The 67,182-nt window shown below is 49.2% G+C and overlaps 3 protein-coding genes and 1 long non-coding RNA gene across 9 annotated transcripts in view; 1 reads left to right on the top strand and 3 right to left on the bottom strand.

Moving 5' to 3' along the window:
* LOC123388589 overlaps nt 1-899 on the top strand; it is a 3,766-nt gene extending 2,867 nt beyond the window's left edge. The window contains exon 2 of the long non-coding RNA XR_006603062.1: nt 676-899. This is a non-coding gene — a long non-coding RNA (uncharacterized LOC123388589). The remainder of the gene's footprint in view (nt 1-675) is intronic.
* Nucleotides 900-3,392: 2,493 nt separating this feature from the next.
* TBC1D25 (TBC1 domain family member 25) lies at nt 3,393-16,913 on the bottom strand. Its single transcript, XM_004755018.3, has 6 exons — nt 16,639-16,913; nt 14,952-15,061; nt 13,876-14,030; nt 5,596-5,723; nt 5,273-5,461; nt 3,393-4,991 (listed from the first exon to the last, which is right to left on the bottom strand). Exons 1-6 carry the CDS (start codon nt 16,756-16,758, stop codon nt 3,633-3,635), a joined length of 2,061 nt encoding a protein of 686 aa, XP_004755075.2. The 5' UTR covers nt 16,759-16,913; the 3' UTR covers nt 3,393-3,632.
* Nucleotides 16,914-18,832: 1,919 nt separating this feature from the next.
* LOC101671225 (EBP cholestenol delta-isomerase) lies at nt 18,833-25,525 on the bottom strand. Of its 3 annotated transcripts, none has more exons than XM_004755015.3 (6): nt 25,377-25,507; nt 25,041-25,087; nt 24,145-24,463; nt 21,488-21,524; nt 21,225-21,355; nt 18,833-20,617 (listed from the first exon to the last, which is right to left on the bottom strand). In XM_004755015.3, the coding sequence occupies exons 3-6, from the start codon at nt 24,443-24,445 to the stop codon at nt 20,394-20,396; spliced, it is 693 nt and encodes a 230-aa protein (XP_004755072.1). In that variant the 5' UTR covers nt 24,446-24,463; nt 25,041-25,087; nt 25,377-25,507; the 3' UTR covers nt 18,833-20,393. The 3 variants fall into 3 exon arrangements, with proteins under 3 accessions (XP_004755072.1, XP_004755074.1, XP_004755073.1); XM_004755017.3 differs by lacking the exon at nt 25,041-25,087 and adding an exon at nt 24,807-25,040 and having other exon boundaries at nt 25,377-25,503; XM_004755016.3 differs by lacking the exon at nt 25,041-25,087 and having other exon boundaries at nt 25,377-25,525.
* Nucleotides 25,526-26,473: 948 nt separating this feature from the next.
* Nucleotides 26,474-37,322, bottom strand: PORCN (porcupine O-acyltransferase). Of its 4 annotated transcripts, XM_004755007.3 has the most exons (15): nt 37,170-37,321; nt 36,338-36,510; nt 34,608-34,800; nt 34,195-34,238; nt 33,584-33,765; nt 33,373-33,503; nt 33,240-33,257; nt 31,952-31,966; nt 31,737-31,862; nt 31,472-31,572; nt 30,278-30,354; nt 30,124-30,187; nt 29,930-30,015; nt 28,808-28,918; nt 26,474-26,910 (listed from the first exon to the last, which is right to left on the bottom strand). In XM_004755007.3, the coding sequence occupies exons 2-15, from the start codon at nt 36,471-36,473 to the stop codon at nt 26,809-26,811; spliced, it is 1,386 nt and encodes a 461-aa protein (XP_004755064.1). In that variant the 5' UTR covers nt 36,474-36,510; nt 37,170-37,321; the 3' UTR covers nt 26,474-26,808. The 4 variants fall into 4 exon arrangements, with proteins under 4 accessions (XP_004755064.1, XP_012912980.1, XP_004755066.1 ...); XM_013057526.2 differs by lacking the exon at nt 28,808-28,918 and having other exon boundaries at nt 37,170-37,322; XM_004755009.3 differs by lacking the exon at nt 31,952-31,966.
* Nucleotides 37,323-67,182: the final 29,860 nt, after the last annotated feature.

A 67,182-nucleotide genomic window follows, 5' to 3' on the forward strand; every position in this document is an offset into this window, starting at 1 on the left:
ATCTTAAATTTTGTTGTTAATTATTGGATGGCTATCTTAGCTTTCTTTGGGCTCTTATTAATGTGCTATATCCTCTCTTCATCTTTTCATTTTCAACATTTCCCAATCTTTGTGTGGGTGTTGTTGGACTGTTTTTCTTTTGGGGGACCTTTTTTTTTTTTAAAATACAGTGAGGGTCTCTGTGTTCTAAATATTTTTGTGATTGTTATTATAGTAAAACTTCCGACATCCCATTTCGTATTCTCTAATTACAGTACTTTTCTGTTCCTTTTTTTCCTATCCTACTCATACCTACTATTTTCTTTAGGTCTCTTTTATATCACTTGTTCTGGTTTTATAGTTTACTTTTATCTATTTATTGTATTTACTTAAAATTACTCATGTCTGGCCCAATACTTCTTCTGATATTATATTACATATTATATTGTTATATTATAATTTTATGGCATACCCAGTACACTAGCCAGCCTCCAGGATGGCTCCCAATGATCACTGCCTGTTGGTATTCACATCCTGTGTAATACCCTCCCGTGTTGTCCCAGGGTTGGTTGGTGTGACCAAGAAAATATAGCAGAAGTGATGGTATGTCATTTCTGAGGTTAAGTTCTAATAGACACTACAATTCTGTCTTGCTCATGGTCTCCTGCCTGCCTGTTGGGACCGTGTGTTGTGAAGAGTTCCACGGAGAGGCTCAGGTGGCGAAAAATGGAAGCCTCCTCCCAGCAGCCTCCCGAGTGGGCCATGTTGGAAGTGGGTCCTTCAGCCGAGGGGTCATGTCTTCAGTCCTGACAACTTGCCTGAAACTTCAGATGAGACTGAGCTAAAATCACCCAGCAGAGTGGCTCCCAGTTTCCTCCCGACACTCCAGAGGCTGAGAAAATAAATGTTTGCTGTTTTAAGCTGCTAAGTTTGGGGGCCATTTGTTCTAGAGCAGTAGATAACTAATACATCCGGTTTAATTTTCTCTGGAGGTGGTGATGCTGCCCCGGTGTCTAGTCATTTTGGGGGTGAGCTCAAGTTCCCCAGACAGGAGCAGCTGTTGTGGCACGTACAAGGTCTCAAGGGAAGACTGAAGGCCAGATTGGACTCTGCTCAGTCCCCTGGAGTTCAAAGGGTAAAGAGACGTGTGGGGGAGATGAGCCTAAGGGTGGGCAGCCCCAGGTGCCACAGAAATAGAGCTACTTGGCAGTTCCTCTGATAGGGGTTTCATCTTTAAACCCCAAGAGGAGGCTGTCTCCCGAGGTGTCACCACCATCCCTGGTGTCTGGAGGGGGAAAGGTGGAGGAATGATTGCCTCCAGCTGCTCATTTCCTTCCCTCAACACAGTTCTTGTTGTCCTCATCGTAGTCCCCTGCCCCAGACGACTATAAGTGGTTGGGATAATGTCTACAGTAAGGGGCAGACAAGGACCTTCCCAATGCAACATGGGGGAGAGATTAAGAGCCAAACCTGAAACCTAGCCTATTTGCTGCCTTCAGCCAGCGCCACTCAAAACAGAGGCCACTTAGAGCTAGCCTTCAGTTTTCCCACAGATCTCCATAGCTGTGTTGCAGTTTCTGGAACTCATATTTCCCTCTGTACTTTCTCCAGGGTTGCTTTTGGGCAAGGGGGTCGGCAGCTTGTGCTGTTTGCCACCATAGCAGGAACTAGAAGCCCCAAGTATTGTCTGGGAGAGAGGTTTCTGCCCTCCACTGTATCATTCACAGAAATGACTCCTCTGACCCTCAGAGGTCCTAAGCTGCCATACACAGAATTGACTTGTCTGGCCCCTCAAATACCTGAGCTCAGTCACAGAATGCACCCAGAGGGTGTCAGCTGCTGCCTGACAAAGGGGACATTTCAGGTCCTCAAAGGACCAGATACCCTCATACCTTGGCTGGCTCTTAGATGGCATGTGTGTGTCTGAGCACCTTATCCGTACTTGTTAGACCCATAGTCTTGGAGTACCCTGGACACAGGATGGTCTTGTCCAGCTCTTCCAGTGAAGCAAGCCCTCATCAGAGGAATGGTCAGCTTCCCCTCCAATACTAGGGCATGATGGGAGCATTTTAAGGGTTCTCTCTAGCTCCATATGGCATTCTTGGGGAGACAGATGAGAGGATGGCAGTTCCAGTGCCTCTCATCTCTGTGCCTAGTGCAGCAATGACTTCTGGCCAGAATCTGGCATAGCCAGACCATAACCTGAACGAGCCCAGTTACCTACCCATCATCTGCTGTGTCCATGTGGAGGACAGCAACTGGTCCACGAAAAAATCCACCTTCTGAGACAGTAAGTGGGGAAGAGGGTCTTCTTTTGATCATTACCTTCCCTATAAGTAGGTGACTTCTTTTAGCCCCTGAGTTTTATCAGTGCTTGATTTGTGTGCCAACATAAATGGGATAGAGAAGGCTAAGGAATGGTTTCTGTTGCTAACACGGTTAAGACAGGCCCTCATGGGGTTCCTAGGCACCTGGGTCATTGGGCGTCTACCTTCAGCTCAGGTCATGATCCCAGGGTCCTAGGATTGAGCCCCACATCGGGCTCCCTGCTCAGTGGGAAGCATGTTTCTCCCTCTCCCTCTGCCCCTGCTTGTGTTCCCTCTCTTGCTGTGTCTCTCTCTGTTAAAAATCTTTAAAAAAAAAGGCCCTCAAGAGCTACAAACCCAATCTAGGACTTAGAGCCCTAGGCATGGCAAGGCCACTGTCCCTCAAGCTGGTCCCAAAGCAAGTGATAAGAAATGCCTCAGACCCTGCCCAGGACTGCCAGCATTACTGCATAAGACTCACAGGGGAGGGCGCCTGGGTGGCTCAGTGGGTTAAACCTCTGTCTTCGGCTCAGGTCATGATCTCAGGGTCCTGGGATCGAGGCCCGCATCAGGCTCTCTGCTCAGCAGGGAGCCTGCTTCCCTCTCTCTCTCTCTGCCTGCCTCTCCATCTACTTGTGATTTCTCTCTGTCAAATAAATAAATAAATAAATCTAAAAAAAAAAAAGAAGAAGACTCACAGGGGAGGGTCTGGATCCTAAAAACGGTGACATGCAGAACAGCAGAAGTGGTGGCCCAACATCACTAAGTAGACTGTCTGTGTAATGAGACTTGCCCTTTTGGAGTCACAAACTCCCTCTCTCATGCCTCATTTGGGGGCCTGTCCTGAAAATTTATGTTTATAGCCATAATTCAGACCCTTACCAGCAGGCAGATATACCACAAAACAGCCTTGGGCCTCCCCAAGCAGTCTTCAACCTGGGCTCACCTAGAACCAGTTCTTGGCACCCACTCTCCTGCCACTGGGGAAGCAGGGGCCACCCTCCACCAAATGAGGTGTTTCCACTCCATCAGGTCAGGAGCCCCTGGGGACCCCATCTATAATAAAAACCAGAGAGAGGGTAGAGAAATACACAGACCACAGTGACCTTTGTGTGTGCAAAGTACAGTTGTTAAAAACAATACAACATAAACTGAGAAAGGAGGCTGTGGCCTCCATGGGGCAGTGCCAAGACACAGCCCCACACTCTCAGACCTGGGGAGAAGGGGCCCTGCCCTCCAACAGGTCTAGGGCTTGTAGGCAGGGAGCTGGGGGTCTCATGTATAGGCCCCCATGGTAAAGAACAGAGATCTGGTGGTGGGACTTATGGTGGCCTGGAAGGAGCCTGATCAAGATGGGGCTGTGGCCTCGGCCCCCTCCTCGGAGTCCCACACCTCGGACTGTAGGTAATCAGCAAAGAGAGCCTTGGCCCGGCGCAGGACACGCCCCAGGTGGTGTTTCCGCACAAGGCGGTCAAAGTGCATGGCCAGCTCGTTGTAATCTAGCCCGTTGCGCATGATGTGGTCACGATGCTCCAGCAGGATAGCAAGGCAGAGGAAGAGCATAAATGGGTTCCCTCGGCCAAATTCCTGGGGCGGGGGCAAGCCCAGTGGGGGTGGGGGTGGCAGGGATTTCCCAGGTTCTTGTGGGGAGCCCAACTCTGGCATCAAGGGGGATCCTGCAGCCACATCACCGGCGGGAGAGGCCTCTTGGGTGGATGGCGGAGATGAGGAGGAAGGGGAATCAGGGCGGGAAGAGGAGGAGAGTGGGTCTGAGGAGTTCAACAAGGGCTCAGAGAGGGACTTGGAGCTGATGAGGGCAGCTGGGTGGGGCAGCTGGACCAGAGGGTCCCTCCTGGAGCCCGTGTTATCCCTGAGTTGCTGGAGGTCATCCAGACTGGCTTGTCTCAGGAGACGCCCCCCGCCACCAGGCCCCTGGCTGGTTGTGACCAAATGGTCAACAGCATCGTCGAAAGCACCGCCTCCTCCCCCGGCAGGCCTGAGCATGTGCCTCTGTCGCACGGGCCGCCCCCTGTGGCCACTGAAGCCAGTGTCTGCCACCTGGCTGGGGGGTCCGACAAGCTCTACCTCATGTTCAGGAGGATCGGGGGGCAGCGAACTCCAGGTGACCTCGAGCATGCGGAGGGCATCATCAAAGGCGAACTCGCGCTTGAGTTCAAGCAGCAACCAGCGGTAACAGAAGAACAGGTCGTCGGCCCCGGCTTCTTGTAGGTACTGGTAGAAGTCAGGGTCAGCATGTCGCAGTAGCAGCTTGAGGTGGGCAAACTTGGTGGCCATGGCGCGGCCATCGGGATGAAAGTTTGCAGCCAGGCGCTTCATGATGCCACAAAAGCAGACGAAGGCATGGCCTTCGTGGTCCATGACGGCGAGGATGGGCGAGGCGAGGTCGCTCATGCCCTGGCAGTAGGACACCTGCGGGTGCGTGACGGCATAGGTGGTGAGTAGGTCGTGCAGCGCCCGCAGGTGTGGGCCATCCTCAGGCCCTGCATAGTAGGGGTGGGCCCGGTCTGTCCGCAGCACATCCTTGAGGACTGTGCTGCGGATGAATTCCAAGTCCTCGGGGCTCGTTCGCTGTGCCCACTCGCTCTTGAGCTGCTCATACTCGCGACTCTTGCGTTTCATGTAGTCCATCCGCTCACGGCCCGTCAGCCCATCTGGGTAAACGTTCAGCAGGTACCGCCACACCACCTGGCCAGGGACAACAGGGAGAAGGCTGAGGCTCGACAAATGAGCCACCACCTCCTGGTAGAGGCCCCAACCCTGCTGCCTTGGGGCCTTGGGGCCTTTGTCTTCCCTTGAAGAGTCGGCCTTCCCACCTCTGCCTCCCAGGCCCTCCCGAGGGAGGGCTGGCTGCCCTGGAACAGCTCCCCTCCATACCACCCCATGACAGCAAGGTCCGCTGTGTGTGTCTCATGAGTTAGTCACAACTGTGGGAGTGACAGATCTGATGAGTGACCGAGGCGGCTCACCTTTCGCAGGGAGGGCTCAACACCGCCGTGATAGATCCGCAGGCGCAGCTCCTCAGGGCGCGAGAGCTGGCCCTCATGGTTCAGGTAGGTGTGGAACTCGGCATCGCTCAGGGGAGGCTTGAAGGGCTTGACGTCTTCCCCATATGACCAGCTTAGCACCTGCTGGACCTTAGACAAGGTGCGGCCCACCTGTGAAGGAGGGAGAAAGGCCACCAGTCAGCTGGGCAGGCTACGGGCAGGTGCCAGCCAGCATGCTCAGAACCAGGGGTACCACCTGGGCCTGCCCTCCCCCTGCAGCTGGCCACAGGGGTCCCTGAAACCACCTGAGAGAGGATGGACTGCGTGAAGGGCAGGGCAGCTGTCGTCAGTGATGACCTTTTCTCAGCCAGGAGCACATCGGAGCCAATGACATCCTTGGGGCTGATTATGTCCCAGTCTTCCAGCAGAGGGCCTAGGCACACAGAATGACAGGATACCAGAATGGGTGCAAGAGGGCCACACCTCAGGGCTGGGTTCCTCTCCTAACAAAGCTAGGACACTCACGGAGCAGTGAATGATTCCCGCCCTCTCTTCCCATGTCATCTAAATCAGGTAAAATATAAAACCGTGAATAATTCTTTTTTGGTAACTGTCCCACAAAACAGCTCAGCAGACTCTAAGCAGTATTTTAGTGGGATAAAGTAATAGTTACTGAGCACTTACTACGTGCCAAGCACTGTGACAAGGGATTCACTTTATGCCAGGAAGTGTTCTGAGCCCTTTGCAAGTATGGACTCATTTAATATTAATATCCTTCCCCTAAGTTGGGCACTATTATTTTTTAAAAATATTTTATTTATTTGAGAGAGTTGCAAGCATGAATGGGGCGGGGAGGGACTGAGGGAGAGGGAGAAGCAGACTCCCCTCTGCGCAGGGAGCCTGATGCGGGGCTTGACTCCAAGACCCCGAGATCATGACCTGAGCTGAAGGCAGATACTTAACCAACTGAGCCACCCAGGCACCCAGTACTATTATTACTCTTACTATTATTATTATTTTAAAGATTCTTATCTCTGAGTAACTGTCACACCCAACACGGGGCATAAACTCACAACCCCAATATCAAGAGTCACATGCTCCACTGACTGAGCCAGCCAGGCGCCCCCAGTTAGGCACTATTATTAACACCATTCTTTCCATAAGGAAATAGGCACAGTCAATATGAGTCAATATGAGATAGTTGCCTTCAGCATCAAAGCTAGTAAGTGAAAGAACTAAATTTGAAGCCCAGGCCCAAAGCTCAAGAGCCCAAACTCTTAGTCTTATATTCACGCTAGTCTCCATCCCACAACTGGTACAGATACCATCATCATTCTCATTTCCTGGTAACAAAAAAGGTTGTCCCACCTGTCCCACCCCACCTGTGATGTATGGTTGAAGTGGCAGTGGCCACATGAAGAAAAGTTCGAGAGACTTAAGAGATGTCAGCCCTTGGGGCCCCAGAGCTGCCAAACTGACAACAGCAATGCCCAGTGGATTTCAAACTCTACTGTATGAAACAAATCAACCTGGACTTGTTTAAGCCATTGTCACTGCAGGCCAATGCTGTCCCTAAGCAGCCTGTCCATGGGATCCACCGTACCTTCTCCCATAGCAGTGAGGGAGGAGTAAACCCTAGGCCATATTTGAATGTCACTGCCTCCCCTTGGGTGTCTCATAGAGCACTGAGCGCCTCTGGAGTCCAGAAGGAGAGCTCAAGGTTCACTCTGTATGCGACCTCCTCCTCTGATCCTCTATCTGTTCATTTGCTTGAGCCAGAAACCTGTGAGACATCCTTGCTACCTCCCACTCTCTCAAATCCCAGGGCCAAACTCACTAAGCCCTGGGGATTCCATAAGCATAACGTATTTCAATTCCACCTCTCCTCTCCTCTCTGCCTTGTCAGCTATCTCAGTCACCACATCTCTCACCTGAAACTGCCTCTTTGCTTCTCTCCACTCTCCCAACAGCTGCCAGAGTAGTACTTGGGAAACAAAGTATGAAAACACTTAACGGGCAAAAGGAAGACGGTCAAACTAATGGTCTGAGAAGAACCCGTTCAAGGTACAGAGCTAGAGCTTGATGATTTGAGTGACAATGTAGAGAGACCTGGAGGACAAGTCCTGGAGACTTAAGATGCAAGTAGTTTGGTTCCTCAATTCTGGAAGCAAGAAGACAGTGGCTTGCCACGCCCATGGAGCATTGGGAAGAAAGCCTTGAGATGCGAGGGCCCCCACCCAGCCAAGATAGTACGCATCTATCAGGGCGAAGAAAAGACATTTTTGGTCACTGCAGTACATCCGACATGGCCATGCACTTTGTTGGAGAACAAGAAGTTCTCTAAGCAAATGACTACCGAATAACTACCAGGGCTCCAAGTGGGGGAAGGCAAAAGGGAGGGTAAATGGCAACAGTCCCCAAGTTTTTAATATGTATAATTAAACATGAAATGACAAAGGTACCATGATATGTGGGATTCCTGAAACATAAGTGATGTACTATAAAGAAAATATGATAGCCTGGAATTTAAAAAGAAATTTCCATCTATCAGGGCGCCTGGGTGGCTCAGTGGGTTAAAGCCTCTGCCTTCGGCTCAGGTCATGATCCCAGGGTCCTGGGATCGAGCCCCGCGTGGGGCTCTCTGCTCTGTGGGGCCTGCTAACTCCTCTCTCTCTCTCTCTCTCTGCCTGCCTCTGCCTACTTGTGATCTCTGTCTGTCAAATAAATAAATAAAGTCTTAAAAAAAATAAAAATAATAAAAAAAATTTCCATCTATCTATCTATCTATCTACAAATAAAAAGAAATTATCTAACCAAAGTGCAGAAGTTAAAGGTTAGGGATCAGAGTGAAAAATATGAATTAAAAGTGTTTCAAAGCTTCCATTTCAAGGGCCTGGGAGGGGGGAGAGACTGCAAGGAGAAAGATTTCACTGTCAATTGCTTAAGGAAACATAAATCCTGGTATAGGGTTTTTGTGAGAGACATACCTAAAACTAAGTGACAAAGAAAGGCTGGAAGTTGAAGAAACCTAAAGGTATTCCTGGCAAACACCAACAAACAGAAAGCGAGCACAGCCATGTGAATGTCAGGAAGAGCACTGCTCAAGGCCAGAAGTATTACAGGAAAAGACATTCTACATTGATTAAAAAAAGAAAGAACCCATGAATAGAATGGCAAAGGATTTCTACAAGCACAAACATCCAGTGGCAGTGCCTGATCTGAACTGCCATAAGACTATACATAGTCTTTATATAACCTACTAAGTGTGAATGAGTACACATTTCCCTGGAGAAGCATCCAAATGTTTCATTATGGGGTGCTGTCCCAGGCCCTGCTTGTGCTATTACGTAATAGATGCTGTGTGTACTACATTTTCTGATAAAACTGTCAAACTTCCCAAACCCTAAATTAATATATAAATTCTGTGCAATGCCAATCAGAAATCTAATGGGGTTTTTCCGGAACTGGATAAAAATTATTTTAAGGATCATATGGAAGAATTCACATTTAAGAACAGTTAAGAAAAAGAAGAGCCAAGAAAAAGAACAGTGGGAGGATGGCAATGCTTGCCTTATTAAAATTAACCACACAACCACTGTGATAAAAATATGGTGTTAGCACAGCAATAGACAAATAGAGCCAACTGGTGGAATGCGGTAAACAGCCCAGAAATAAATGCCAAGTACACATGGGAACTCAGTATATGATAAAAGTGTCATTTCAAATCAGTGTAAACATGGTGGTTCTTTAATAAATGATGCTGGCATAACTGACAGTTTATCTGGCATTTTTTAAAAAGATTTTATTTATTTATTTGACAGAGAGAGATCACAAGTAGATGGAGAGGCAGGCAGAGAGAAAGAGAGAGAGGGAAGCAGGCTCTCTGCTGAGCAGAGAGCCCGATGTGGGACTCGATCCCAGGACCCTGAGATCATGACCTGAGCCGAAGGCAGCGGCTTAACCCACTGAGCCACCCAGGCGCCCCTATCTGGCATTTTTTAAAAAGAACCAGGTGTACTTATTATAATGTTCACAGAGTAGAGATTTAAATGTAAAAAAAAAAAAGAAAATAACAAGCACCTTAGAAGAAAACATAGAATATTTCTATAAGCTTGGGGATGGGGAAGATGTTCCAAAGTAAGGGGAGATACTCAGAAATCATAAAGGAAGAGATAGGTATTATGTATAAGACTGCATATAAATTTTAGTTTTCAGTAGGACAAAAAAAGACACTGTAAGCAAAGCCATAAAACAAAATATAACCTGGGAAAAAATATTTGCAGTCCATATGACAGAAAGAGGATTCATATCACAACTGCACAAATTGGTGGAAGGCCTTAGGCTTGCTAATCTTCCCTTTGTAGAGGTGGCAGAAACAGACTTCTTACCGGAAAGACGGACTGGCCTTCCAAGTTGTCACAACATGCTTGTTGCTTTCACAGTCATGAACATGGTCACAAGAACGTCATTAATAATATTTCTAATAAGAGCCCCATCTATTGGATACTTATAAACATACAGTTTGAGACCATTCGTGTCAAACACATACCATTTGTATATGTGTACAAACAGGAATATACTTATGTTTATATGTGGATAAATATGTGTGTATGTGTATGAATAAGTAAAGGAGCTGCAAAATTACACATCAAGCTAATCAAAGTGGTTCCTGCAAGGCAAAAGGGTAGGGGATCAAGATTAGGCACAGTGTGGGGAACCTGGGTGGCTCAGTCTGTTAAGCGTCTGCCTTTGGCTCAGTTCATGATCCCAGAGTCCTGGGATCAAGCCCTATATCAGGTCCCCTGCTCAGTGGGAAGCCTGCTTCTCCCACTCCCACTGCCCCTGCTTGTGCTCCCTCTCTCACAGTGTTACTGTCAAATAAATAAGATCTTAGAAAAAAATAACAAAGAGATCAACTGTAAGAAGACCAGGAATGCAGAAACAGGTCTGTTTACCAAATGCAGGAATGTGGTAAAGAAGACAACAGTAGGAAAAGAACGGACTCATCAATAACTGAAAAGTTGATTCTCTAAACAAAAAAATGTTTAAATGTCTTTTTGCCAAATTGAGAAGGGTCCGTCTCTCTGCTTTATTTGCATCTCTCTCAGTTCTTTTTACTTATTTAATTTTTTTTAAGATTTTATTTATTTATTTGTAAGAGAGAGAGAGTGAGAGCGAGCACAGGCAGACAGAGTGGAAGGCAGAGTCAGAGGGAGAAGCAGGCTCCCTGCAGAGCAAAGAGCCCGATGTGGGACTCGATCCCAGGACGCTGGGATCATGACCTGAGCTGAAGGCAGCTGCTTAACCAACTGAGCCACCCAGGCATCCCTGCAGTCCTCTCAGTTCTTATGCAGCTGGGGTTTTCTTCATGTTTATTAGCTGTGCAGATTTGATTTCTTTTTTTTTTTTAATTTATTTGACAGACAGAGGTCACAAGTAGGCAGAGAGGCAGGCAGAAAGAGAGGAAGGAAAGCAGGCTCCCTGCTGAACACAGAGGCTGACACGGGGCTCGATCCCAGGACCCTGGGATCACGACCTGAGCCAAAAGCAGAGGCTTTAACCCACTGAGCCACCCAGGCGCCCCGCAGGTTTGATTTCTTTACTGAAACAGTGCTTCTGTGTCTATTTTGCAGGTGAGGAAACCAAAGCTTCAGGAACTAGTTAAGTGATTGAGCTAAGCACCCAGGGCTAATCTGGCAGAAGTTCCTGTCTCTGGCTACCTGCTCTGCCTTTGCCTTTTGTCCCTCTCCCCATTTCTGTCACTATCTTTCTCCCTGACTCCAGTTTTTCTGTCCCTCTCTCCACCTCTTGCTCTTTTTCTCAAGGCTGCCAATCTTAACAAGCCTACGATTTCACAGAATCAAATGGTTAAAAGCAAGGAATCTGGAGCTAGTTTGGCCACCACCTGGGTTCAAATCCTACTCTTGCACTTACTGTCTGTGTGACATGCACAAGTCCTGTTCCCCTCTCTGAGCCTTGGTTTCCTCAACTATAACATAGGAATGACTGTCATGCCTACCCTGTAAGGTTGTTTTGACAATCAAATGAATAAATATCATGTGTGTAGAATGGTTCTAAGTGTTCAACACATGTTAGCTATTTATATGTTACTAGGACATCCATAAAAAACCTCAGTCATCCCAAATGGGTATGTGAATTTCCTGAGACAGGGCATCATGTCTTTCACTCCACAACTTTTTATTTTATTTTATTATTTATTTTTAAAGATTTTATTATTTTTGTTAAAGATTTTATTTATTTACTTGACAGACAGAGATCATAAGTAGGCAGAGAGGCAGGTGGAGAGAGAGGAGGAAGCAAGCTCCCCGCCAAGCAGAAAGCCTGATGTGGGGCTCAATCCCAGGACCCTGAGATCATGGCCTAAGCTGAAGGCAGAGGCTTTAAACCACTGAGCCACCCAGGCTCCCCAAGATCTTATTATTTTTAAAAGATTTATTTATTCATTTTAGAGAAAGAGAGACAGAGACAGTGGAGGGAGGGACAGAGGGAGAGAACCTCCCAGCATTCTCCCCACTGAATATGGAGATGGACGTTGGGCTCTATCCCATGACCCATGAGACCATCACCAGAGCTGAAACCAAAAGCTGGATGCTCAACTGACTGAGCCACCCAGATGCCCCAAGATTTTTTTTGTTTGAGAGAGGGAGAGGGAGAGAGAGAGCAAGCATGAACAGGGCGAGGGGCAGAGGAAGAGGGAGAAGCAGACTCCTCGCTGAGTGCAGAGCCCAAGGCAGGGCTTGATCTTAGGAACCACAAGATCATAACCTGAGCCAAAGGCAGAGGCTTAACTGAGCCACCCAGGAGCCCCCAAAATTTTACTTTAAAAAAACGTCAAGGGTGCCTGGGTGGCTCAGTTGGTTAAACATCTGCCTTCAGCTCTGGTCATGATCCCAGGGTGCTGGGATGGAGCCCCATATTGGGGTCTCTCCTCAGTGAGGAGCCTGTTTCTCTCTCTCCCTCTGCCTGCTGCTCTCCCTGCTTATGCTTTCTCTCTCTGTTGAATGAATAAATAAATTTCAAATCTACAATAAAGTTAAAAAGATGATTTCATTGAATACCCATACATCCTTCAACTAGCTTGCCTAACTATTCACATTTTTCGCCACACTTGCTTCATCTTGCTCTCTCCGTATAGATACATATTATTTTTTAAAAAGATTTATTTACTTATTTCAGAGAGAGAGAGAGAGAGAGAGCGTGCGAACAGACAGAGGAGCAGAGGGAGAGAGAATGCTTGAGCAGACTCCCCACAGATCGTAAAGCCTGACGTGAGGCTTGACCACAGGACCCTGAGATCATGACCTGAGCTGAAGTCAAGAGCTGGCCACTTAACTGACCAAGCCACCCAGGTGCCCAAATACATACTACTTTTTGCTGAATTATTTGCAGACATCATGACACTTTACCCCTTAATACTCAACTGTGTTTTTCCTGAGAACAAGGGGATCTTCCTTCAATAACTGTGATATCATTACCATACCCACGACATTTAACACTGACAATATTATCATCTAATATATGGTTTGTAATCAAATTTTTGGGCCCATGTCTTAATTTATCTGTGTGCTCCCAGGGACCAACACAGGTAAGAGTCAGGGAACAAATATAAGAGAGGAAGTGGCTGAGAATCAAGGGAACAATGAATGAGTGAGCATGAGTGCAAACAAATGATTATGAGCGCAGGATGAATGAATGAATGAATACAACCATCATTATTATAATCAGCATTGTATAGTTATGTGTTATTATAACAGAAACATACAATACTACATTTCTATTGTTATGATGCATTATATAATTATACCCTATATTACTAGATTATATAATAGTAAATCTAATACGATAAATTGTTAGAGCTAATACTGTTTTAATATATTTATTTATTTATTTTAAAGGTTTTATTTATTTATTTGACAGAGAGAGATCATAAGCAGGCAGAGAGGCAGGCAGAGAGAGAGGAGGAAGCAGGCTCCCTGTCGAGCAGAGAGCCCAATGCAGGGCTCGACCCCAGGACCCTGGGACCATGACCTGAGCTGAAGGCAGAGGCTTTAACCCACTGAGCCACCCAGGAGCCCCTAATATTTTTATTTTAGAGAGAGTTGGGGGGAGAGGTAAAGGGAGAGGGGCAGGGAGAGAAACAGAGACAGACAGACAGAGAATCTCAAGCAGATTCTGCAGGGAGCACAGAGCCCTACATGGGGCTCGATCTCACAACCCTGAAATCATGACCTGAGCTGAAACCAAGAGTTGGATGCTCAACCGACTGAGACACCCAGGTGCCCCTAGAGCTAATATTTTTTGAACACTCATTATGCAGCCATGTATCATTCCAGGGATTTTACATGAATTTCCCTGTTTAATCCTCATCATGGCCCCAAGATACTATTATTTCTACTTTACAGGTAAAGAAATTGGGGCCCAGTGGCCAAGCCAGGATATGGACCTCAGACACCTTTTTCCTCTCAAGCCTACTGTGAGGGAGTGTACTGCAAGGGGTGGAGTGATCCCATGGGGGAAAGGGTGGGTCCCAGAGCAGGGCCCCCAGGGCTCTGCCAGGTACTCACTGTCCTCGGTGGGCCGAATGTCTACCCGCAGCTGCAAGTAAGGTTTGGAGGCAGTGGCGAAGGCTGTGCTGAGGTCCCAGTCAGACAGGAGTGAGAGGTAAGTTTCCTGCCCCAGCCGATCCCGGCCCAGGTAGCTGATGCCAAAGTTCTTCTTCCTGGACAGAGGAAGTGTGGCAGCTCTCAAGTGCTCCCAGTGCCATGGAGGCCCCAGGGACAGTTCCACGAAAAGTCAGGGAAGGCAGAGATGATGTGGAACAACTCTCTACTATGTGTTGGGTACAGTGGCAAGGATTTTGGGCTGTCTGAGGTCAGACAGTGTACCTCTGCTTTGTTACACAAACACGGAAACAGATACACACCCGCTGGTATCTAGAGGGCACACTGAAAGCTTAAAATGTTGGCCCCCTCTAGGGAGGGTGACAGAGTAGTTGAAGGATAGAAGAGGGAAGAAAACAGCTTTCTTACTGCATAAAAAAATAAAGCAAGCTGTGTGTTTGTTATTTTTCACAGCAAAAAATGTTTACCCAAAAAAGTCAACAACTAAGAATTTGTTCTTCAGATATACTTGTGATGAAGAATGTTGTTTAACTATTGTAACCATGGAAACATCCCAAGTAGACATCACTTTTATCCTCTCTGAATTTGTTACCATGTGCTTGTATTCCTCCAAAATAACAATCACAACAAAATAACCATCACAAGATGACAAGAGACACCACTTTTTATCTATCAGGTCAGCAAATTTTCCAATGTTTTCGAGTAACCAGTGTTTCTTAGGGAAAGAGGCATTTTATATGCTGCTGGGGAGATTATAAATTGGCAAAAACCTAGCTGAAGAGCATTTTAGAAATAGCTGTTGAAATTTTAAAAAGCACACACCCTTTAGTCCAGCAATACCACCGCTAGGAATTTAGCCTATGACTAGATTTCCCCAAATACTCTAGGATATGCAAATGTGGCAGTTCACTGTGGGATTATCTGTAATAATGAAACAAACAAACAACAACAAAAAAGCCAAACAACCACTGTTGAAGTGAGTGGCCCCATGGTCGGTCCCCCAGCATCCCATAACTCACCCATTCAAATCAAAGGCTCGGATGAGGATGTGCTGTAATACATCAAGCGAGGTGATCTGGGGGTCGACGGCGAAAGAGCGGAACTCAGGTGACAAAAAGCTCTCACACTTCTGGGGAGATAAGACACAGAGTGGGCCATCAGGGGCCACATCACCACACTGAAGCAGGCAGAGTGACGGATAGGAGGCAAGGTCAGACAAGTTGTGGGCAGGGGCACATGGAAGCAGGAGTTCTGGGTCATTGGTTTTTGCTCTGAGTGAGAGGTAAGACTTGGAGGGTTCTGTGCAGAGGAGGGATGTGATCTGACTTAGGATTTAACAGGTTCCTTCCAGCTGCTCTTAAGAGAACAGGCTGTGGGGGGTAAGGGAGAAAACAGCAGTCCAGTAAGAAGGAGGCTATTGCAATGGTCCAAGCACCCAATTCTTCCTCTTTGTTCCAATGGTTGTCAGGATCACCAAGTCCAGTCTGGCTCCCATTAAATCAATACTCAATGCTGCATCAATTTAGCACATCTACTTATGATACTTCCCTGCTTAAATCTCTTCAGAGGCAACCCCAGGGTCCCCAAAAGGTGGGCCTATAGGACGCTGGCCAGCCTCTCTTCAGTCAGCTTTTTTGAACTTTACACTCTGGTGCTACCAAACTGCTGGAAGTTACTTTGAACACATCCTGGCTCTGGGACTTTGCTTGTGCTGATCCCCCGTCTGGAAAGTCCTTCCCACTTTCTTCCAACCGGCTCACCCAGAGCTCAGGTATGATCTCTTTTCTGAATTCCCAAACCTCTACCTTAGAGCTTCCTGTATTACCCTGAGGTGACCTGTTTACTTCTTTCCAGAATCTACTTTCTCACCAACACCAGTGCCACCACCCTAGTCTGAGCCACCATCACCACTTGCTAGAGCAATGGCAACAGCTTTCTTAGAACACGTGCCAGAGGCCCTTCCCAATCTGCTTCTCTTTTACCTCATTGTTTTACCCCCTACCCACTCCTGCCCTTGCTCTCTTGCTCCAGCAATATGGGAACCCAAAGGAACATGCCAGTCTTATCCCCACCTCCCAGCCTTTGCCCTTGCTCTTCTCTCTGCTTCCACTATTCCTCCAATACACATACGGAGTAGGTGTATCTTTTTTTACCTGGGTCTCTGCCCCTTCAACACCTTTCTACCTGCTACAACCCTGGCTAAAGGAACTCCCTAGTTCAAAAGCTTTTTCGTTATCTCCTTACGACATTCACCAGAGTCCAAAGCATCTCATTGATTTAGCTGTCTTCCCGATAAGCACGTCAGCTCATCCCGGGTGAGATTGTAAATGTGCACATAGGTACATGTCTCTACATGTTAATTGACTTCAGCACCTCCTTTTCAGACACCAACAGCCCCCCCTCAACTATTTAAGGCCCCTCCTCCAGCCCTATGGCCCCTCCTCTCTACCCATGATCTCCACCTATCCATTTCTCAGGCCACTACCCCTCCATTTTCAGTCCCTAAGTCCTCAGGGCCTGCCCAGCATTTCTAGGTCCAGCCCCCACTCCCCCACCCCTGTCCCCACCACTATCACTCTGCCCTCAAGCTTCGCCCCTCAGGTTAACACCCCAAATCTCGGGTCCCGCCCTCCGGCCTGAGAGAATCACCGCCTTCCCCTCCCCTGGGCACCCCAGGAGGGCCGGCCGACCAACTGTCAGCCTCACCTTGACTCGGACCCGTACCACCTCTCGCTCCTCCTCCTCAGCCGCCGCCGCTTGGGCTCCCCCGCCAGGTGGGGGCGCTCCAGAGCCGACCAAATCCGAGGCTCCAGAGGCCGACGCCATCCCGCCGCCACCCACCTCGGGGCGACGGTTGACCGTTGCCCCCCACCTCTGTGCGCACTCCACAGTTCGGGCGCCCGCGGCCCCACCTTGTGGCCCGGCGCAGGCGCAGAGGGCGCTGTGAGACCCTGCCCCCCCGCTGCCCCTCCCACCAGGCACAGGGTGGAGATAGCCTCTGCGCACGCGCTTAAAATGCTGTTGCCAGGTGTCCCGCCCCCAGAAGCCGCGCATTGTGCCTCACTTCCAACAGTGCGCAGGCGCATACTGAGGTCCCGCCTCTCTTCGCCAGCGGTTTGGTTGTCTGGGCAGCTTAATTCCAGATTCACCTACGTGTTACAGTGACGATCTACTCGAGCGAGAGAAGTGGGCAGGGAAAGAATCTGCCGTGCAATGACGTCAGGCCCCACCTCCCGCCTGGAGTTGCCTCCTGCCTCGCCTTTAAAGATGATGTCATCTATTTCAAAAACCTGTGGCCCTTGCTTCAAATGAGTCTGCTGAATGGAAAAATAATCCCTTTTCCAGAATCTTTAAAAAATAGTTTACATGGGGCGCCTGGGTGGGTTAAGCCTCTGCCTTCGGCTCAGGTCATGATCTCAGGGTTCTGGGATCGAGCCCTACATTGGCCTCTTTGCTCAGCAGGGAGCGCCCCCCAACCCCGGCCTACGGCCTACGTGTGATCTCTGTCAAATAAATAAAATCTCCACAAAAAAGTTTCCATGTACATATATGACTTTTGCAGTTTGTCTCCATGATTTGTATATATATATATACATATATATGTATATATATATGTATATGATTCTATTTATTTGAGAGAGAGAGAGGAGAGAGAGTGTGCACAAGCCAGGGAAGGGGCAAAGAGGGAAAAGGGGATTCCCTCCTGAGCAGGGAGCCCTATGTGGGGCTCCATCCCAGAACCCCAGATCAGGACCTGAGCTGAAGGCAGATGCTTAACTGACTGAGCCACCCAGGCACCCTCGCATGATGCATTTCAATAAATAATTTACTAAAAAATTCATTTTTATGCTCTCTGGAGGTCCTAGCTTTTTAAGTTTGCCTTCATTTTATTTGATCCTTGCAAGACGTTGAGGTCAGTCCTGTCATTAAACAATGTATGTCTACTAAATATCAGCGGATTGAACACACTTTAGATTCCTCAAATCACCAAATACATGAAGAAATTCTTCTCACTTCACTGAATATCCATCTGGTTTGGACAAAATCAGACTGCCCTTACAAACGTAATTCCTAACAAAGGAGTCCTGTAAGATGCCTGGACTTCAGTTATTGTTGCAGTATTGTATGAATGCTACTCTTAACATTTTTTTAAAAAGATTCTATTTATTTGACAGACAGAGATCACAAGTAGGCAGAGAGGCAGAAGCAGGCTCCCTGCTGAGCAGAGAGCCCGACATGGGGCTCGATCCCAGGACCCTGGGATCATGACCTGAGCTGAAGGCAGAGGCTTTAACCTACTGAGCCACCCAGGCGCCCTTTATTTATTTTTTAGAGAGAGAGTGATAGAGTACGAGCTGGGGTGGAGGGGTAGTGGGGGGTGGTGGGAAGCGGACTTCCTACTGAGCAGGAAGCCCAACTCAGGGTTTGACCCCTGGACCCTGGGGTCATGATCCCAGCAGACACTTAACCAACTGAACCACCCAGGAGACCCTATTTTGGTATCTTTTAAAGTAATTGTTTCCTCGGTATTATTATTACATGGATGTCAATTTTTGAGAAGGTATAAATACTGGAGAATTTTTTTTTTGTAAGCCAGAGGATTTTCGGCATTTTTCTTCTGATCCATGTGCTTGAGTAATTAACACTTCTTATGAGTCCACTGGATTTTCTGAAGGAAATTAGGAATTTGAGAGTCTGTTTCTCATTACAATTATCACAGGGTGGGATGAGCAAAACACTAGCCTGGATTCTGGAGTTCAATCCCGATGGCAGCACTGGAGCCCAGGTTTTAAATGGGGATATAATGTGGTCAGATGTCTGTCTTGGTTGTGGAGAGGGCCTTGGCTGGAAAGACTGCTTACTGGAAGCAAGGTGATAAAAAAGGAGGTCCTTGTCATAGTCCTGGGGAGAACTTTCTCTTTCATTTATTTATTCTTCCATTCAACAAATACAAAGTGTATGCCAGGTGCTCTACATATATTAATTCATTTAATCTGCATAAAAATCCAATGAGGTAGGTACCCTTATGAGAATTTTACATGTGAGAGCACTGAAGGTCAAGGAGAAACACACTCAAGATCAAAGGGATAGTAAGTGGCACGGAGAGTTAAATGCAATGGCCAGAAGGTGGCTGTGCTCGGCTTTGGCTTTAACAGCCAGGCATTTCTCCAAATCTATACTGTAGGCTTGAGCAGAACCAGGATTTGAACTGAAGTCCTGTTCTGCTCAGGTCACCAGGAGCCAGTCTACAGGTATCCGCAGTTTTTTTCATTCTTTGTCATCTCCTCAAAGTTCCTCAAGTACCCATCTGTTTTATGACTCAAGGTCTATGAGGTTAATGACAGACTGTGGGAGGAGTGATGGGGGTGGGTCTATAGGGTGAGAGGTTATTCGTGGGATGAATGATGAGAATCTGTGGATACATCATAGGTGATCTGAAGGATGATAGGATGTGGGGTGAGTGATAGAAGATCTGTGGGTTAACTGGGGACCTGTGGGGTATGAGGTAACAAATTCTGCAAGGCAAGTTATGGGGGTTTGTAATATAAGTAATGACAGCCTATGGGGTAAATGATAGGGGATTTGTGGGGTGACTTGAGAGGGTCTGTGCTATCCATGATGGGGAGGGTCTACGGGGTGAGTTGTGGGGTTGTAGGGTATATGACTAGAGGTCTGCTGGGTAAGTCATGGGGTATGTGAAGTGAGTGATGGGTCTTGTGAGTTTTTGCGGTCCCTAGGGTGAGTGATGGGGATCTTAAGGGTACTGATGGGTGTCTTTGGAGTGACTAATGGGGGGAGTCTGAGGTGAGTGAAGTAAGATCTGTGAAGTTACTGATGGGGTGTCTATGGGGCACCTGATCAGGAGACACGAGGTTGAATAAATTGAAGAACTTCTAGATTTGGAAAGTTCTACAAAAAATGAGAAAGTGTGCTCTGGAAAGAACATCAAGGGTGTGAATGGATGATCACTTCTTAAGAGAAATAATGGGTGCCTCATGGATCTAATTAGTCATCATGGGACTCTGTGGGGTCAGTGATAAGGGGTTTGTTAGGTTATAGATTGGAAGCCTAAGTGATGATGACAGAGGGGGGTCTATGGCTGAGAGAACAGTGGTCCTTGAAATGAGTGAGGGAGGGGCTTGTGGGGTCAGTCACAGGACATCTCTGGGGTTAGTAATTAAAGATCTCTCAGTGTTAGGGTCAAGATCTTTTATTTCCTGATTTTAAAAACTGCCACCATCATGGCCCTTCTAGTTTCTTCTGTACCTTTGTCCCAGTGGCTCCTGGCTGTAGCTCCACACAGCTCCTTTCTTGCCCCTGCCTCTGGCCCTTCTGGTGCTTACCCATCAACCCGAGTTTGACAGATTAATTTGTTTTGTCCCTCCAACCTGCAGGACTGGACTCTTCTTCCTGGTGGAGGGTTCCTCGTCAGCCAGTGTTCAAGCCCAGCCTACTACTTATTAATTCAGCTTGCTCTTGGCTTTTGTGGTTTTGGTGTCCAGCATGCTCTGGGCATGAGCAAGCTTCTTTACAGAATCGAGCACAAGGATTCCAGGCAGCACCAGCCACAGGCCGTTCAAGAAGACAAAGTAAAACCAGAAGTAGAGCGGGTGGCCCAGCTCCCCATGCTGGAATCCATCCCGCTGCTCTGTTAGGAAATAGAGCACATCCCCATAGATCTGACCTGTGGGAGGTAAGAGGGGAAGAGGAAACCCAGTCAGGAGGAAAAGCTATTCCAAGGCATCTTCTAAGTCATCATTCAAGGTCTCAGAGCTGATTCTCAAATTTAGAGAGCTAAGAAATCTGAAAACATATGGCTGAAAATTTGAGGAATTAGAAAAGTGAGAATTCCAGAAATAAGAAGCTGAGAATTTCTCAACTCAGGAGAGTTCTTATCTCCAGAATTTAAGGAAGCTCAAAATACCTTTAATTCAAGACAGTGCAGGATTCCAGAACTAAAGAAAGCCAGCAGTGTAAGAACACAAGAGGACTGAATGCCCAGATGAAGGGAGCTCAGAATCCTAACCCTGGAGGAGCCAGGGGCTTCCTGCCACCTCATGTAACCTTCACAGGAGACATTGTGATGAAAGAGGAGGAGGGGGAAATGACCCTTTCCCACCTGAGAACACAGACTGAGAGGGTCATGGCTGTTCCAGAACCTCAGGATGATGTCATTCAGCCTGACTCAGCCCTGGGTGGACACAACTGAGAGGTGCTCTGTGTAGGGATCCCCCTGTGTCTGCGGATCCCCCATCAACCCCTCTAGGACCCAGTGTGGGCCCCCTCCTCACCTACAGAGACCACGAGCTGTAAGACAAAGCGGAGGGGCTGCTGGCGGAGAAAGGCGATCACCACCCATAGGCTGAGTGGTCCCCAAAGGCAAGCTGTGATGGTCTCCATGCATATCGTGAAGTTGTCACTCCTGTGGGAGGAGAAAGGATTGGGGAGCAGTGGCATCATTGTGCTGTACCCACAGGGCACCCCATTAGTGCTCCCCGACTCACCACCACCCCCAAATCAATGCAGGGCTCCCTTGATGGAGGCAAACACTTACAGGATATATCGGCTGTCTCCCTTGGCATACTCCTTCCCTGAAGAAGGTAAGAGACATACATGAAGAATAAAGGCAAGAAAAGGAATTCAGATGTGTGAGAGTTGAGGGCCCATGTAAGGTGGGCTTCATAACCTCTCCATGCCTCAGTTTCCTCATCTGAGAAATGGGGTAGCTGTTTGGATTCTAGAGTGAACATATGTATACAAGATAATGTGTGCAACCTGACCCAGAACAGTAAGTAACGCTGTGACTGTCTGGTATCCAATAAATGCGGAATAGAAGAAAGGAAGTCTAGGAGATGGGGTGAGTGAAGTAGCCAGTGAATATAAGAGAAAGAGAGAGAGAGCACGCATGAGTGAGCAAGCAAGCACAAAGGTGAACAGATGAGTGAATCAAGGAATGAGCAGAGAATTAATAAGAAAAAGACAGACCACTCAATGTAAAAATAGACAGGAGACAAGAAAAGGTTCTTTAGAAAACAGGATTCCAAAATGGTCAATAAACATATGAAATGTGTTCAAACTTCATTAATTACTAAGAAAAAGCAAATTAAAACCATAATGAGTATCACTTGCAGCCACTATGACTAAAACTAAAGAAACACCTGACCATCCAAGTGTTGGCGAGGATGTGGAGGAACTAGAACTCCCATATGCTGCTGGTGGGAAAATAAAATGGTATAGCCATTTTTATTTTTTTTTATTTTTTTTTTTTTAAGATTATTTATTTATTTATTTGTCAGTGATGGAGAGAGAGCGAGCAAGCACAGGCAGACAGAGAGGCAGGCAGAGGCAGAAGCAGGCTCCCTGCCAAGCAAGGAGCCCGATGTGGGACTCGATCCCAGGACGCTGGGATCATGACCTGAGCCGAAGGCAGCTGCTTAACCAACTGAGCCACCCAGGCGTCCCGGTATAGCCATTTTTAAAAACAGTTTGGCAGTTTTTTCATAAAGTTAAACACACATCTACCACTCTTCTCTTCCATATTTACCCAAGAGAAACAAAGGCGGATCTTCACACAGACTTGTGTTAGATCCAAGTGTTATGTAAGAATAGCAGTTTTATGGGTGCCTGGGTGGTTGTTGGTCAAGCATCTGCCTTTTGCGTAGGTCATGAACCTGGAGTCCTGGGATTGAGTTCTGCATCGGGCTCCCTGCTCAGTGAAAAGTCTGTTTCTCCCTCTCCCTCTGCCCCTCCCCCCTGCTCGTGCACTGGTGCTCTCTAATAAATAAATAAAATCTTTGAAAAAAACATAGCATAAAAATAATTTATTCATGAGGCCCAAAAGGAATATTATTTATAATAGCAAAAGACTGGGGCCACCTGGGTGGCTCAGTCATTGAGTTCTACCTTCACCTCAGGTCATGATCTCAGGGTCCTGAGATTGAGCCCTGTGTTGGGCTCCCTGCTCAGTTGGGAGTCTGCTTCTCCCTCTCCCGCTGCTTGTTCTCTCTCTCTTTCTCTCTCAAATAAATAAAATCTTCTTTTTATTTTTTTATTTTTATTTATTTATTTGACACAGAGAGAGAGATCACAAATAGCAAGAGAGGCAGGCAGAGAGAGAGGGAGAAGCAAGCTCCCCACCAAGCAGAGAGCCCAATGTGGGGCTCGATCCCAGGACCCCGAGACTATGATCCAAGCCAAAGGCAGAGGCTCAACACACTGAGCCACCCAGTATCCCCCAAATCTTTTTTTTTAATTTGTTCATTTGCCAGGGAGAGAGATCATAAGGAGGCAGAGAGGCAGGCGGGGGGGGGGGGGAGAGCAGGCTCCCCGCTGAGCAGAGAGCCCATTGTGGGGCTCAATCCCAGGACCCCAAGACCACGACCTGAGCCCAAAGGCAGAGGCTTAACCCACTGAGCCACCCAGGTGCCCCTTAAATAAATAAAAATGATTAAAAAAAAGATTAGAGGGAAATACCCTAAAATACTGGCCAAGTCAAATAATTCTGTAACATCCATGCTTTAAAAGCTTTTTATGAACTGATAAGGAGTGACCACATTGAAAAAAAGCAAAGTTCAGAGGTGTATATACCATATTACCATTTGCACAGAAGGGAAAAAAAGCGATGATGATGATGATGAAGGGCAGTTATGGCATCTACTGTCTGCCAACAGAGTTCTTAAAATCTTTTTTCAAGATTTATTTATTTATCTGAAAGAGAGAGCGTGTGTACAGGAGCAGGAGGGGCAGTGGGAGAGGGAGGTAATCTCAAATGGACTCCATGCTGAGTCCAGGGCTCCATCTCATGACCTGAGCTGAAAGCAAGAGCCAGATGCTTAACCCACTGTGCCACCCAGGCACCCCTGCTAGCACTGTTCTAAGTGACTTACATATTTTTGGGTTTTACCATCCCTCTTTTACAAATAGCAAACTGAGGCTTATCTGTATAATTTTGTGTAAGCAAGCCCTGGAAAAAAGCATACGCAATTATTAACATTGGTTAATAATTACAGAAACTTGGTGGACAGAAGGTAGATTTTCACTGCACACCTCTTTAAATGTTTTTTTTTTGACCCATATGAACAGATACTCAACAAAAAAGTTGAATATATTTTTTAAATAAATTAATGTTAGAGTTGGTGGGTGGATAAATATCTAAGCCAATCCCTGCCCAGAAAATTTCCTCCCACAGCCCTCAAAGAACTCAGGACTCACAGAGTTGGGATAAGAAAGCTTGGTCTCCAAGAAGGTCTTCGTGGTAGAGGCTGAACCAGCCCTCAATCACCATGTGAATGAACCCACACACTGCAAACCAGCACAGGGATAGTCGCCGCCAAGTCCCCAGTGGGACGACTGCAGCACGACCTGACAACAGCCATGTGGTCACAACCAAGACCCCAGAGACGGAGAAGAGGCCCGCAAGGAGATGCCAAGTGGGGCAGTCATTAGGCACAAAGTTGTCCAGCCTCAGGTGCCGAGGCCAGTATGGGTGCAAGGGGCTGGCGTTGGTGGTCATGTCTTTGCAGGCTGATGGCTGTATGTGGGCAAGTAGAAAGGAGAAAAAAAAAGAGAAAAACCTGAGCAAACAGAAAGCACAGAATGAGATCATAAAATCAAACCCAAACAATTTATTATCACAAGAAGTGTAAATGGACTAAAATTATCAGTTAACAGACTGGATTAAAAATAGCCTAATTATATGCTGTTTTAAAATCCCAACTATAAGGCTGTTCCAGTCCTCCAAGAGAGTCCCATGACGTGAAAGACACAGGAACCGGGTCAGGTTCTAGCCCTCATTGGTCACAGTCTGGTGGGCGGACACAAAAAAACAGACTAGGTCCCAGCTCTCACTGGTCACGCCCTGATAGGGGACGTACAAGGGCCGGGTGTGGTCCCTTCCTCAAGGGTCGTAGTTGGCTGAGGAGACACAGCGACCAGGCTGGGTTCCACTGCAAGGGTCAGGGTCTAGCAACTTTCAACAGGAAGCTATTCCCTCTCCCACAGTCCTGGAATCCGCAGGACAGAAGAGAGAAAACTAATCCGAACTACAACGTCAGGTTCAGTGTGTGCAAAGCCAGACCCTTCCTGAAATCGTGCATAACGCCACTAACCTGCAAGAGAAAGAGGAAAACGGAAGGCAGGAGTCTTGGGCGCAGTTCTAAACAGGAAAACGAGGGTGAAATACACAGACCACCAATTAGAAATAGAAGCCTCTGGTCTAGCTGCCCAATGAGAAGGCAGATCTTCTGCCGTCCCGGCAACCGCGCCGTAGCTGGGGGTCTTGCGCAGGCGCGTAGGGTGGGCGATGGGTGTCCGTGCATGGGACCCGTGCTGGGGGTGGTGGGGGGAGAGGGAGGGAGGAAGGGTCTAGCGCGGGCGTCGAGGGCCAGCTGTTTAGCCGTTGAGAGCTAGGGGATGGAGTGGCAGGTCGGGCGGAGGAAACTCACCCAGCGGCGTGGTCGCGGCGGCCTCGCTCACAGACTCCGGGGTCTCTCTAGGCTAGCTCTCTGGCTGCGTACAAACCCTTCGTTCCGACTTGTCCCCTCACAGGTTCCTCACCTTACGGAGCTGGCCAATGGAGGGGCTGCGAAGGCGGCCAGCGCCGCCCCTAACCAATAGGAGCTCTCTGTGTGCCGCCGGCCCCGCCCCCATGCGTGGTGCCATTTTCGCTGTTGGTTGAGACCCAGTCAGGAGTTGCGGGAAGGCTGGGACCCGCCAAGGTTCGTGGGCTTCCGCAGGGAGCCCTAGCTTCAATTTCCCTAGTCCGTTGTCAGTCAGTCGTATCAGAAACTGGGTGTTTTATCCTTATCTGCTGTTGAGTCAGCATTGCTCTGTGTTCGCTCACCTTTGCCCTCGTTTTTTAGGGACATCAATCAATGAGTTCCCAATCCTAATGCCCGAACCGGCGAGGAAACTAAATATGACAGCAGATCACATCTTGTACGTTGTGCCTCTGCCCTCTCCTTGGGCGCTTAGAACTCCTCAACGGTCATCTCCACTTCTGACTTAAGTCAGAACTAGTCAAAACCCGGGCTCCCCAGCGCTGCTGGCCAATTGGTATTGAGACCCTTAGTGTCCCTGTGCCAACTCAAGAGGGCCAATCCAAACTCCGTGACTCTAAACCAGCAGGCACCCCAGCCGTGCAATCAATCAGAACCCCGACCTATCCCACACCTTCCTATCCAATTAGAACCCATGACCTTCAGTTCTAAGGACCAATAAGCATGAACTCTTCATCTGTCTTGCTTTCCCCCCCTCTCTGCCCTAGTCAAAATAACGGATCAGAAAACCAGTTTTCCAGCCAGCTAGTATCAGGTCCCCCCACCACACACACATCCAACTATCCGTTTGTCCTGGCTCCACTCAAATCAAGTTGTGCAGTCCTCGAGCTCATCATCCAGCCCTGAACAATAATAAGTTAACCATGAACCAACCACAACCTGTTCCCTCTTCATGATTTCCATCTTCCAAACCTTTAGTCCGTGCTGTACCCATTCCTCACTCAATTCTATTCCCCACTGAGCAGTGAAGAAAGAGCCTTTTGTATCTTTCCTACTTTTATTTGACAATAACAAACTGCATATAAAAAGGGAGAAGGAAGGCGGGGGAGGCCCTGGATCTCCCCCTCTCTGTTTCCCCAAGCATCCTCCGCCCCTAGGCCCCAGCAGGGACCACCCCCTTCCCGCCTTATGGTGGAGTGGGGATCGACAGGCATGGAAATTGTGTGTGTGTGTGTGTGTGTGTGTGTGTGTAGGGGTGTCGGGGGGTCAAGGATGGAGAGGGGTCAAGAATTAGAGATAGGGCCTTCCCTCATCCCGCATCAGAGCTTGCACCCTGAGGAGGGGTCTTGAGGGAGCTATGAGGGTCCACAGATGTGCCTCAGCCTATGAGACGATAGAAGATCCAACATCCAAAAGTGACCCAGTGACTGGCCCAGCTGAGCTCTGACCACTTGTGGACAGTGTATGCCATGCCGTAGCCCTGTGGGAGAGAAAGAGGTGACAGTCCCACTCGGCAAGAACAAAAAAAGTTCTCAGGAAAACCCATCCTTTGTTTAAGGACATTTCTGTGACTCCATGCTAACCTACTAGGCGAGGCCCCAGAGAAGAGACTGGGTACATGTAAAAGGTAAGCAGAATCAGGTGTTATTTTTTTTCATGTTTTCTTCTTTAAATATTATTTTAAAAACAAAACAAGGCAATTCCATCCTCTGACTTGTACTCTCCCTAATATAGAAGGAGCTCCTAGAAATCAATTTTTCAAAAAGAAAAAAGAAACCTGGTAAAGGAAGGGAGTATGCCATTCTCACAAAGGAAAAATCCCACTGGTTCTTAAATATATGAAAAGATACTTAGCCTCACTCATAATCTTCCTCCTCTCAAACTGGCAAACCTATCCAGGAAGTCTGAGAGGCACTCTGTTGGTAGGGCAACGGGTATGGTCAGACACTGCTGGGGGGAGGCAAAAAAGTAACTCCTTCATTGTAACTCTCAAGGCTAGATCCTATAGTTCTGTCTGCACCTGTGTGGATCCATATGGGTACCAGGGTATTAGTACTTGCTGTAGCACCATCTGCAATAGGAAAGGGCTGGAAATCACCTAGGTGTTCACTGATGACGGGCAAACTACACTGTGTCATATCGTCATACCCTCGCAATGGAAAACAAATGAATGAGGACATTCCATGTACTTATGCGGAAGATTTTCAAGAACGATTATGTGAAAACAGTGACATGCAGAATGGTATCATTCATGAGTTCTTTTAGGGTAAAACCTGGGGTGGGGGAGGGAATCAAAATATAAATCTACTGTTGTGCTTATATTTTAGTGGGACATTTTAATGAAATGAATAAAAATAGTTACCTGTAAGAGGGGAGGAAGGAGACCGTAAGAGCAAGACTTTTCCCTGAACATCTTGAATACTGTTTTGTTTTTGAACCTTGTGATTTATGCATTAACTATTTTTAAATGTTTTAGTAAAAATTAAAACCCCAATTTTGCACACTCAACCTGAATGAAGATTAAAAATTGTTTTTAATGACAAAATAGAAAATAAAAGTTTTATTTTCAATTAAAAATAAAAAAACGCAACTAAAAGAGAAGCAAAACCTGGATCCTGCAAGAGCCATGTGAAGAAACAGTATTTTTAAAATCATCTTTCATTTAAAAAGGGAGTAAAATCTGGAATGTGCATACTCCACATGAATAAAAATAGCACATACATTTTAATGTACATTTTTAAAGCAGAATCCAGAGTTTGCACATTCAACCTGAGTAAAAATACTTCTTAATTAAATAAGAAAGAAACCTTATGCATTCTATTGAAACAAAAATATGATGAAATAATTAATTTTTTGAAGAGTAAAACCTGGGGGTGCCTGGGCGGCTCAGTTGGTTAAGAGGCTGCCTTCAGCTCAGGTCATGATCCTGGGGTCCTGGGATTGAGCCCCTGCGTTGGGCTCCTTGCTTGCCAGGGAGCCTGCTTCTCCCTCGCCCTCTGCCCCTCCCTCCTCTGCTCCTGTTTCTCTCTCTCTCTCTCTCTCTCTCTCACACACACACACACACACACACACACACAAATAAATAAACAAAATGTAAAAAAAAAAGAAAACTGGGATTTTGCTCATCTCTATAAAATAAATTTTATAAGTAAACTAAACATAGTTTGCACGCCTTGCCCTAAGAAGAGCCCCAACAGGATGAGTCCAGCAGAAGGACCCTGAGAAAGGAGAGGATCCAAGAGCACTAGCTTCGCAAGTGCTAGACAGACACATGACACGAGGTCCTCAATGCCTCAGCCTCTTCACCTTTGCTCTCATGGTTCCCATGAGCGGGTAGCACGTCCCTAAGTAACCTCCAGCCCAGGGCCCCACCTCACCTGCTCCTCTGTGGTGTCGTCCACATCGACATCAAACAGGGAGCCCAGGTAGGCCAGGTGGAAGATGGCCAGGGCCCCAAAGAGCAGGTTTAAGACTCGCACCCCCAGGCCCTGTGGGGGACAGATGGATATGCTTGGCAGCTGGATCTACTCACTGTCCCCCAGCCCCGCCCGGCCAGGGGAGCCCAGGGAGATGCACAAACCCCAGTGGGTCCCAGGAAGGAGGATGTCCAGGGCACAGAGCACCCCCTGGGGTTTGGATCTTCCTACGGGAGCCCCAGAGGTACCCAGGGATGAGGGTACTGTTAGCCTGGGGGCATCCAGGGGGAGAGGCGAGTGTTGAGGCAGAGGAGGAAGAATGGAGGGGCTTCAGCTGGGGGCTTATGGTGATAAACGTTGGTTGCCAGGCGGGAGGCAAATCTGAGGTGGTCCATATTTCTTATTGCAAACAATGAAAAAACGAACAGAAAGGAATCCCCACCATGACCTATGAGATCCACCTTTCCCCACCGCCCTCGCTCACTGGGCTCAAGCCACACTGGCCTCCTTGTTATTCCTCAAATATTCCAGGCTCTCCCATCTCAGAGCTTTTACACAGGTTGTTCTCTCCCTACCTGGAATGCCTCTCTTCCTCATCTCCTCCAGTTCAAGAACTCAAGAGTCACTTCCCTATTTAAAATTGAAACCATTCACACCCCCGCCCCATACTTCCCTTCCCCTTTCCCTCACGTCTTTTTTCCTTGGCATTAATCCCAATCTAAGAAACTATTATACTTTCGTGACTTTTTAAAAATTTACTGTCTTATCTGTTAAAAGGCTTGTCCCATACGGCTGGGACTTTAGTCTCATTTGTTCACCACTGTGTCCCCAGGGCCTAGAACAGTGCCTGATACCAGCAGGTGCTCAATAAATATTCATGGGGCAAGGTGGGGAACGGATGCCAGGTGTGTATACAGCAGAGGCTTGATAATGTTTGTGAGAGAAATGGATGCCAGGGTTCTGGGGATGGCTCAGGCACCAGGAGAGGAAGCTGGACACCCTGAGATGGACAGAAGATGGAGACGGAAGTAACGTTCTTGAGGGGAAGTGTTGGGCATGAGGTTGCCCGGGCTGAACCCTCACCAAGCGATGCCGGTGCGAACAGTTTGGTGGGCACCGTTTCGACAAGACGCAGGCACTGAGGATCCGAGCCAGGCGCTTCCGGAGGACTGGGGTGGATGCCAGGAGGTAAGGGGGTCAGGTTAGCCTCAGGGGACAATGGTTCTAGCCCTGCCCCCACCTCCTATCCCATCTGCTGGGCTGGGCTCAGCACTCACCATGTTCCACATAAGTGATAAACGCCAGGGACAGCAGCACCGCAGCCAAATGGAAGCTGAAGCCCTGGAGGGCCCAGGGGGCAAGGAGGTGAGTAAGGAGAGGCCCTGCCCCCCCCAGCTCTCCCCACCCCACATCCCGCTCTGCCCTGCTCACGTGCAGGAGGGCACTGGCTGCATAGGTAACCAGCACGGCTGAGAAGGTCCCCAGGCGGAGAGCATTCTTGAAAACATCTGGAAGGGGGAGATGCAAATCAAGAGTCTTCTGGGATTCCCCTCTGCCCTCCCCAGGGGGCCAGAGGGCAAGGAGAGGGACCCAAACCTACTGGAGCCCCCAGGATAAAATCTTTATCATGGTCCCAAATGTCCCATGTCCAAAACTCAGCTCCTCATCTTCCCTCCTGAGCTCCTCCTCCCATAGCAACCCCAAGTTCAGCCAAGGTCAACTCAACTCTTCCCACTCCTCAGAGCAAAAACCTAAAATCACCCTCGCTCTGCCCTCTTCTACCCTCTCCCCCATTTCGACAACCAAACTCTCAGCAAATCCTGTCAGTTCCATCTCCAGAATGTATCCAGAATCTGCCCTCTCTTCACACCCACTGCCACCACCATCACAGCTTGCTTGGACTATTGCCGTGACCTCCTCCCTGCTTCCACCTTGTCTGTTCTCACAGCAGCTGGAGGGGCCTGTTACAACCCAAGTCAGCTCTCAGCCCTCTTCTGCTCACACCCCTGCTGTGGTGCTACTTCCGAGAAAAAGCCCCAGTCCTCCCTGTGGCCAGTGAAGCCCTCCAGCCCCCTGTTACCTTTCTGCCCTCACCTCCTGCTGCTGGTCCCCACTCACTCTGCTCTCCCGGCCCTGATCTCCTCCCTGTTCCTCAGATACATGCACAGTATGCTGCCTCAGGGCCTTTGCACAGGCTGTTCCCTCCATCTGTTTACCCTCTTCCCCCACACATCGGTATTGCTTGTTCTTTCATCTAGCTCACGTCTTTGCTCAAATGTCACCTCCTCAGTGGGACTTACTCTGGCTAATTCATTTAAAATTGCAACACTCCCCCTGCCCTCACTCCTGCCAACACTCCCAGATCATCTTTACCTGCTTCATTTTTTTTTCTTTACCATAGCACCTGTCACCACTTGCACTATTACATATTATTTTTTCTCTTACTGTCTGCTCTCCCCCACAAAAATGTCAGCTCCACAGGGGCCAGGGACTTTTTCCCCCCCTGGTTCCTGCAGTATCCTCAGTGCCTAGTATACAATAGGCTCTCAGTAAACATTACATGAATGGGGAAGGGCCTGGATCGAGGGCTCCCAACTCTCTTGGAGCAGTGACTTGGTGACTCACAGTTATTTAGCCAATAAGACATGGGCAGGTTCCAGCTCGTGACAACTTCCACCATGGACCGGGGCAGCTCCACGTTCAGTGGCTTGGATACAGTCAGGTCCCTGTAGGCAAAAGAGACCTGCAAATTCATCTGGGGTCTTAAGCCATCCATCTGACCTCCATACTTTTATCTTGGCTGTTCCCTCCCCTGGGACTCCCTCCCACCTCCCTGCAGCTCCTCTAGGCAGCACCCTAAGGGAGAGGGGGGGCCCCCAGCCCTCCCCACCATTCCAGGTGATCCTTCTCCTCGGTGAAGCCGGCCCCTGCCAACGTGGCCGTGGCCTCGGACAGAAAGCCCACAAAATAGTTGCTGAAGTGGAAGGAGACAGCACTCTCGTAGGCTCGCAGCCACCTGGGGAGAAAGTGGTGGAAGGATCACTCCCAGGCCCGGCATGACACCCCACCACATGTCAGGTCCCCAGCCCCACTCTGAAGACTCACCTTACCATGGTGCCCCTAGAGCCCCCAGGGGTCAGGAAGGCAGCAGAGGAGAAAGGAAAGAGAGTCAGAGAGGACCTGGAGGCTGGGCGGAGTTGTTTGTAGACAAGACAAGACAGAAACATGGCAGCAAAAGATAGTCACATGCACACGTACACTCTCAGTTTCACACGCCTCAAGTGGAAGTGTGCGCAGCCCTACGGTATGACCTGGTCCTACAGCCTCACATGGCCAGACATCCAGACCCAGCCACTGTCAGAGGCCTGACCTCACGGCGCCACACAGCGACACAGCCACAAGGCCAGACACAAATGCTATCAGACTCCCAGGCTCACAGCCGTCCAGTCTGACCCAGTGACGCTAAGATACACCAGAGTCCTTTACTTAGGCACAGACACAATCAGGTAAAATGCTTTGCACACGTAGGCGATACTACGCTCAACCCAGTCATCCTGTCAGCTGTACAGTCAGACATGGTGAAAGACAGACTGCGGCCCGGACAAAGTGTAGGTTCTGGAATCGGGCCTGGGAATAATGCCCGGATGCTTAGCTAGGTGACACTCGTTAAATCTCTCCACCCTTTGGGGGCCTCATTCAGCATCAGACACCATCAGCGGCCAGTGAGTGGGGGCACTGGGTCATACAGTCAACAGTCAAACAGTCAAACAGTTGGATGAAATCCTACAGTCACACTAGAAAGTAGATGGTCAGTCCCACAGATGGGCATGGACACATCGTCGGTCATGAGGCCACAGCCAGACAACACCAGGCGGCCAGACAAGGCAGACTCACAGGCAGAATCCGTCACAGACAGGCACACAACAAGCTATGCATGGTCAGACCCATTCCCAGCCAGAGTCACAGACGACCCAGCTTTATCTTTTCCAGTGACAGGCATACATCCCATCACTGACAAAGGCACAGAGAGACAGCTGGAACACCAGTCCCACACAGAGGGTGAGTAGCTGACAGGTGAACGACCCACATACACCAGTGTCACAGGCAGGTCGGCGTCACCCACCAATATATACTTGTCAATCCCCATTGTCATCCCATAATTTGTTCCTAGCCGTAAACTAGGTGGACAGCCAGGCACAGTTGGAGTGTCAGTCACATGGAGTCACAGAGCTAACTGTGGTCGAACAACAGCCATAGACACTCAGCCTCTGTCTAGTCATGGGATAGATGGTCCCAACAGTCTCGGACTTACAGAACAAACCAGACACAGACTGCACCCCCCACCCCGACCCCTAGTCAGCCCCACTTGCCCTTAGCACCTGCCCTCATTTACCTGGCTTTGCGTTTCTTGCTGTAGTAACAGAAGACAGACAGAAGAATTAAGAGACAGGCTCAGAGCTGGGGAGACCCCAGGTCCCTCCCCATCCCCCTCCCTGTTGGGCAGAGGCCTCGAAGGCTGTGCTCACTTGCGAAGGAGGCGGTCACCATCAAGGGGGATGAAGTATGGGAAGAGGTAGGGGCCCACACAGGTGGACAGCACAAGGCACAGGAGGGCCAACGCCAGGCTCCGGGCCACCTTCTGCAGCCATTGGCGGCTCTGTGGGGATCAAGGCTCCATGAACACTGCCCCACCATGGCTCCCACAGTCCCTGCCCACCTGTCCACCCAGGACCTCACCAGCGGGCGGCCTTGGACAGCCTGTAGGTAGCTGTGGAAGGATATCCAGGGCCCAAAGACGATGGTGCCCACGAAGTAGAGGTAGCCCATGAACTCCATGGGCGAGGGCACTGCACCCACCTCGCCCCGGTCCAGGTCGAAGCCCAGAGACACCGCCTTCATGGCCACGATCATCTGGGCCCCTATGTGTGGCGCCCATGGTCAAGTGGACAGGCAAAGAGCAGGTCCGCGTGGGGGAATGGGGAGCACCAGGTGAGAGGTGGTGGGAGATGAGGAGGTCAGGTGTGGACGGGTGGGCACGGTGTCAGACAGGCAGGTGAGCAGAGGGGGCCCAGGACCAGCAGACGCCTTGAGTCAAGTGTCAGGCGCTTGCGCACGTGAGATAGGATAGACAGATGGCGCGGGGGGGGGGGGGGGGGGGGGTGGAGGGGAAGGCATGGGAGAGAGAAACACAGATGTAAGGGGAATCTGAGGCCCGCGTGTCTACCAGGGCAGGCAGATGAGGGAGAAAAGCAGGGAAGGACAGACAGGGTTGGGGGAGTTAGGAGCCGTGGAGCAGGGCAGGAAGACAGGGGCGGGAGGGGGCAGGTGAGAGGGCCGGGACCACCTACCTCGCATCTTGTGCCATGTCACGGTGTCCACCATGTGCATCTCACTACGGAAAAAAGGTGGTCTTGGCTCCATGATTCCCATGGTCTCAGAGACCACAAAGTGGGGGAAACCCAGGCGCAGAGACGTTACAGCTCCCCTCCCGGCACATCCCCATCCTGCACAATCTCCTGGAGGAATAATTCTCCAGGACTCAGGACTCCCTCCTCCAGGGGGAGCCCAAGCCCAGCCTGTCCGGTACAGCCTTTAGAAAGAACCAGTCTCCCCAGACTCCCGCACCCCCCCCCACTCTGGGAATCCCCTATGCCCTCCTCGTCCTGGACAGCTTCACGAGGAGTGGCCTGGGCCCCCCGCCCCCCCCGCACCCCCCCCGCCCTTTGGCCCACAACGTGGGGAGAAGGACTCGCACCCATACCCCATGAGCAGGTAGATGAGGATGGTGACCGATAGGAAGACGCCGCGATGGGAGGAATGTCGGCAGAGGAACAGCACGAGGTAGCACAAGAGGCTGAGCAGCACGACCCAAACCATGTGCAGCTGGAAGAAGTGGTAGAGGCTGAAGAACCCCCCTGCCACAGTGCTCGCATGCTTCAGGTAGGACGGCAACCCTTCGGGTGGAGCGGGGGGAGACAAAGAGAACAAGAACGGGAAGTTGGCTGGGCCGGGAGGAAGGGAGGGCCACCGGGCAGAGGGCAGAATAAGAGGTGGCAATGTGGTGAGATTGCAGGGGTGGGGAGGGGGGAGGGGGCCGAAGCGGGTGAGCTTGAGAGGGGAGCCGAGAAGAAACATCTGTAAAGGACATTTTTGGGAACCCTGGGTGAAATATGAATATTGACTTATGTTGGATAATTATTATCGCACCCAGATTATATTTCTTGGGGAGGAGGGGGAGGGTGTGCTTGTTGGGGGAAGATGTCCTTGTTCTTGGGGAGGCACACACTGAAGGGTTTGGGGCGAAGTGTCAGCACATTCTTCACAGGATTCAGGAAGATGATAGATAGGTAGATAGACCTAGTGTTAAGATGTTGACAGTTGGGGGGGGCGCCTGGGTGGTTCAGTGGGTTAAGCCTCTGCCTTCGGCTCAGGTCATGATCCCAGGGTCCTGGGATTGAGCCCCGCATCGAGCCCCGCATCGAGCCCCACATCGAGCCCCGCATCAGGGCTCTCTGCTCAGCAGGGAGCCTGCTTTCCCTCCTCTCTCTCTCTGCCTGCCTCTCTCCCTACTTGTGATCTCTGTCTGTCAAATAAATAAATAAAATCTTAAAAAAAAAGATGTTGACAGTTGGAGAATCTGATAATGCATATATAGGTGTTCAGAACATTATCCTTTCAGCTTAACTTTTTGGTAAGTTCAAAATATTTCAAAATGATGAACCTTGTCGGGGGGACATCCATTTAAAACAAAACCAAAAAAAGGGGGCACCTGGCTGGCTCAGTTGGTGGAGAGTGCAACTCTTGATCTCGGGTCATGAGTTCGAGCTCCACATTGGATGTAGATTACAAAAAAAAATCAATAAATAAACATTAAAGAAAAGAAAAGGAAAAGAAAGTGTAGAAGCTTTGAATCTCAGATTTCCAAAATTCTCAGCATCCTATAAGAAAGTTGGGAACTTGGAATTGTATCATTTGGATACAGGCTTGCCACGATTGTGGAAGAATTCCAGAATCCCACAATCCAGAAATCTCATCATGCCCGGACTCTCAAAATCCAGAATACCAGCATTTTGGAAGGCTACACTATGAGAATTTCTATTTGTCAGAATGCCCAAACTCTGTAACGTGGTACTTAGGGATTCCATAGCTGACATCGGCATCCCAGAAGCTTGTAACCTTGGGATGGAGACATTTCAGGATCCCAAGATCCAAGAAGCTCAGCTTTCTAGAATCCCAGAAACCCAGGCATACTGAAGGATGTGGCTTGTCATGGCAGGATGTGGCTTGGTGTGGTGTGGCATGGAGTGACTGGGCATAGCGGGACGTGGTGTAATAGAATGGTACTTGGGCTGCTGGCATGTGGTGGGCTAGACACGTTGGCGTCCGGCTTGGCATGGCAAGATGTAGCAGGTTAAAATGTGGCTTGGGATGGATAAATGTGGTATGTGTGATACGGCCTCGGTGCTGGCACCTGGTGCGGCAAGCACTTACCAAGCCTCCAGAGGAGCCGGCAGGCGAGGCAGATGGCAAGGAGCAGCCAGATCTGATCAAGGCCCTGCTGGGCAGTAGGCAGGAGACAGCCCTGCAGCAGTTGCTGGAAAAATTCCTGGCGGCTGAAGGTGGCCATTGCGAACCCCCACGGATGGATGGACAGATGGATAGACCTGTCAAAGTGGGGACACACAGGGAGCCAGGATGTCCGTGGGGCAGACCATGCTCAAGGGATGGACTTGAACACTCAGATTTCAGTTTGGGGCTGTCTGTCAGGAGACATGGTCCTGGGGGGCTGGGAGAGGGTGTGAATGTCAGGTACATCCGACAGAGCCACCAACTGTGTGTGTGTGAATGGGCGTCCGGGGTGAACACACACAGCCCATGACCTGTAGTGAATGAAGGACCCGTGTCTCTTGTATGCTGTGAACAATCCGGGTCCGATGTAATTGAATGGTGTATATTCTAGGCCCACATATCAAATGGGGGGCCCCCCGGGTTTCCGAGGTAGAGTCACTCTGTGTGGAGGGCAAAGAGGGAGATCCTGTGACACTTGGGGGCCGTGTGCATCTCTTCTTCTATGGATGTGGGGGGTGTCCTGTATCCCCCGCGCGCCCCATCTCACCCCCACCTGGCCTCTTGTAGCCGCCAACAAAGCTCTGCCCAGGCCCGGGAGCTGCAGGGAGGTGAAGCTGGCAGTCAGGGATGTAGCAATTGGAGCAGTGGGAAAGGTGATGGAGAGGGGGCCCCAGGACACGCGCTGCAGACCCGCGCGGAGAGGCCGGCTCAGGATGGGAGCAGGGCAGCCGCACGCGCACTGCTGGCGACTTACCTGGCAGGAAGGAAGCTGCGGTCCTGGGGGCCGGGGACGCACCGCCGCCGCCACCGTCGCCGCCTCCTCCGGGCAGCCTCCCCCGCAGGCCGCAAGGCCGGGACCAGCTGCGGCTCCCTGGGCGGCGCGGAGAGCGGGCCCTTTAAATCCCGGGGAGGCCCGGCCGGCCAGCTCGGCCAATGAGAGGGCAGGAGAGGGGCGGGGACGGAGGAGGAGGGGAGCCGGAGGAGCGAGGGAAGGAGGAGCGGGAGGTTGAGAGGAGCGGGGCGCGGGAGGACGTCTGCGCGCGGAACGTTCGCGCCCGCACCTATCCGGCCTCTTGGGGCTGTTCCAGCCCCTTGAAGGTTCGCGTCGGGAGGTCTTCTGGCGGCCCGGAAACAAACTTTCCAATCGTCAAATTCCTAATCCTTCAAGAAGCTGAGACGCGGAGGGATGGGGGAGGGAAAAGGCAAGCCCGCTCCCGCGACCCGGCCCAACTGCCCACCCGCGCGAGTCTTCTGGCCACTTTTGTCCCCCTTTCCCCCCCCGCCCCCCGTTTCACAGATAGGAGAATAAATCGAGATCTCTCCTTTCCCAACCGGTGAGGGAACTGAAGGAATCTCCAGCCCTACCCACCCGCAGAGACGGGTCAGAAGCATAATTACTGTGTCACCTAGGAGCACGAATTCGGCGCCTGTGCTTCCCCTAGGGATTCCTCGTGAGCACTTGGCTTGTCGTTGAGACTGATACGCCCGCATAACTCCCTACTGGACTCACTCCTGCCCTGAGGGTGACCCCAGCAACTAGTAGTGAGGGTTTCCTGTGCACTAGGAGGCTAGTACAGAGCATCAATCCGGGAGCATGTTTAAAAAGCGCTTACGGTGCCCCCAACAATGATTTCTTTTGGGTTCCATCTGCACCAACATGGAGGAGTTAGGCAGCACCTGGTGTATACCTCCCTAACCCTGCAGTGTCTGGACTCTCCACTCTGTCCCTAGGCTGACGAGGGGTTTATTATGACAAAGGGGGAATTTTCTGGGCGCTTACTGCAAGTTTAGCAGAAGTTGGAAGAGAGAAGGAACCCCAGGTCAAGCTGGATCCCACCGTGACCCGAAGAATTTAAGGAAAACAGGGTCTAATCAGATTGATGAAACAAACGGGGCTTCAAACAAATGATGGGATTACCTGTTCTTTCCTTGGAAATCTCAATGGCAGTTGAAGAGAAATGGATGCTTCATCTCTTTAAAAATGTTAACAGGGATGCCTGGGTGGCTCAGTCGTTAAGCCGCTGCTTTTGGTGCAGGTCATGATCCCAGGGTACTGGATGGAGTCCCCCATTGGGCTCCTTGCTCCCCAGGGAGCCTGCTTCTGCCTGCTTGTGCACACACTCTCTCCCTGACAAATAAATAAATAAATAAAATCTTTTTTTAAAATGTTAAGGTGGGGCCGCCTGGGTGGCTCAGTTGGTTAAGTGTCTGCCTTCAGCTAAAGTCAGAATCCCTGGGGTCCTGGGATGGAGCCCCGCTTCAGTACGCCTGCTTCTACCTCTCCCACTCCCCTTGCTTGTGCTGCCTGTCTGTGTGTCTCTCTCTGTCAAATAAATAAATAAGATCTTTAAAAAAAATTAGAACGACAATTAGATATCATTTCACATCTACTAGATGTGGTGTTTCATATTTTTATCACTGGAGCTTTGTAGAGGGTAGGGGTATCTGTCAAATGTTTTAGCCTTTGTGGTCACTCCAGATTATGGTTTCTGAGCGTTGTAAATGGTCTCCCTGTAATTAAAGAGATGCAAATTAAGGCAATGAGATCGCATTTTTCACTTATTAGATTGGCAAAAAAAAAATGCTTAGCCTCTGTCTTAGTCTCTGTCTCTGCCTCTATCTCTTTTTAATCTCTATATTTTTTCTAAACTATTTTATATATATTTTTAAGATTTCATTTATTTGTCAGGGAGAGAGAAGGAGAGAGAGCGAGCGCACAAGCAGGGGGAGCGGCTGGCTGAGGGAGAAGCAGGCTGCCCACTAAGCAAGAAGTCTCATGTGGAACTTGATCCCAGCACCCCTGGGATCATGTCCTGAGCCAAAGGCAGACATATAACTGATCAAAACACCAGGCATCCCTTTTCTAAACTATTTGATACTAGTTGCAGTTTTGATACCCTTTCAACTGAATACTTTAATATGAATTTACTAAGAACCAGGACATTTTCTTCCATTCCTACCAGCGGAGTCTGAATGTTCCAGTTTATCCACATCCTTACCAACACTTTGTTATTTGACTTTTTGATTATAGTTGTCATAGGCAGTGTGTCAATAAAGTCCTTTAAAAAAAGATTTTATTTATTTATTTGACAGAGATCACAAGTAGGCAGAGAGGCAGGCGGGGGGGGGGGGGGGGGGGGGGGGGGGGGGAAGCAGGCTCCCCGCTGAGCAGAGAGCCCTTTGTGGGGCTCGATCCTGGGAGGATGTTGAGACCCTGAGCCGAAGGCAGAGGCTTAACCCACTGAGCCACCCAGACGCCCCAATAATGTCCTTTTTAAAAAAGATTTTATTAATTTATTTGAGAGCGAGTGAGAGGGAGAAGCAGGCTTTCCACTGAGCAGGGAGCCCCATGCAGGCTCGATCCCAGGACCTTGGGATCAGGACCTGAGCCATAGGCAGACATTAACTGACTGAGCCACTCAGGAGCCCCAATAATGTCCTTTAAAAAAAAATGAAGTATAGTTGACATACAATGTTACAGTTAATCTCAGGTGTACACACAGTGATTGGACTATTCTTTAAATGTAGTTATCATCTGTCACCATGCAATGTTATTACCTTATTATTGACTATACCCCCTATACCATACCTTTCATCCCTGTGACTTATAACTGGAAGTTTGTACCTCTTCATCCCCTTCACCTATTTCACCTGTGTCCTTTTATAGTTAAAGGAAATCCCAGGTCACAAGATACATTCTGTTATCTGGTCTTTTTAATCTCTTTCAATCTGGAACAATGTCTCGGTCTTCTCTTAACTTGCATGATCTTAATGTTTTTGCAGAGCATAGGGCAGGCAGTTCCTGGGAAGAATGTCCTTCAATTTGGGTTTATCTGATGTTTCCTCAGGATTTGATTTGCAATATGCATTTTTGGCAGGAATTCCACAGAAGTGACTGTGTTCTTCTCAGCATATCTGGAAGCTCAAAGTATTGGTTAATGGCAAAATGGTTGCTGTTAGCTTTGATCATTTGATTAAGGTGGTGCCTTCCAGGTTTCTCCACTGTAAAGCTACTATTTCCCCTTTGTAATTAAATGAGTATCTTGTGGGGCCCCTGGATGGCTCAGTCGGTTAAGCGGCTGCCTTCCGCTCAGGTTGTGATCCTAGAATCCTGGGCTTGAATCCCGAATTAGGCTCCCTGCTCAGTGGGAAGTCGGCTTCTCCCTCTCGCTCTGCCGCTTCCCCCGGCTTGTACTCTCTCACTCACCCTCTTCATCTCTTAAATAAATAAATAAAATCTTAAAATAAATAAATGAGTATCTTATATGAAAGACCTAAATGTGAGACAGGAATCCATCAAAATCCAAGAGGAGAACAGAGGCAGCAACGTCTGTGACCGCAACTGCAGCAACTTCTAGCTAAACGCGACTCCAAAAGCCAGGGAAACAAAGGCATAAATGAACTACTGGGACTTCATCAAGATAAAAAGGTTTTGCAAAGGAAGCAGTCAACAAAACCAAAAGACAACCAACAGAATGGGAGAAGATATTTGCAAATGTCTTATCAGATAAAGGGCTCCGATCCAAAATCTATAAAGAACTTATCAAACTCAACACCCAAAAAACAAATAATCCAATCAAGAAATGGGCGGAAGACAGGAACAGACATTTCTCCAAAGAAGACGTAAAAACGGCCAGCAGACACTTGAAAAGCTGCTCCACATCACCTGGTATCAGGGAAATACAAATCGAAACCACAATAAGATACCACCTCACACCGGTCAGAATGGCTCAAATTAATGAGTCAGGAAACAATGATGTTGGCGAGGATACAGAAAAAGGGGAACCCTCTTACACTGTTGGCAGTCACGTGGAAAATAGTATGGAGATTCCTCAAAAACTTAAAAATAGAGCTACCCTATGACCCAGCAATTGCACTACTAGGTATTTACCCCAAAGATACAAACACAGTGATTTGAAGAGGCACCTGCACCCCAGTGTTTATAGCAGCAATGTCCACAATAGCCAAACTATGAAAAGAGCCCAGATGTCCATTGACAGGTGAATGGATAAAAAAGATATGGGGGTGGGGGCGCCTGGGTGGCTCAGTGGGTTAAAGCCTCTGCCTTCGGCTCAGGTCATGATCCCAGGGTCCTGGGATCGAGCCCCACATCGGGCTCTCTGCTCAGCAGGGAGCCTTCTCCCCCCCCCCATCTCTACCTGCTTCTGCCTACTTGTGTTCTCTCTCTCTCTCTCTGTCAAATAAATAAATAAAATCTTTAAAAAAAAAAAAGATATAGGGGTATCTAGGTGGCTCAGTCAGTTAAGCAGCTGTCTTTGGTTCAGGTCATGATCTCAGGGTCCTGGGATCCAGTCCCGTGTCAGGCTCCCTGCTTTGGGGGAGTCTGCTTCTCCTTCTCCCTCTCCCCACCAGCTTTGTGCTCTTGCTCTCTCAAATAAATAAATAAAATCTTTAAAAAAAGAAGATGTGATACACACACACACACACACACACACACAATATTACTCAGCCATCAGAAAATGAATTCTTGCCATTTTCAACAACATGGATGAATTCATACCATTTGCAACAACATGGTAGTAACATGGATTGGACTAGAGGGGATTATGCTAAATGAAATAAGTTAGTCAGAGAAAGACAAGTATCATATGATTTCACTCATATGTGGAATTTATGAAACAAAATAGAAAGGGGTGCCTGGGTGACTTAGTCAGCTAAGTGTCTGCCTTTGGCTCAGGTCATGATCCCAGGGTCCTGGGATCAAGCCCCACATCAGGCTCCCTGCTCAGTGGGAGACCGCTTCTCCTCCTCTCTCTGCCTTTCTCCCCAGCTTGTACTCTTTCTCTTTCAAATAAATAGAATCTTAAAAAAGGAAACAAAATAGAGGATCATCGGGGAAGTTAGGGAAAAATAAAACAAGATGAAATCAGAGAGGGAGACAAACTTTAAGAGACTCAACTCTAGGAAACAAACAGGGTTGCTGGAAGGGAGAAGGTTTGGGGGATGAGGTAACTGCGTGATGGACATTAAGGAGGGCATGGGATGAAATGAACACTGGGTGTTATATAAGATTGATGAATCACTGAACTCTATTTCTGAAATGAATAATACACTACATGTTAATTTAAAAATTAAAAAAATAATGAAGAACATTAAAAAATGAGTATTTTGTGGGGACATACTTTGAGATTAGGTAACTCTTCTACCATTCCTCAAATTTTCACTTACTAATTTTTTTTTATTATTTAAGATTTTATTTATTTATTTGACAGAGAGAGACACAGTGAGAGAGGGGACACTACCAGGGGAGTGGGAGAGGGAGAAGCAGGCTTCCCTCTGAGTGGGGAACCTGATGAGGAGCTTGATTCCAGGACTCTGGGATCATAACCTGAGCCAAACGCAGACACTTAAGGACTGAGTCACCCAAGCATCCCTCCACGAACTAATTTAGCATCCCTTGGTGATTCTTACCTGAAACAATTACCACTAAGATGATGGCCAAATGATGATTTTCTCTTACATGTATAGCTGGGATTTTATGGTGAGGAAGAATTTTCTCTTCCTCCCCATGTCTTTATTTATTCATTTGTTTATTTGTATTATTATGGGACCCATGGTTTCTTCTTTTAATTTACAGGTTAAAGCCTGTTCCTATCTTTACAAAAGTAGATTAATTCAGATATAATTTAAAGACTATAAAACTCATCCATGGGGGCACCTGGGTGGCTCAGTGGGTTAAAGCCTCTGCCTTCAGCTCAGGTGATGATATCAGGGTCCAGGGATCGAGCCCCAGATCGGCCTCTCTGCTCAGCGGGGAGCCTGCTTCCCTTCCTCTCTCTCTCTGCCTGCCTCTCTGCCTACTTGTGATCTCTGTCTGTCAAATAAATAAATAAAATATTAAAAAAAAAAACTCATCCATGTTAGTTGTACAATGCAATGGTAGTTACTATATTTAGAAACTTGTGTAAAGATCACCACAACCTATTTTTAGGACATTTCAGTCATCCCGAAAAGAAACTTTGTGCCCACACAGAGCCTGATGTGGGGCTCAATCCCACAACCCAGAGATCATGACCTGAGCCAAAACCGAGCTGGATGCTCAACGGACTGTGCCACCCAGGCACCCCAGAAGTTTTTAATGTTGACATAGCCAACTTGCTTATTTTATCTTTCATTGCCTGTGTTTTTGGTATCATATCCAAGAAATCATTACCAAACCCAATGTCATGTTTTCTTCTAAGAAGGCCTTTATATCAATTTTGAGTTAATTTTTGCATATGGTGTGAGGTATGATTCCACCTTCATTTTTTTTGCATGTAGGTATCCAGTTTGTCCAGCACCATTTGTTGAAAAGAACTCTCATTATTTATTTTAATGTTCAAACTGTTCTAGATTTGGCCACTGAGAGTCTCCTCCATTTGGTTCCTGTGTCCTTTTGACATATCTCCATCATTTAAAAAAAAAGATTGTATTTATTTATGAGAGAGGGAACACAAGCAGGGGGAGCAGCAGGCAGAGGGAGAAGCAGGCTTCCGGCTGAACAAGGAGCCCAACGCGGGACCAGATCCCAGGACCTGAACCAAAGGCTGACGCTTAACTGACTGGGCCATACAGGTGTCCCACTCTATCACTTTTTAGTACATCTTTCTAAAGATCACATCAGGATGTTTCAGGCTCATCTTGTATGTTCACAGTCATGGCCCTGGGGTCAGCCATTTCCCCCTAAGAAGCCTTGTTTCTCCTTTTAATGGAGAATGGCATTTAGGAAACCAAGATCTGGGCACTAGAAGCAGTCATTGCTTCTAACAGTGTTGCTGATTCTAGGCCCTCTCACAGCACAAAGGTAAGATATAAATATAGATGCATATATGTAGTAAATCCACATACACATATGTAAGTCCATACACGCATTTGTCTTTCTGCTTATATATTAAAATCTATGAGTTCCTACTGACATCTACAATACCAATCCAACACCACAATGTTCATCCTAGACTTTTCTTTTTCTGTATTTTTAACTCCCTTCTCCAGCAGTGAGTATCCTGATTCTCCTTATCCACAAGAATTTACTTATCTCAATTCTAAGATACACATTCAATAGTTTCAGATTCACTAACTGATATTACTGTGAAAAACAAGTCTACCAACTAGGGGCCAATATTTGTCACAGTCCCTTTTGTCTTTAGCCTGTTGGATACCATGTTTAAAAGTTACCCTGGGTAGTTCTTCCTGCTCTCCTTCTGTGAGGCTGTGTTTGAATACAATCAAGGTTATTTGTTTCTGTTTGTATTCCTTCTTTAGGGTCCTCCCCATCCCTGTCCATTTTACTTATTTATTTATTTTAATTTTTAAAAAGAGTTATTTATTTGGGGGAAGGAGGGACAGAGGGAGAGAGAGAGTCTCAAGCAGACTCTGGGCTGAGGGCGGACCCACCATGGGGTTCATTCAGTCTCATGACCCTGAGATCACCACCTGACCCAAAACCAAGAGTCGGATGCTTAACCAACTGTGCCACCCAGGCGCCCCTAATTAATTAATTAATTAATTTAAAGATGTTATTTATTTATTTGACAGAGAGAGAGGGAACACAAGCGGGAGGAGTGGGAGAGGGAAAAGCAGGCTTCCTACTGGGCAGGAAGCCCGATGCGGGGCTTAATCCTGGGACCCTGGGATCATGACCTGAGCCAAAGGCAGAGGCTTTAACCCACTGAGCCACCCAGGCACCCCATATTTCTTTTTTAAGTATGTAAAACATTAATGTGATTTCCAAAGTCAGAACTATACCTACAAGTATACTCAGAGACGGATCCTTTCTTCATTCTATTCTTTCTCACCAGGTCCCTCCTAGCCCCTCTAGGCAAACAACTTTAACAGTTTATCCTTCCTATGTTTCTTTCTGCAAAGATATGCAAATATACATGTTTCCTTAAATCCTCTAGTTTCTTAAATGAAAGGTTGCATACAGTAGATACTCTTCCCTTTAAAAAAAATATTTATTTATTTATAAGTAAGCTCTATACTTAATGTGAGGCTTTGAATTCATGACCCCAAGACCAAGAATCCCATGTTCTGGGATGCCTGGGTGGCTCAGTTGTTTAAGCAGTTGCCTTTGGCTCAGGTCATGATCCCAGGGTCCCGGGATGGAGCCCCGCATTGCGCTCCCTGCTCAGCAGAGAGCCTGCTTCTCTCTCTCTGCCTGCCCTTCTGACTATTTGTGCTCTCTTTGTGTCAAAGAATAAATAAAATCTTTTAAAAAAAAAAGGATCCCACGTTCTACAGACTGAACCAGCCACACGCCCCACTTTTCTTTCTTTCTTTTACTTCCTCTTTTTTTTTAACTGAAGCATAGTTGACATGCAATTTTATATTAGATTCAGGTGTACAACATACCTGACAATTCTTTTTTTTTACGATTATTTATTTATTTATTTGACAGAGATCACAAGTAGGCAGAGAGACAGGCAGGGCGGGGCTCGGGGGGCGGAGCAGGCTCCCAGCTGAGCAGAGAGCCCAATGTGGGGCTTGATCCCAGGACCCTGAGATCATGACCTGAGCCAAAGGCGGAGGCTTAACCCACTGATCCACCCAGGCGTCCCCATACCTGACAATTCTCTACATTGTGCAACGCTCACCACGATGAGTGAACACACCATCTGTCACCGTACAAAGTTAGTACAGTATTATTGATTATGTTCCCTACACTGCACTTTTCATCCTTGTGACTTCTTTATTTTATAACTGGAAGTTTGTACCTCTTAATCTCTTTCACCTATTTCACCCATCACCCACCCCCATCCCCTTGGGCAACCAACACTTTGTTCTTTGTATTTATGACTCTATTTCTGTGTTTGTTTGTTTACTGTTTTTCAGATTCCACGTATAAGTGAAATTATATAGTATTTGTCTTTTTCTGTGGGACGTATTTCACTTAGCGTGATACCCTCTAGGTCCAGATGCTTCTGTGCACTTTCCTTTTTTCACTTAACATATGTTCTGGAATCACTCCTCATCAGTTCATAGCACTGATCTTTCTAGAGCTGTGTAGGACTCTGCTGAGTGAATGAATGAATGAATGGGCCACAATCTCTTCGACTACACTGCCTACGTATAGGAACTGATATTGTTGCCGGTATTTTGCGGTTCTTTTTTTTTTTTTTTTAAAGATTTTATTTATTTGACAGAGAGAAATCACAAGTAGGCAGAGAGGCAGGCAGAGAGAGAGGAGGAAGCAGGCTCCCAGCGGAGGAGAGCCCGACATGGGGCTTGATCCCAGGACCCTAGGATCACGACCTGAGCCGAAGGCAGAGGCTTTAACCCACTGAGCCACCCAGGCACCCCTATTTTGCGGTTCTTAATCATGCTTCAGTGCCTATATAATTTCACAGTGTTGGAGATGTATCTTCGGGGCAAATTTTGGGAAGTGGGATTGTTGGGGCAAAAGAGAAACAAGTATGTATTTACCTCCATTTGGGTTGTAAAAAGGACATTTAAAAAAGCACAGAGAATGGACCCCTGGGTGGCTCAGTTGGTTAAGCATCTGCCTTTGGCTCAGGTCACCATCCCTGGATCCTGGGATCGAGCCCCACATCGGGCTCCCTGCTCAATAGGGAGCGTGCTTCTCCATTTGCCTACCTCTGACAAATAAAAATACTAGTCTTTTAAAAAGCACAGAGAAGAGGGGCGCCTGGGTGGCTCAGCCAGTTAAGTGTCCGACTCTTGGTATCATCTCAGAACATGATCTCACGGTCATGGGATTGGGGCTCCAAATTGGGCTCGGGCTCTGTGTGGAGTCAGCTTCAGATTCTCATTCCCTTCCCCTCTACCCCTCCCTCTGCTAGCTCATTCTCTCTCTCTCTCTCAAATAAATAAATAAAATCTTAAAAAAAAAACACACAGAGAAAAGCTACTATTCACAAGAGAAACCAAACAGACTTTCTTGCTGCCATTCAATAGTCTATGTTGGTTTTAAGATTCAGGGATTTAACTTCACAAAAAAGTGGCTTTTCCAGGGTGATTTAATTTCACTAGCATTGTTGAAGCCTCTGTGGGTGGTTATGCCCTTCCCCACACAGTGTGATGCTGTCATAGAAGCCACCCATTTCACAGAGGCAATTACTGAGGTCACATGTGGTAAGCCACGTGAGGGGCCATCAGTGAACAAGTATCTTCCATTCAAAGTCTGTCTGGGCTAGAGGTGATTTTAGAGATTAAGCATTTGTTTCTTTGGGACATCCCAGAAAAATCTGATCAAAGCTCTCACCTTACAAACACACCCAGGAAGAGGGGAAAAAAACCCACATGCAGGAGCTGAACTCGCACTCACAGCCAGCCTTGGGTGTCCTCCTGTTGAACACAAACAATTTCCCAGAACGTTGGCCTCAGAGAAGGCCACTCCACAACCGCAACCAGTCAAGACAAAAAACGAGACGGCTCCATAATCACATCTGAACACAGACAGAACATGAGCACTGTCCAAGCCACAGAAGTGACCAGATAGTTCCCCTCACCTGGCTAATAGGCTGCTTCTTTATCAATTTGTTTTTTAAAACAAGATTTATTTATGTATTTGAGAGAGCGAGAGAGTGCATGCACATGTGAGTGCAGGCTGGGTGGGTCAGTGAGGGGCAGAGGGATAGAGAAACTCAAGCAGACTCCCAAAGCCTGCACCAGGGATCCATCTGTCAACCCTGAGATCATGACCTGAGCTGAAACCAAGAGTTGGATGCTAAACCGACTGGGCCACTCAGGCTCCCCTTTACCAGTTTCAACTTTAGCCTCACTCTAGTCTTCTCTCTTTCTAGATAAGATTTATGAAGATACCCAATCAAAAGGACGCCTATGTGGCTCAGTTGGTTAAGCATCCGCCTTTGGCTCAGGTCATGATACCAGTATCCTGTGATTGAGTCCTATATCAGGGTCTCTGCTCAGTGGGGAGCCTGCTTCTTCCTCTGGCTCCGCTCCCCCTGTTTGTGCTCTCTTTCTTGTAAGTAAATAAAATCTTAAAAAAAAAAAAAAAGATTATCGAACATAGAATGCCCTTCTTCCAACCCAGAGCAAAGCACTGCTTCCTCAATCCTGCCACCAAATCACCTAACACCAGCCCAAATCCTAGAAGAATCCTCTCTAACACCTAAGACTGAGACATCCCCTTATTGCCCACCGTGTGCTCTGTCTCTTGTTGCAACAAGCAAGCAACCCAACTTGTTGAACCACAGATGTATTCCTGGGGGGGGGGTCTTTGGTTGGTGGGCTTTTGTGGCAGTTACGGAGTTTGCTGCAAGATCAAGATCTCTTGGGAAACTCTAGGGCACAGATTCCTAATTAAGTGGCCTTGAGCCTAGAGCATCAGTAATGCCATTTAACAGATGGAAAAATTGAGGTCTAGACAGACAGTGACTTCCTCAAAGCCCCACCCTGGGCTGGTAGCTGGGTGGAAACTGACAACCATGATGGCTGACCCCAAGGTAAGGTCTTGTCCAGCAGACACAGAGCCTATCTCTGAGCCCATTCTGGCCCAACTAAGCTCCAACATGTGGGCCGCAGAACTCTCGGCAGGACACACACGTGCTCATCTCTGAAACATGGCTTCTTTTCCTCTTTGCCTTATTTTCTTTCTGTAGAGCAGTAAGATTCCAGGTTGAGGTGAGGGATAAGGGAACCCCCACACCTGAGTTGCCCTCAAGAGGTCCAGGCAGTGAGGCCTCAGCCCAAAGAGGCTCCATCTTCTGTCCCAGTGTTGGGTCCCTCAAAGAACCTGTCATCAGGAGCGCACCTAATTCCCGTCTCTGTTTCCCTTTGCACACACCTTCTCACCTTTGCCCATGCCATGCCCCTGCTCGGGGTGCCCTCCGCTTCTCATCCTTGAGCTCTGGCAATTTCCCTTCAAGATCCAGCTTGGTGGGGTGCCTGGGTGGCTCAGTCCGTTAAGCATCTGCCTTTGGCTCAGGTCATAATCCCAGGGTCCTGGGATCGAGTCCCACATCGGGCTCCCTGTCCAGCGGGAAGCTTGCTTCTCCCTCTTCCTCTGCCACTCCCCCTGCTCCTATGTTCTGTCTCTCTCTGGCTCTCTCTCACTCTTGCTCTCTTAAATAAATAAAATCTTAAAAAACAAAAAAAGATCCAGCTCAGTATTACCTCTGAGGTGGGAGCTGTTGGCTTTCCCGGCTCCAGCCTCTCTGACTCCCACCCCCTGACAGACCCTCTCTTCAAAAGCCTCATCATGCAGAAGTGCCTGTTAATTCTCCCACGAGACAGGACCCACCCCTCTGTCTGGTCTGGGACCCTAGCACCTGGGCTGGGCCAGGCTGGGCTTCCAGGCCACGTCCAGCAAGTGCTGACTCCAGAACTTCATCCAAGTAGGTTAAGTGAGGGAGGGGTGGTTGCTGCTGGCAGTCTGTGAGTACTCGGGATGGGGCCCCCAAATCCATCTCTGGATTGAGGGAGTCACTGACGCTCCTCCCCACCCTACAGCCTATTTCCCTCACCTTCCTGCACCCCACCACCTGCGAGCTTCCTTCCAGAGCCAGCTAAGGTCTCTCTGCAGCGCATGTCCCCTGCCCCAGGTCTCTCTGGCACCCCAAGATCGGACCGCACCAACCTCACATCAAGCTATTAAAGCTGTGGGCCTTTCCTGGCTGGGCCTGACCCCTGGAAGTCTATCTGCTGCACGGGGTTTTGTTCAGCCCTGGGGCCATGTTCCCTGACAAGGGTATCATCCTGGGGGCACATCCTCCCCTGTCCTGGCAGGCGTTCCCTGCTGAAGACAGCACCATCCAGCAGAAGCTGTGACTGCCTGGGGCTCCTGAGAGGCCTAAGATGGGTCTTTTAGATAAAACTTCAGCTATCCTGGGGGGAAAACCAGGAGCTGCTTCCCTCAAGGAAATTCTTCAAGCCCCAGCTGGGGGAGGCCTCTACCTTCTGGTTAGGGACGCTCAGCAGCACGGCTACCCTGGCCACTGTTTTCCGCGTCCCCATGCCTCTTGTGAGTCCCCCAGCTCTGTGGAGTGTGGGGTCCACTGGGAGGCTCATGCCTAATGCCTCAGACCCTCCTGGAGCCCTGGAGCATGTGGCATGGACCAGAGTTCTTTTTTTTTTTTTAATATTGTATTTATTTACTTGTCAATGAAAGAGAGAGGGTGTGCACAAGCAGGGGGAGCAGCAGGCAGAGGGAGAAGCGTGTCCCCGCTGAGCAAGGAGTCCAGTGCGGAGTTAGATCCCCGCACCCTGGGCTCGTGACTGAAGCTGAAGGCAGACATTTAAACCACTGAATCACCCAGGTTTCCCGGGATCAGAGTTCTTAATTGCATCTGCAGACCAAACAGCCATCTGTGCATCTATCTGTCCCTCTGTCAGGCCATTCCAGGGATCGTTCCCTTAATGGCCTCCTTCCTGAGGTTTTGAGTCTTTTGTTTCTTTGAATTGTGGGTTGGCAGGCATGTCTCATCGAGACCTGGAGCAAGAGCGGGCCAGCCACTCCCAGGTCTCTGGCCACATTCTCTGCAGGCTGGCTCTTTGGCATGGATGTCGCCCCTGGCTTCCCCTGGGGGTCGGGAATTAAAGGTCCCTGCTCAGCTCTCCCATGTCAGCTTCTGTCTCTCAGCCCTCCATCCACCCTACGTTTCAAACACACTCAGCTCTCTTACACCTCCCAGAATCCACCCGTGTTCTTCCCACTTCTCGGAATGCCCTTCCTCCTCCTCCTCTCTCTCTCTGAACACCCACGGCTCCATCAACATTCAGCTAAAATGTCATTGTCACGATTTAAATGCTCCTTGGGGTTTCCACAGCATTGATCAGAGACTCCAGAAGTGAGATATGCCTAAGGATGTCTCTCCAGCTACACTGGGAAGCTTAAAAGGAGGGGGAGAGGACATGATTCATCTCCGCGTTCCCAATACATGGCCCAAGACGGAGCCACAGCTGTCACTGGTTATTATGCGGGTGGACAGACGTGTGGACGCTTGGGTAGGTGTATGGGTGGGTGGGTGGATGGGCAGATGAATGGAAAGAAGAATGGGCAGGTGGGTCACTGGTGGGTGGCTACATGCGCGCAAGGCTAGATGAGTGGCTGGGCAACGGGTGAGGGGGTGGACGGATGGAAGAGCAGACCGTGACTGTTTCAATGTTCTAACCCATCCTACCCGCTTCTTGGAACCTCCCGCTCTGGCCCTCCCATATAGAACTCATCTGTAATCATCCACAACCCACCGCCTCCCTTTTGAGAAAGCTCCTTCCTCCATGTTAGAAATTGATGCCTGATGAAACACACCTATCTACCAGCTCCTTCAAAGGAAGGGAGCAGAAGAAGAGCTCAGAACTCTGAACTGCCTGGGAGTACCATCTATCTTGGATGGAGACCTAAGATGGGAAGGAGGTTTCTCTTTTCTCCCAGGCCACCTTTATGCGGCTTTATCTCCTGCATCCTTGGAGACCCCCCCATAAGAGATCTCTCCTGTTTTTTGGCTACTACACTGCCCTAAAGTCTACCGTAAAACCGAATCCCTTCCTGTGCTTTGGACAGGCTCTGCCACAAAACACTGTGGAAGATGTTGACATTTGGCTATAAACGACCTTTCATCTGTCACAGGACACAGAATTTCTGGTGAGATGAGGTGGCTTTCCTGCATAGACCCGAGGATCTAAAAAGCTGGGCAGAGAGGGACCAAGGCCACCAGGGATCCCATTTAAGGTTTGGGTGGTGGCCTGTGGCCACAGGCAGGCATTCTTTTTTTCTTTTTTAAGATTTCATTTTTATTTATTTATTTGACAGAGAGAGTAAGAGAACACAAGCAGGGGGAGCAGAGGGGGGTGAGAAGCAGACTCCCCGCTGAGCAGGGAGCCCGATGCTGAACTCGATCCCAGGACCCTGGGATCATGACCCAAGCCGAAGGCAGATGCCTAACCATCTGAGCCACCCAGGCGCAGGGCAGGCATTCTTTTGGTCAAACTCAGCACGACTTCACTCTTCCACTAAATAGCCCCCACATCAGGTCTTTCGACAATACCCCTCACCCCACCCCCAGCCATGTGGTTCTTAATGGGGTTAATTCCCCCTGGCCCCACCCTGCCCAGCTCCGGGAGTAGACCCGTGACTAGCCTGGTCAGAGCAATCTGTCCTCCCCTCCCGACTGCAGAGTCAGGGAGGGGTGTATGACCCCTGCCCGACCATGACTAAAGCTGGGACTTCAGGGAACGAAGTCTCTCATTCCTGCTCAGGTGGAGGCCCAGTGACCACCACAAGAGGGGAGCCCACTGAGGATGAAGCTAGCAAACACAGAACCCACCCACTCCCCCGGGAGGGAGAGCCAGCGTGCATGCCCTGTGCCCCACCCCCTCCTCCAGATCTCTTCACTTGAGTAAGTCTCTTTGCCTTCGGCTGATTTGGCTTGTGTCTCTGACACAACCCAGATCCCTGAAGAATACCTCCACCTTGGACCCCCTCAGGCCACTGAGTCTGTCCCCTGGCCTCTGTTTAAGTTCCCCTGGCAGGCCTCGGGAGTGGCCTGAACCAAATTTTCCTCCTCACTAGCCAAGAAACTTGGCTACCCGGGCTCGCAGCCAACTCTCCCAATCAACCTGCTGGGCGACTTCCTGTGGCGTGCGTGGGAGGGCCTCTCCCTTTCTTGTCTGCTCTGCTTTGTCAACTGGAAAGCAAGTCCCAGCCTGGGAGAGCCTCAGCTTCTTGCTATTCTGCTCTTGGAGATCTTCCGTTTCTCTCTTAGCAGAGGGTGCCTAGGTCCTCAGCAAGGCCCACCTCCAAAGTGCCCATTGCACAGATGGAGAAACCAAGGTGACTTGCCCCAGGGCGCCCCACCGTTACCTGGCAGGTATTCCCCTTTCCTTGCTCTCTTCCCCTCTGTGTCCTCCAGTCCCGGGATCTCCTGGGCGGCGGCATGGGGGGGCCAGTGAGAGCCAGCCAGGCGTGTCCTTGCTGGCCAGGGCTCTGACTCACTGATCCACCCACCCAGGGAGCCGTTACTGGGGATCTGAGCCAAGGATGGGGGAGCGAGGTCCTGCTAGGCCAGAATCTGGAGGGCCGTCTCAACGCATCTTTTAGAAAATGTCTGCCCCTGGAAGTTGTGCCAAGCCCACGACAGTCCAAATGCCTGACCATGGAGACTTACCCAGCACTGACTCTGCATCAGACAATTCTGAAGCTCACTTAATCTCCACACCGCTAGAAGGCAGGAACCATAATTACCTGCATTTTATCGATAAGGAAGCTGAAGCCCCTTAGTCTAAACAACCCACCCAAGAATAAAGCATTCCCCCCCCTGGGGGTTATCACCAGCACAACAGCCCAGAATGGCAAGGGCGGGGGGAGCATTTCAGCACCTGTGTCCTCAATAAACCCACCCAAACGGCCTGAGGTTGGGGAGCTGGCTTGGTCTTAGATCTGCATCAGGGCCCAACACAAAGGGTGGGAAGCAATGGGGTGGGGGCAGGTAGAGGCCCTCACCCCAGAGGGTCATTCCACGTCCCCACAGCAAAGGATGTGTCACAGTCCCATTCCACACCCTAGGGGAAGCACGCCCCACCCCCACCCCCACTCAGGGAGTGAGGCAGAGCTCAGAATGGCTTGGATCCAGCTCTGTCTCCCAGTCCCCACCCCCTCACCCCCTCAAGGGTCACTTCAGGCAAGTGCTTCCCCCGCCCCCACCGCCTCGGGTGACCTCATCTGTGCTAGGAGCCGGTAGATGCAATGAAAGGAGAGTTTCCCAAATGGTAATATCGTGACTCATGCAAATATAAAGTCAACCCATGTCAAAGATTTTAGGCAGGTCTTCCATGAAGGGGACAACTGGGGAGAAGTTACCACCAGCTCAAAGGAGAGTCTGTGAAACAGACATATATAGGCTACTGGGGACACGGGAGTGAGTTTGCTGTCCCCATGCTTCCCCCTCGTGGGTTAGGGTGGGGTGGGGGTGGGGGACCAGGGCTGGTGGCATAGGTGAAATTTGCCAAGAGATGCTTTTGGTATAGAACCTGTCGTTACACTGGGACTCATCTTTTCTTGAGGGCTGCTGTCAGCGGTGATCCGGTGATTTGGCAGGACAAAACCCATTTGCATGTTTACGAGCAGATACCATCGGCCGGCACATGTCAACGCCTGTCTTTATAGAGTTTCGCAATGGCCCGGTCAGAGACAAGGTTGCTACCCCCCGTAGATCAGATAAACCACAAAGGTCTGCTCGCTGACACCAGCTTTCCGCTGAAAGGACGCCTGGGAATAATTCTGTCCATTGAAAAGCCTTTCGAGGTTTTTCCTGACAACCTAAGGGGCTGGAGCAGACAAAGGCTGAGATGCTTTCCAGCTCAGAGGCATCCCAGGGTGAAGGCTTTTCCAGCCCCGGGGAGCGGCGTCCCCATTTGGGACACTGCCTTTAAAGCCCTGGACACTGAGGGGTGCCACTAGCTCACCTAGTGCCTTTGTGAACCTCAGACAAGGACGCTCCTAGCTCTGGATGGACCCAGGCCCAAGCCGGGACCCAGGGATGCAAAAGGAGCCCAGGCTGTGTTTCTGTCCCCACTTTCCTCCTTGGCTAAGTGTCTTTTTCCTGCATAACTGCTCGCCATGCCCTGCTGCCATCTGACATTCCCCGGTCCATTGTGGTGACCCCCTGGAGGGTCTAAAAGAAAGCTGTGGGCTTGGGGTTGAGATGTGAGCAAAGGAAGGTCCTGACACCATGCCCAAGGGGCTCTTCATAGGGGAAGCTGGCAGGGCTGGGGGGCTGATACTGGAAAGGCGGAAAGGGAAAGTGTGGGGGTACGTAGGCCTCCCCTGATGGATTCGGGTGGGCTGGTGGGGAACCAGCACTAGTGGCTTAGGCAGGGACGCCTTCCTAGCCCAGGGCTGCAGCACCTCCTGGCCTGGCCTCCCTGCTGCTTCCCCAGCCTTGACCTTGGGGGCAGAGCATAAGGACTCAGAGAGGACAGAGGGGTAGGATGGTAGTCCAGTCCTGGGGAGCGCCTGCCTGCTCACTGTCCGTGGGCTACTCTTTCAGGCTAAATTCTTCCCTGGGCCTGGGCTGCAGACAGGCAAGCTATTTGGCAGTGAAGAATACTGAGGTTCAGAAAGGGGAGGTAGCTTACCCTAGGCTCCAGGGGCTGTGGAACCCTTACCTGCTTCCTAAGTGTAAGCTGCTTCTTGCAGGGACTGAAAGACAGCTCCCCCCACCCGCCAGTCCTCCTTCATCCCTGGGCCCCTCCTAGGCCCAGGCACTTGGTTTACAAGCCACCTGAGAACCAGGAGCAGCTTCCCGACCAAACAAATAATGCCATTCCACCCAGGCCGTTGCCTGACTGTTTCCCATGATTTGACTTCTCTCTCCCTACTCCCAACCCTGAGCATCCAGCCCCCCCCCCATTGCCATGGCCCCGCTTTTCCTGCACCTTCCTACCCCACCCTCTAGGAAGCCTTATCTGAGTCTCTTTTCCCTGCTCCGAGCAGCTTCCTGGTGCTTCTCTTTCCTACCTGGTGGCTTATAAGCATTGCCCATCTTTCCCGGAGTCTGGAGTCTGGCCACCTTGTCTCTGGGTTGCCACAGAGCCCAGCATAGCGCTCTACTTGGGAGCGTGGGGCGGAATGAAGGAAAGGGGATTTTCCAAGCTCCAAGTTTTTGTATTTGTTTTTTAAAGATTTTATTTATTTGTCAGAGAGAGAGAGAGAGAGCACGAGCGAGCGAGTGCACAAGCAGGGGGAGACACAGGCAGAGGAAGAGGGAGAAGCAGGCTCCGGACCACGTGGGCTCCATCCCAGGACCCTGGGCTCCTGACCTGAGCCAAAGGCAGATGCTTAACAGACTTAGCCACCCAAGCGCCCCCAAGTGACCAGGTTTAGGAAAAGCAAAATGATGCTGAAGTTCACTCCCCTGGCTCCACCAAAAACTGGATTCTCAGAGAAAGCACATTCCTTGGTTTCCCTTACAATCCCTGCCAGGTGTAGGCAGAAGTGAAGCTGCAGACCCACCCTCCCCACATGGTCACGTGTGGATGCACAGACGGCATACATGGGGCCACAGATAGGCACATCTGAACACGTGAGCGTACCCATACATGGGCCCCTAGGGATCCACATACACACATGCCCCCAGCCAAACCTATGGCTGCACCCAGAACCTTGCACACACACACACATTTATACAGGGTACATGTGCACAACACCCCAGGCCCATGCCTGTGGACAAATACACACCCATGCACACACCTGTTTATGGGCACCCAGGGGTCCACATACATAGATGCCCAGGCCTGAGCCCATGGACACACCAGCACTCGTGCACGTACCTATTCACAGGTGCCCAGAGGCACACGTGCACAGACATCACGGTCCAGGCTCCTAGATACTTATGGTATCCTTGCACATACATGTACACTGATGAACACCAAAGGATACATGAGCCAAAGGATACCCGAGCCAACAAAAATACACGGAGTGGCACCATGGACATACCGATGCACAGGCTTCCAGGGGCCCGTGTGTATTCACCTCCACTCCCATCCCGGTGTGCACATTTGTTCACTCACACTTGCACACGCTTGGGCACCCAGGGTGTATATGTGCACAGAGCCTCGACACATAAGCCTGTGCTCACACACAGCCGTGCACAGGCACCCTGGGCTGCATGCGTACACACCCAGACACAAACACTCAGACTTGTGACTGTGGCCATGGGGGTCTGAGCTGGAATCTCACACATGAGCACACCTTCATGAGTCTGCACGATTACTTTTCACAAACACCCTCGCCAGGGTCCAGGGCCCTTTGCGCTTGCTGGGCTCCCCTGCACCTGAGCATCTTCAGGAGAAGGCACACTTGGACTTGCATAGCACACGTACACCTCCACATCCAACCTAGCAAAGCTGGACCATGCACACATACTACATACGCATGCATGTAGGAATGCATTGTAAATATGCACACGCAGGCAAAAGCACAGCACATAACTTTGCACACACTGAGATGCACACGCATGCACACCCATGGCCACGCAGGCATGCACACACCCAATTACCCATTGAGCCTTTCATTCACCACCCCTGCCTGGCTGGTAATTGCTCCCAGATCCTGCATCTGGCAGAAGTTTCACACGAGATGTGAGCTGTGACCCATGAGTCACTCCAGCTTTCCCCAGCCCCTGTCATCATCTAGAGAGACACAGACATCCGTTCCTTGCCCGGGACTGCCACCAGGCCTGGGATTACACCATTACAGCTCCTCCCCTGAAGCAAAGCATCGACAGCCTGAAAACGGCATATGTGTTCCGTGGGGGAACAGTCTGGCATGAACCAGGCGTGGGTGGGGCTTTCAAGGCAGACTTGGGGCAGTTCTGAAATCTCCCAAACAATTCTTACTCATATTGTGGTGTGGACACAGCTCCCGGAAGCTGACTGCTGGGAGTGTGGTGGACTGCACCATGGGGTGGGGGGTGGGGTTCCCCGGGGCTGCGTGGCCCCTCTCTCAGCTGCAGTGCACCTTCACCTGGACAAGGAGGATGCGCCAAATTTTTCTTCTTTCGCTGATCCCCTGCTGCCTTCACCTGTGGTCAAGATGAGCCTCCTGAAGTCGGATCTGAAACTGACAAGCAATGCGTTGGTTTCCTTGGGCTGCCATCACAACAGACATTTATAACCTCACAGTCTGGAGACTGAAAGTCCAAGATCAAGGTGCCATAGGGGTTGGTGTCTGATAAAGTTCTCTTCGTGGCTCACAAATGGGCACCTTCTTGCTGTGGGCCACCTTGGCCTTTTCCCTGTCCACGCATGGGCAGAAAGAATGTGCTGGTATCTCTCCCACTTCCTTCATAGGGACACCTGTCCTATAAGATGAGGGCCTACCCTGATGACCTCATTTAATCTTTATTACCACTTTAAAGGGCTTATCTCTTTTACTTGGGTCCCAACATATGATTTTTTTTTTTGATAGAGGGGACACAATTCAGGTCCTAATACTCAACAAAACACTATCTAGTTTGACCACAGCCCCCCCTTTTCTTCAAGAGCATTCCTGACACAGGTCTGTGCAGAAACCACATGGAGAGGAGGCATAACATGATCACTGCCCTCCTTTTTTGAAAAAGTTTTTATTTTATTTTTATTTTTATTTATTTATTTTTAAAGATTTTATTTATTTATTTGACAGAGAGAAATTACAAGTACACTGAGAGGCAGGCAGAGAGAGAGAGAGAAGGAAGCAGGCTCCCTGCTGAGCAGAGAGTCCGATGCGGGACTCGATCCCAGGACCCTGAGATCATGACCTGAGCCGAAGGCAGCGGCTTAACCCACTGAGCCACCCAGGCGCCCCTATTTTATTTTTTTAAAAGATTTATTTATTTACTTGAGAGAGAGAGACAGGGAGAGCGAGCAGAGGGAGATGGAGATAGTCGGGAGTCCAACACAGGGCTCAATACCAGGATCTTAGATTATGACTAGAACCAAAATCTAGAGTCAGACACTTAATGAACTGAGCCACCCAGGCACCCAAATAAAATCTTTTCTTTTTCTTTTTTTTTTAATAAAGAAAGAAAGCTACTTGAGTTATTTTCAGTTTGGAATGATTACAGCTAAAGCTCCTATAAATATTAGTGTACGGTCTTTTGTGTGGTCATACATTTTCATTTCTCTTGGATAAATGACATCTAGGAGTGGGATTGCTGGATCATGTGGCAAATGTATGTTTCGCTTTTTGAGAAACTGCCAAGCTGTTTTGCGAAGTGACTCTACCATTGAACATTTGCAGCAGCATTGTTAGAAGACTTCCGTCCTTCCCTAACACTTAGTATGGTCAATCTTTTTCAGTTTAGTCAAATAGGTGCATGACGGTATCTCACTATGGTTTTATTTTTTAACTTTTTATTTTTTAAAAGATTTTATTTATTAGAGAGAGAGAGAAGAGAGAACATAAGCAGGGGGGAGAGGAAGAAGAAGGCTCTCCGCTGAGCAGGGAGCTCGATCCCGGGACCCTGGGTTCATGACCTGAGCCGAAGGCAGATGCTTAACAGACTGAGCGACCCAGGTGCCCCTCGTGGTTTTATTTCACATTTCCCTAATGGCTAATGATGTGGGGCATCTTTTCACATGTTAATGCCATCCTGTATTTCCTCTCTGGTTTCAGGGTCTGGTGAAATCTTTGGACATTTGAAAAATTGGATTGTTGGTTTTTTTTTTTTTTATTGAATGGTGGGAATTCCTTTTTTTATTATATATATTTTAAATTGAAGTAGAGTGGACACACAGTGAGACGTTAATTTCAGGTGGACAGCGTAGTGATAGTGTTATCCCATGTTCACCACCAGTGAGCTATTGTCCATCACCATATGCTGCTATTATAACACCACTGTCTATACTCCTGATGCTGTGTCTCTCATCCCTGTAACTTATTCATTCTTTAACTGGAAGCCTGTACCTCCCATTCCCCGTCACCCATTTTGCCCATCCTCCCACCGCTACCCTTGGGGCAACCAACCAGTTTTGTTTTCTGCTTCTGCTTTCTGTTTGTTTGTTCATTTAAGTTTCCATATGTAAGTGAAATCGTGGTATTTGTCTTTCTCTGACTTATTTCACTTAGCACAATACTGTCGAGGTCCAGCCATATTGTTACAGATAGCAATCTCTCATTCTTCTCTTGGCTGCCCAATATACTACATCTTCTTTATCCATTCATCTATGGAGGGACATGTGAGTTGCTTCCCTGTCTTGGCTATTGTAAATAATGCTGTGGTAAACATAGGGAGTGCATATATCTTTTCAAAGTTGGGTTTTTGTTTTCTTTGGGGAATCACTGGAGTATATGGTATTTCTAGTTTTAATTATTTTTTAAAGATTTAATTTATTTCTTTGACAGAGAGAAAGAGACAGAAAGAGAGGGAATACAAGCAGGGGGAGTGGGATAGGGAGAAGCAGGCTTCCCGCTGAGAAGGGAGCCCAATGCAGGGCTGGGTCCCAGGATGCTGGGATCATGACCTGAGCCAAAGGCTGATGCTTAATGACTGAGCCACCCAGGTGCCCTCTAGCTTTAATTTCTTTTTTTAAATTTTATTTATTTATTTGTGAGAGAGAGTGAGAGAGAGAGAGCATGAGAGGGGAGAAGGTTAGAAAGAGAAGCAGACTCCCCATGGAGCTAGGAGCTGGATGCGGGACTCGATCCTAAGACTCTGGGATCATGACCTGAGCTGAAGGCAGACACTTAACCAACTGAGCCACCCAGGCGCCCTCTGGCTTTAATTTTTTGAGGAAACTCCATACTGTTTTCCACAGTGGTTGCACTTATTTACAGAATTGTGGGAATTCTTTATATATTCTGAATACTGATTCTTTGTCAAATAATGCATTTTTAGGGCACCTGGGTGGCTCAGTGGGTTAAGCCGCTGCATTCGGCTCAGGTCATGATCTCAGGGTCCTGGGATCGAGTTCCGCATCGGGCTCTCTGCTCAGCAGGGAGCCTGCTTCCCTCTCTCTCTCTGCCTGCCTCTCAGTCTACTTGTGATCTCTCACTGTAAAATGAATAAAAAATAAAATCTTTAAAAAAATGCATTTTTAAAAGATTTTATTTATTTGACAAACAGAGATCACAAGCAGACATAGAGGCAAGCAGAGAGAGAGGAAGGGAAGCAGGCTCCCCACTGAGCAGAGAGCCCAACTCGGGGTTCTAACCTAGGACCCTGGGATCATGACCCAAACTGTAGGCAGAGACTTTAACCTACTGAGCCACTCAGGCGCCCCAAAATAATGCATTTTGAAATTCTTCCCATCTGTAGTTTATCCTTTCACCTTTTTTTGAAGATTTTATTTATTTGAGAAGAGTGCATGCACGATCAGAGAGAGTGGCAGAGGGAGAGGGAGAGAAGAGGGAGAAGCAGGCTCCCTGCTCAACGTGGGGCTTGATCCCGGGACTCTGGGATCATGACCTGAGCCGAAGGCAGACACCCAACCAACTGAGCCATTCAGACGCCCCTCCTTTCACTTAAAAAAAAAAAAAAGATTTATTTATTTATTTATTTATTTATTTATGAGAGAGAGAGAGAGATCTATCAGGGGGAGGGGCAGAGGGAGAGAAGCAGACTCTCTCCTGAGTGTGGACCCCCAACACAGGGCTCCTCTCACAACCCTGAGATCATGACCTGAGCTGAAATCAAGAGTCAGACATGAGGTGTATGGGTGGCTCAAGTCTGTTAAGTGTATGCCTTTGGCTTGGGTCCTGATCTCAGGGTCCTGGGATTGAGCCCCACATTGGGCTCCTTACTTAGCAGCAGCCCTGCTTCTCCCTCTCCTTTTGCCTTCTGCTCCCCCTGCTTGTGCTCTCTCTCACTCTTTATTTATTCTCTCACTCTTTATTTATTAAATAAATAAAATCTTAAAAAAAAAAAAACCACAAGAGTCAGACACTTAACTGACTGAGCCACCCAGGCACCCCTATCCTTTCACTTTTGCATTATACTTTTATATCTATTATTTTACGTCATTTATTCTTTCATTAAATATTTACTAAGAACCTCCTATGTGCCAGGAACTGCTCTGGGTACTAAAAACATGGGAGGAAACACAATGGACACAGACACCTGCTTCCAGGGACCTCTCACACTCGGTATTGTTCAATAGACAGTGGAAAACACTTAATTAACGTGTCGGATATTCCATGTGTCCTGCAGTCCATTCGCCCTCCTTCCCTGACCGGCTCCGTGTCCAGAAGGTTGATTGTGTGAAGGTCATCAGCTGGCCTACAGGAAGCCCTTTGAGGCACCTGGGCAGTGTGAGGACAGAGAACACCAGGCGTTTAGTGGCCAGGGCTGGGCTCCAGCTTCCCCTGGGTTTCAGGAACCCTGTTTCCTTTCCTGCCCTTTCAAGCCTAGGAATGGGGACAGCACCCCCCCCCCGCCCCACCGATGCTAGTCCTGGGGTAGCTCAGAAGCGTTCCCAGTTTACTGAACCCTCCTTGTGTCTCTGTGGTCCCTTCATTAAGGTCTCTTCAAAATTCCACCTGCGTGTGCCCTGTGTACCTTGCCTGCCTGGCGGCCCCGCTCAGGGCTGACTCAACAAAGAAACGTATTATTAGGAAGTGCGAAATGCTACGAAGGAAACAAGGAAGGATGCAGGGGTAGAGAGGGAGGGGTGCTGTTTTGGGTAGTCAGGGAAGGCTGCTTGAGATGATGGTTAAGCAGAGAAAAGAAGAAAGTGAAGAGGGCAGCTAGGTAACCATGAACTTCCTATTTATCTTGGAAAGGGTGTTCAAGCAGGGGTGGCAACAACAGATGCAAAGGTCCTGAGGTGGAATAATGCTTGGTGTATTTGAGGAACATCAAGGTAGCTGGTGTGGTTGGAGAGAATGGGCGAATAGAGACCCTGGAAAGAGAGGCAGGGCAGGGATTATCATACTCATTGGCCAAAGGGGGAAACCTGGGACCCACGGAAAGGCAGAGCTGGCCTAAGGTCCCACACTGAGGTCCTCTTCACTCAATCCCCATGGTTTCCTAACCCCACTATGTACCCCAGAGAAAGAGCACAGTCTTTTGGGGGAAACTGTCAAGTGATTATGGTATTGACCTCTGGGACCACTGCCCCCCACAGATCAGCCTCATTTCTAATCAGATTCAAGGGCCTCAGTCTGTTTTCACAGCAGCAGCCAGAGGATTCTGTCACAATCCAAGTCAGCCCTCAGCCTTTCTCTGCTCTGATCTCTACTGTGGTTACATCTCTCAGAGAAAAAGCCAAAGTCCTTCTTTTTTTTTTTTTTTTTTTTTTTAAAGATTTTATTTATTTATTTGACAGAGAGAGATCACAGGTAGGTAGAGAGACTGGCAGAGAGAGAGAGAGAGCGGGAAGCAGGCTCCCTGCTGAGCAGAAAGCCCCATGTGGGACTCGATCCCAGGACCCTGAGATCATGACCTGAGCCGAAGGCAGCGGCTTAACCCACTGAGCCACCCAGGCGCCCCAGCCAAAGTCCTTCTTGTGGCCTGCAAAGCCTTACTGGACCAGGCCCTTGTCACCTCTCCGACTTCACCTCCTGCCAAAGGCCCCCTCATTCATTCTGCCCCCACCACACTGGTCTCCTCACTGTCCCACCTCAGGGCCTTTGCACTGGCTTTTCCCTTTGTCTGGATCACTCTTCCTCCAGCCATAATTCCTTCTGGGGTCACACTGATCTGTGTATGGATCCTCCCAGGGTCACACAGTCTGGGGTGTGGACCCTCCTGGGATCAAACAGTTGGGGATGTAGACATTCAAGAAGTCATTAGATTTGGGTGGAAGTAATCCCGAGGACTTACTGATTGGGGGTGGGCCTTCGAGGATCCCAGAGACGAGTTTTGGACACCTCTGGGGTCACACAGTAGGATGTGGAGTTTTTGGGGCTCACGTAGACTGGGGTGTGGACATGGTTGTGGTCACATGGAAGGAGGTGTGGCCAGTCTGAAGTATCGTGGACTGACATGTGTTCTCTTAGAGTTGTATGGATGGTATGTGAACACTTTTGGTGTCACACAGTCTGGTGTATAGACAACACTGGGGTCACACAGACTGGAGTTTGGACACTTTTTGGATCACCTTGTCTGGGATATGGACACTCCTGGGGCCCCACGAACTGTGACCTGGTACCTTCTGGTTTTGCACAGGCTCCACTTTGGACAGTCTCAGTCACAGATTCTGGGGTCTGGACATGCCTGGGGTCACAGACTAGGCCAAGACCATTGGTGAAGATGCACGGGGAAGTAGATGCTGGTCAAATGGCTGTGGCACGGATACTCCTGGATCATCACGGGCCCCCATGGACACCCACATCGTCGACCAGCTTGTGGTGTGGACTCTGCTGGGATCACACCAACCAGGGCAGAGATGCCTCTCGAGACACAGAGATGTTGGGGGTGGGCGGCCCCGTGTTCACCCTCCTCTGGTCACACTGAATGGGAGCTCGTCTCCCCTGTGGCTGCCAATACTGGGGTATGGAGGTTTCTTTGGTCACACAGACTGAGCCGTTGACACTTGCGGACTCATGCTGACTGTGGGGACGCTCCTGGGGTCCCGTGGGCTGGGCCGTGGAGGTTTCCTGTAGTCAGACACTGGGATGTGGATGCAGCCAGGACTCATCTGCGGCCTAGAGACAAGGAAGAGAATGTGTTTGTACTGGAGTGTAGACACTCCCTTGCTCACATTGTCGGGGGTGTAGACACTCCTGGAATCCTACAGACTGGAGTTTGGCTACCCCTAGGGTCACACAGACTGGGAAATGGACCCTCCCATGGCCACTCAGGCAATAGAGTGAATAAACATGAGGCCACAGAGACTGAGGTGTGGAAACTCCCTGAGAGTTGCAGACCGGGCAGTGACTCCCCAGTGGTCAGAGCTCAGGGCATGGAGACTTCTTTGCTCATACAGCCTAGGGTGTAAAAACCCTGGGAATCACATAGCTAAGGGCATGCCACCCTGGGGACACAAAGACTGGGTGGTGGCTTCTCTTGTGGTCACACAGAAAGTTGATCATCCTGGGATTGCACAAACGAGCTATTGTGTGGAGACTTCTGGAGAAACAGGCTGGCTGTGGGCCCTCCTGGGGTTACACAGACTGGGGTGTGGACGCTTCCGGCATTTCAAGGTCTGAGGAATGATCACTCGTAGGGGACACTGAGTGGGGGAGGTGGAAAGCCAATGGTGACAGACTGGGGCGTGAACAGTTCTGCACTAACACAGATGAGGGGTATGTTCCCGAGGATAGACACGGGGGGTCTGGAGATTCCTGGGGTCACACAGAGTGGGGGGACACTCCTGTAGTGACAAAGGCTGATATGTGGCCATTGGTGAGGCCGCAGGAGTGTGGGCACTGCCTCAGGCTAACATTCTCGGTGGTGGGCACTTCCTGTGGTCAAACAGGCTAGAGTTTTCACGACTCTGTGGTGACAAGCTTTGCGGTCTAGACACTTAGAGGCTCACAGAGACTGTTTTTGAACACTCCAGGTGTCACACAGACTGGAGTGCATATACTCCTGTGGTGATGTGAACTGTGTTGTAGACACCACCTGGGGTGACCAGGACTGAGGTGTGATAACCCCTGAGATCACACAGACGGGTGAAGGGACACCCATTGTTGTCATGCAGTCTAAGGAACTGACAAACCAGTGGTCAAATTGAAACGGACGTGTATGCTTTAGGGACAACACAGCCTGGGTTATGGAAAAGCCTAGAGTCACAGCCTGGAAAATAAACTGCCATCACAGACTGGTGTGGAAGTGCTCAGATTAAGGTAAATGCTCAGCTGGGGACACATGGTTCGGGGAATGCATGCCTCTGTGGACACACTGACATTGGTGTGGAAAATTCTGGGGTCATCTAGAGTGGTACGGATGCTCCTGGAGTTGCAAGACTAGGGTATCCACACGCGGGGCCAGACAGGGTGCTCCTGACATCAGAGATTGAGCCTGGGTTAGGCTGGTCCTTCCTGGGCCACACATTTGGGGGTGTGGACATCACTGGGTCACACGGTCTGGGGATTGGGCACCTACCTGCTCCCCTCACAGGAACTTTTGTGTATGTCGGATATCATACACACCCTACTGATGGGGGTGGGCACAGTTAGGGACACGAAGCCTGAGATGCGGATTTTTTTTTTTTTTTAAGATTTTATTTATTTATTTGACAGAGAGAAATCACAAGTAGATGGAGAGGCAGGCTGAAAGAGAGAGAGGAAGAAGCAGGCTCCCTGCCCAGCAGAGAGCCCAGCAGAGAGCCTGATGCGGGACTCGATCCTGGGACCCTGGGATCATGACCTGAGCCGAAGGCAGCGGCTTAACCCACTGAGCCACCCAGGCGCCCCATGAGATGCGGATTCTTGCTGGGTCCCAAAGCCTGGTGTGTTTATACTCCTGGAAAATTAGGTGGCTATTCCTAGGGCCTCAGACTGTAGGGTGGACAGCTCGAATTCGCATGGTGATGGGTGTGGCTACCCTCGTGGTCACATAGGCCTTTGTGGGGATCCTCCCATCATATATTTCTGAGGTTGCACTGTTTGGGCGAGAAGACTCTTGGTTTAACGTTTTGTAGTGTACAACCCCCAGCGCCGGGCATCATAGACTCAGTACGGACACTTCTAGGTTCACAGGGTTAGATGCAGAAACATCTAGGGTCACCAGCTGGGATGTGGGTGGTCCTGAGGTCACTGAACGGAGATGTAGACAGAGAAAGTGTTTCTAAAGATACAGGAGGGACACCTGGGTGGCTCAGTCGGTTAAGTTTCTGTCTGCCTTTGGCTCAGGTCATGATCCCAAGGTCCTGGGATGGAGCCCTGCATTGGGCTCCCTGCTCAGCATGGAGCCTGCTTCTCCGCCTGCTGCTCCTCTCCTCGTGCTCTCTCTCAAAGTGAATAAATAAAATCTTTAATTAAAAAAAGGTGCAAAGGGGCGCCTGGGTGGCCCCGTGGATTAAAGCCTCTGCCTTCGGCTCAGGTCATGGTCCCAGGACCCTGGGATCGAGTCCTGCATCAGGCTCTCTGCTTGACAGGGAGCCTGCTTCCTCCCCTCTCTCTGCCTATCTCCTCTGCCTACTTGTAATCTCTGTCAAATAAATAAATAAAAATCTCCTAAAAAATGAAAAAAGGGTACAAATATCGAGTTATAAATAAGTTCAGGGTTGTAATGTACTGCATAGTGACTATGATGATCAATATTGTATATTTGAAAGGTTCTAAGAGAGTAGATCTTGGGGCGCCTAGGTGGCTCAGTCAGTTGGGTGTCTGTCTTCGGCTTGGGTCACAGTCTCCGGGTCTCAAGATTGAGCCCTGCATTGGGCTCCCAGCTCAGCAGGGAGTCTGCTTCTTCCTCTGTCCC

Source organism: Mustela putorius, unplaced genomic scaffold, assembly GCF_011764305.1.
Source record: "Mustela putorius furo isolate JIRA1106 unplaced genomic scaffold, ASM1176430v1.1 tig00003903_pilon_pilon_pilon, whole genome shotgun sequence".
Taxonomy (NCBI): Eukaryota; Metazoa; Chordata; class Mammalia; order Carnivora; family Mustelidae; genus Mustela; species Mustela putorius.

Excerpts from the sequence above, each read along its gene's own strand:
- TBC1D25 (XM_004755018.3), bottom strand. The coding sequence starts at position 16,758 with ATGGCGTCGGCCTCTGGAGCCTCGGATTTGGTCGGCTCTGGAGCGCCC. Across the intron at positions 14,031-14,951 it reads CGAGCCTTTGATTTGAATGG|GAAGAAGAACTTTGGCATCA; the intron begins GTGAGTTATGGG and ends TCCTCTGTCCAG. Across the intron at positions 4,992-5,272 it reads TTGAGCCCTCCCTGCGAAAG|GTGGTGTGGCGGTACCTGCT; the intron begins GTGAGCCGCCTC and ends GTCCCTGGCCAG.
- LOC101671225 (XM_004755016.3), bottom strand. The coding sequence starts at position 24,445 with ATGACCACCAACGCCAGCCCCTTGCACCCATACTGGCCTCGGCACCTG. Across the intron at positions 21,525-24,144 it reads AGCTTTCTTATCCCAACTCT|GGAAGGAGTATGCCAAGGGA; the intron begins GTGAGTCCTGAG and ends TACCTTCTTCAG. Across the intron at positions 21,356-21,487 it reads GGAGACAGCCGATATATCCT|GAGTGACAACTTCACGATAT; the intron begins GTAAGTGTTTGC and ends CTCCTCCCACAG.
- PORCN (XM_004755007.3), bottom strand. The coding sequence starts at position 36,473 with ATGGCCACCTTCAGCCGCCAGGAATTTTTCCAGCAACTGCTGCAGGGC. Across the intron at positions 34,801-36,337 it reads CCGGCTCCTCTGGAGGCTTG|GGTTGCCGTCCTACCTGAAG; the intron begins GTAAGTGCTTGC and ends CTCCACCCGAAG. Across the intron at positions 30,188-30,277 it reads CAGCCAGTGCCCTCCTGCAC|GGCTTCAGCTTCCATTTGGC; the intron begins GTGAGCAGGGCA and ends TGGGCCCTCCAG.